General features: G+C 42.0%; 3 protein-coding genes across 4 annotated transcripts in view; 2 read left to right on the top strand and 1 right to left on the bottom strand.

Annotated features, from left to right (window-relative positions):
• The window catches only part of LOC117456405 (thyrotropin receptor-like), a 15,638-nt gene extending 13,375 nt beyond the window's left edge, over nucleotides 1–2,263 (top strand). For both annotated transcript variants that reach the window (XM_034096281.2, XM_034096279.2), the window contains one exon: nucleotides 1,365–2,263. In XM_034096281.2, coding sequence (XP_033952172.1) covers nucleotides 1,365–1,640 — 276 coding nt within the window. In that variant the 3' untranslated portion in view covers nucleotides 1,641–2,263. The remainder of the gene's footprint in view (nucleotides 1–1,364) is intronic.
• An 11,334-nt stretch (nucleotides 2,264–13,597) lies between these two features.
• On the top strand, nucleotides 13,598–25,533 carry reep5 (receptor accessory protein 5). Its single transcript, XM_034096616.2, has 5 exons — nucleotides 13,598–13,805; nucleotides 13,914–14,007; nucleotides 22,702–22,840; nucleotides 24,086–24,254; nucleotides 25,292–25,533. Exons 1-5 carry the CDS (start codon nucleotides 13,688–13,690, stop codon nucleotides 25,339–25,341), a joined length of 570 nt encoding a protein of 189 aa, XP_033952507.1. The 5' UTR covers nucleotides 13,598–13,687; the 3' UTR covers nucleotides 25,342–25,533.
• A 1,422-nt stretch (nucleotides 25,534–26,955) lies between these two features.
• Nucleotides 26,956–70,461, bottom strand: chd1 (chromodomain helicase DNA binding protein 1). The gene is made up of 36 exons (XM_034095609.1): nucleotides 70,127–70,461; nucleotides 68,235–68,350; nucleotides 66,883–67,084; nucleotides 63,797–63,919; nucleotides 63,504–63,694; nucleotides 62,288–62,562; nucleotides 59,912–60,137; nucleotides 58,233–58,333; nucleotides 55,489–55,667; nucleotides 54,901–55,025; nucleotides 53,759–53,975; nucleotides 53,584–53,673; nucleotides 53,285–53,475; nucleotides 51,114–51,302; nucleotides 49,893–50,052; nucleotides 48,086–48,238; nucleotides 47,420–47,491; nucleotides 47,184–47,333; nucleotides 45,148–45,296; nucleotides 44,921–45,017; nucleotides 43,311–43,406; nucleotides 43,015–43,191; nucleotides 41,776–41,936; nucleotides 41,246–41,287; nucleotides 41,034–41,167; nucleotides 39,357–39,495; nucleotides 39,109–39,259; nucleotides 38,603–38,725; nucleotides 37,446–37,589; nucleotides 35,842–36,111; nucleotides 35,610–35,723; nucleotides 32,701–32,879; nucleotides 30,962–31,061; nucleotides 30,830–30,881; nucleotides 30,118–30,511; nucleotides 26,956–28,443 (listed from the first exon to the last, which is right to left on the bottom strand). Exons 2-36 carry the CDS (start codon nucleotides 68,285–68,287, stop codon nucleotides 28,164–28,166), a joined length of 5,499 nt encoding a protein of 1,832 aa, XP_033951500.1. The 5' UTR covers nucleotides 68,288–68,350; nucleotides 70,127–70,461; the 3' UTR covers nucleotides 26,956–28,163.
• Between the last annotated feature and the right edge of the window lie 1,628 nt (nucleotides 70,462–72,089).

Below are 72,089 nucleotides of genomic sequence, written 5' to 3'. Positions count from 1 at the left end.
TTACACTCCAAACCACATTTCAATATAACAATCCGACCCAAACATAAACAGGTTAACCACCTCTTAACATAATCATTTAACAAATTAACAAACACACAATAAATAATACATTGCATGGTTTCGTTTTAGGAAGAGAGCAGGAAATGTTTGGTGTGTGACTGTGTGTGCGCGTGTGTGTGTCGGCTGTTAGTGGCGGAGTCAGTCACTCGTGTGATCCGCTCCGTCACAGTACCCTTATCGGTTCTTTTAAAAAATTAAAAAAGGTAAATTGTAAATAATGTGAATTTATAGAACTGTAAAAAACAAACAAAAAACAAGTATTTCCTCTTACTGCAAAAATACAGTGGTACAGAGCAGCACAGGTGGGGCAGACAGGTATGCTGCAAAAGGCGGTTCTTCTGGAGGATGATTAAGGTATACATAACATACATGACGTGGAAACGTTACTCGTGGACGGGGCTACAGAGCTACTACAAAGACAGTGGAACCCGGTGCATTCCTCCGTCTGGATGTGGAGCACTTTTGCTAAATGTTTAGACAAACTGCTCGTGTTACCGCCCTCACATGCTAAGCTCTTATTGCACTTTTGGTAACGAGCATTGTCCACATCGAGACGGGTAAAGTTTAACCACACCTCGGAGCTCTTAGTTCTCTCCGCTATCTCCGCCGCGTGTGTGTTGCTGCATGTAGCAGCCGCGTGTGTGTAAACTGCCACGCCCCCTTGTTGGCGAAACTAAAGCTGCAATATATAATGTTTATGTAGCGATAATACATATGACATATTTTTTAAATGTCTCCAGAGACAGATAACGTTGGAGCTTAACGGTACCACGGTCTTTAATAATTCAGACCGGGGCCCATTTAATACCGGGGCTCGTTACCCATCCCTACTCCCCTCTGTGGAAAGAGACTCTGAAAGTTTCAGGAACAAAGATTCTCTCTCTTTGATCCATTTCTATAAAAACCTGTCTGAAAATGAGCTGATCAGATTTTGGCCACTTTGTGATGTCATAACGATGCGTTGTCTTGTGTAGCCATTAGCCAATCAGCAACCAAGGTACCCCCCCCCCCCCTTATCACCTGAATCTCCTCTAGAGCACCATTGAGTTCTTTGTAACCAAGTCTCTCTCAGAGGGGCGTGGGGAGGGGCTCCTTGTTTTCATCTAAAGTAACAGACAGAGAATCATCACTTTGGAAACAGGGCTGAAACAGAGGGGATTATGGGTAATGCTGCAATGATCTGTTTGGTGTTTCAGCCAATCAGAGACAGGCTCTGTATATATCTGAGACCTGTGATATATTGATGAAACACAGTATAATAGGGGCCCTTTAAAGTAAAGTCTGATCGATCTTTATCTCCACAGGTGCTGCTGGTGCTTTTCTACCCTCTCAACTCTTGTGCGCACCCTTTTTTTTATGCCATCCTGACGAAGGCGTTCCACAGAGACATCCTGATGCTGCTGAGCCGGATGGGGCTGTGCCAGCGTCAGACTCATCTCTACCGGAGCCAGCAAGTTAATATATACACAGACACCATGTCCCCCCCACTGTCCGGACCCCACATGCCCAAATGTTCAGTGATCTCCAGGCTACGAGAGGCCCCCAAACGGTCTTGCAGTAGCAGATTTAAAAAACACTAATTTGCTTATTTTGTTAATACCAATTCAAAGAACCTAACACACACACAGTAACATGTGCCTTTTTAGAATGTGTAGTCTTCTAATTTTCTTGTGTCACTATATAGCTGGTTGTTTGCTTTCCCAAAAATCATGCTCCAATTATTAATCAGCAGGTATTAAAGGTGGGGTAGGTAAGTTTGAGAAACCGGCTCGAGATACACTTGTTGTTATATTCCATGGAATGCTCTTAACATCCCGAGAGCAATGAATATCTGAAGTGCTTTGACAATAAATCCATAACAAAAATTCATCTGTGGAAGCCGTGGCGCTGTAAAAAGCACGACCAATCATCTGAGCCGGCCCGGCTAAAGTAACTGGATGGCCTACCTGCCTGTCAGCCTTCAATCGGGGCACACACTTATCTCGTGCCCTCATTGGTCATGTGCGCGTTCGTGTGTGTTGGAGGAGGGGCTCTGTGAGGAAGTGGCAGATTTTCTCCGGTTGTGTATTTTCAAATTCTAGCGCACTCGAGCTGGTTTCTCCATTCTTACCTACCCCACCTTCAAGGCAACAGTTTAGTATTTGCAACGCATTCTTGGATCCCGTGAAATGCAATTGGATTAAACTATAGGTATTGTATTGTTCTAAATGTCAAATAAAAAGCTTCACACAACTTCTGTTCTGTATCATGTCGTACACAACATAGCTTTACCCACACTTTACTGATGTGGATGTTATTTTCTTGTTCAGATTATACACATAAGGTATTTTAAAACCTCATCACTCCACGTGCTAATTCAATATTAGGATGATGTGTTTATTTACAAATGTGTTGTATGTAAAGCCATTTTGTAAAGGCTTCAGGTAAAGGCAGAACAAACCTGCACGTGTTAGTGAAAGACTTCTATGGCAATAACTTAATACATTTGCTTAAAAAAAAGGTAAACACAACCATTATTTTTTTTGTGGTTAAAAACGAATGTAGTTTTTCATACAGTAACTGTACTGTGGTGTTTCTCTGTAATCCATACGCGCTGCGCTTTGTGCTGCCGTTCAGACCGCACCGAAGCACAAAAGGGGATTTCTTAAAAGGACAGATTTGTTTACTCTGATGCCTCATTAGCAGCTTCGGTTACACTTGAGAATTCACAAGAGAAGGACTCCATGGATGAATCCCCCACACAGAAATATACAAAGAGGGTGGCAGCGTCTAGTGGAGCTGTGTGTGTGTGTGTGTGTGTGTGTGTGTGTGTGTGTGTGTGTGTGTGTGTGTGTGTGTGTGTGTGTGTGTGTGTGTGTGTGTGTGTGTGTGTGTGTGTGTGTGTGTGTGTGTGTGTGTGTGTGTGTGTGTGTGTGTGTGTGTGTGTATTGTTTGTGTGCGTGTGTTGCACTGACTATTTACATATTTTATTAAAAATGTTTTCTTTAGCTGTTGTACTACAAACCAGGAAGTTGTTTGTTTCCCAAATATGAATAGTTGTTCCTGTCTCTTAATTAAGTGTGTGTGTGTGTGTGTGTGTGTGTGTGTGTGTGTGTGTGTGTGTGTGTGTGTGTGTGTGTGTGTGTGTGTGTGTGTGTGTGTGTGTGTGTGTGTGTGTGTGTGTGTGTGTGTGTGTGTGTGTGTGTGTGTGTGTGTGACAGTAGGATGAAGCGTTCGCTGCACTCATACAGAGTCCATGGGCCTATGCTACGAAGCCGGTTCAACCTAACCTGGATATGTTTGAGTTAGCCGGTTGGCCTAATCCAAAACATACGCGCTCGCGCTAAACTGTCCTACGACGCGGGTTATCAAGTGGATCGCTCAAGCCAGCCGTGTCCTATCTAGTTAGGTGCGCGTTCACATGAAAGGGGTGGGATCTGGAGCATTCGACCAATCACAAACATGGAGAAGCGCACTGACAGCGCAGCGTGTCATACTTCCTGAATGAAAAGTGAACTTTAATACTAGTCAAAAATGAAGAAGTTAAACTTTAAACATCCATGACTTAAACACTTGATCAGGATCAAAGCCACAGAGCTGCACCTGCAAGGTGAATACAGCTGGTAAAAGAAAAAGTGTTTGAATGCGTACATTAACAGGTTTATGATATCACTGCCCCGTCTAAAACACGATCTGACTTTCATTACATTTGTCTCGAGTGTTTCGTCAACTTAATGTGTTGCTTAAAATAATACTTCTGCATCCAGTCTGTGACACTGAGTGTTGCACGGCCAGATACGGCTCAGCTGACTCAGATCAGGAGATATATGATACATTATGAAGTGATATGCCGCGGACTGTACTTAATGTACTCTGATCCGGTTACTTATGTTGTGGCCGATATTTAAGTAAGCTTTCTTAACGCTAATGTTATAACAGTCAGATTGCTCTGAAGATGGAGGTGATATTCTATTAATGTTCACGTTCACACAGTCGGTGATTTTTGCCGGCCGTCTTTCCTGCGACGGCAGCTTTTCTGTATTTCCTCTATCCTGTAATATGACTTGATCGCTTTAAACTCCGCACACTGAGCTCTGATTGGTCAGCAGGCAGTGCTTTCACTGAGTTGAGCTCTTAGCCTGCAACCTAACCTGGGGGGTATACTGCGAAGCAGGATTTTCGCTTAGCCGGCTAAATTCAGGGAAAACTCCGGCTTTCCGGTCATCCGAAGCTGGTTCTCTTTTTAGCGGGCTAGATCTCCATGGTAATATATGCAGCTAACCTGGTCGGGACCAGGTTAGGTTGCAGGCTAAGAGCTCAACTCAGTGAAAGCACCGCCTGCTGACCAATCAGAGCTCAGTGTGCGGAGTTTAAAGCGATCAAGTCATATTACAGGAGAAAGGAAATACAGAAAAGCTGCCGTCGCAGGAAAGACGGCCGGCAAAAATCACCGACTGTGTGAACGTGAACATTAATAGAATATCACCTCCATCTTCAGAGCAATCTGACTATTATAACATTAGCGTTAAGAAAGCTTACTTAAATATCGGCCACAACATAAGTAACCGGATCAGAGTAACATTAAGTACAGTCCGCGGCATATCACTTCATAATGTATCATATATCTCCTTATCTGAGTCAGCTGAGCCGTATCTGGCCGTGCAACACTCACAGTGTCACATACTGGATGCAGAAGTATTATTTTAAGCAACACATTAAGTTGACGAAACACTCGAGACAAATGTAATGAAAGTCAGATTGTGTTTTAGACGGGGCAGTGATATCATAAACCTGTTAATGTACGCATTCAAACACTTTTTATTTTTCCAGCTGTATTCACCTTGCAGGTGCAGCTCTGTGGCTTTGATCCTGATCAAGTGTTTAAGTCATGGATGTTTAAAGTTTAACTTCTTCATTTTTGACTAGTATTAAAGTTCACTTTTCATTCAGGAAGTATGACACGCTGCGCTGTCAGTGCGCTTCTCCATGTTTGTGATTGGTCGAATGCTCCAGATACCACCCCTTTCATGTGAACGCGCACCTAACTAGATAGGACACGGCTGGCTTGAGCGATCCACTTGATAACCCGCGTCGTAGTACAGTTTAGCGAGAGCGCGTATGTTTTGGATTAGGCCAACCGGCTAACTCAAACATATCCAGGTTAGGTTGAACCAGCTTCGTAGCATAGGCCCCTGGTCCCGACCAGGTTAGCTGCTTAGCATATATTACCATGGAGATCTAGCCTGCTAAAAAGAGAACCAGCTTCGGATGACCGGAAAGCCGGAGTTTTCCCTGAATTTAGCCGGCTAAGCGAAAATCCTGCTTCGCAGTATACCCCCCTGATCCCTCCTGCAGGTGACTGCGGTCAAGCCAGCCTCCACTTGGGAAAACACAGTCAAGCCAGCCCGCACGTGATATTGGGGTGCGCGAATATTAGAAGCATTACGGTAAAATCCCAGCGCTTACTCGGTCAATAACAAAAGCACCTATAAAAACAAACCAAACATATTAAATTAAGAAATATGTACTATATAATGTGATCAATAATTATTTAAAACAAACTACGTATAAATACCACGAGTAAATGTAAAATGTAAGGAGTTTCAAAATAAAAGTCCTTTGAAATCTCATATTGAAATCTCATATATGAGCTATCAGCCCTGTGTTTAGATAAGAATAAAACGAAATCTCTCCCTGATGCAAGACTCATCTCACTGCAGGGTGATAGAAGGACAGCCCATCTACTCACCCAGAAAAAATCAGGACATTCTGATGTGGAGTTTCAAAATAAAATACCTTTGAAATCCCATATATGAGCTATCAGCCCTGTGTTTAGATAAGAATAAAACGAAATCTCTCCCTGATGCAAGACTCATCTCACTGCAGGGTGATAGAAGGACACCCCATCTACTCACCCAGAAAAAATCAGGACATTCTGATGTGGAGTTTCAAAATAAAAGACCTTTGAAATTCCATATATGAGCTATCAGCCCTGTGTTTAGATAAGAATAAAACGAAATCTCTCCCTGATGCAAGACTCATCTCACTGCAGGGTGATAGAAGGACACCCCATCTACTTACCCAGAAAGAATCAGGACATTCTGATGTGGAGTTTCAAAATAAAAGACCTTTGAAATCCCATATATGAGCTATCAGCCCTGTGTTTAGATAAGGATAAAACGAAATCTCTCCCTGATGCAAGACTCATCTCACTGCAGGGCGATAGAAGGACACCCCATCTACTCACCCAGAGAAAATCAGGACATTCTGATGTGGATTTTCAAAATAAAAGACCTTTGAAATCCCATATATGAGCTATCAGCCCTGTGTTTAGATAAGAATAAAACGAAATCTCTCCCTGATGCAAGACTCATCTCACTGCAGGGTGATAGAATGACACCCCATCTACTCACCCAGAAAAAATCAGGACATTCTGATGTGTAGTTTCAAAATAAAAGACCTTTGAAATCCCATATAATAGGATCAGCCTCGACTCAGGATCCCGGCGTAGATATAGACACAAAAAAAAGAGAAATTTGGGGGAGGCTGGGTTAATCAGAACATGAGAATACACAGGTGCAGGCAGAAAGAAGGAAGAAGCAATGCGTCCCCCGACAGTCTTAGCCTATAGAAGCTCAGATTTATTCTATTTCTTTTTTTTCTTCTATTTAAAGATTATTTTGATTCTGTACAATGAGTCCATGCTGCTGTGACAACCCAATGTCCCAACTTGGGATGAATAAAGTATCCATCCATCCATCCATCCATCCATTTTGAAACTCAACATCAGAATGTCCTGATTTTCTCTGGGTGAGTAGATGGGGTGTCCTTCTATCACCCTGCAGTGAGATGAGTCTTGCATCAGGGAGAGATTTCGTTTTATTCTTATCTAAACACAGGGCTGATAGCTCATATATGGGATTTCAAAGGTCTTTTATTTTGAAACTCCACATCAGAATGTCCTGATTTTCTCTGGCTGATAGCTCATATATGGGATTTCAAAGGTCTTTTTTAGATGGGGTGTCCTTCTATCACCCTGCAGTGAGATGAGTCTTGCATCAGGGAGAGATTTCGTTTTATTCTTATCTAAACACAGGGCTGATAGCTCATATATGGGATTTCAAAGGTCTTTTATTTTGAAACTCCACATCAGAATGTCCTGATTTTCTCTGGGTGAGTAGATGGGGTGTCCTTCTATCACCCTGCAGTGAGATGAGTCTTGCATCAGGGAGAGATTTCGTTTTATTCTTATTTAAACACAGGGCTGATAGCTCATATATGGGATTTCAAAGGTCTTTTATTTTGAAACTCCACATCAGAATGTCCTGATTTTTTCTGGGTGAGTAGATGGGGTGTCCTTCTATCACCCTGCAGTGAGATGAGTCTTGCATCAGGGAGAGATTTCGTTTTATTCTTATCTAAACACACGGCTGATAGCTCATATATGGGATTGCAAAGGTCTTTTATTTTGAAACTCCACATCAGAATGTCCTGAGTTTTACTGGGTGAGTAGATGGGCTGTCCTTCTATCACCCTGCAGTGAGATGAGTCTTGCATCAGGGAGAGATTTCGTTTTATTCTTATCTAAACACAGGGCTGATAGCTCATATATGGGATTTCAAAGGTCTTTTATTTTGAAACTCCACATCAGAATGTCCTGATTTTTTCTGGGTGAGTAGATGGGGTGTCCTTCTATCACCCTGCAGTGAGATGAGTCTTGCATCAGGGAGAGATTTCGTTTTATTCTTATCTAAACACAGGGCTGATAGCTCATATATGGGATTTCAAAGGTATTTTATTTTGAAACTCCACATCAGAATGTCCTGATTCTTTCTGGGTGAGTAGATGGGCTGTCCTTCTATCACCCTGCAGTGAGATGAGTCTTGTATCAGGGAGAGATTTCGTTTTATTCTTATCTAAACACAGGGCTGATAGCTCATATATGGGATTTCAAAGGTCTTTTATTTTGAAACTCCACATCAGAATGTCCTGATTTTCTCTGGGTGAGTAGATGGGCTGTCATTCTATCACCCTGCAGTGAGATGAGTCTTGCATCAGGGAGAGATTTCGTTTTATTCTTATCTAAACACAGGGCTGATAGCTCATATATGGGATTTCAAAGGTCTTTTATTTTGAAACTCCACATCAGAATGTCCTGATTCTTTCTGGGTAAGTAGATGGGGTGTCCTTCTATCACCCTGCAGTGAGATGAGTCTTGCATCAGGGAGAGATTTCGTTTTATTCTTATCTAAACACAGGGCTGATAGCTCATATATGGAATTTCAAAGGTCTTTTATTTTGAAACTCCACATCAGAATGTCCTGATTTTTTCTGGGTGAGTAGATGGGCTGTCCTTCTATCACCCTGCAGTGAGATGAGTCTTGCATCAGGGAGAAATTTCGTTTTATTCTTATCTAAACACAGGGCTGATAGCTCATATATGGGATTTCAAAGGTCTTTTATTTTGAAACTCCACATCAGAATGTCCTGATTTTCTCTGGGTGAGTAGATGGGGTGTCCTTCTATCACCCTGCAGTGAGATGAGTCTTGCATCAGGGAGAGATTTCGTTTTATTCTTATCTAAACACAGGGCTGATAGCTCATATATGGGATTTCAAAGGTCTTTTATTTTGAAACTCCACATCAGAATGTCCTGATTCTTTCTGGGTGAGTAGATGGGGTATCCTTCTATCAACCTCCAGTGAGATGAGTCTTGCATCAGGGAGAGATTTCGTTTTATTCTTATTTAAACACAGGGCTGATAGCTCATATATGGGATTTCAAAGGTCTTTTATTTTGAAACTCCACATCAGAATGTCCTGATTTTTTCTGGGTGAGTAGATGGGCTGTCCTTCTATCGCCCTGCAGTGAGATGAGTCTTGCGTCAGGGAGAGATTTCGTTGTATTCTTATCTAAACACAGGGCTGATAGCGCATATATGGGATTTCAAAGGTCTTTTATTTTGAAACTCCACATCAGAATGTCCTGATTTTTTCTGGGTGAGTAGATGGGCTGTCCTTCTATCACCCTGCAGTGAGATGAGTCTTGCATCAGGGAAAGATTTCGTTTTATTCTTATCTAAACACAGGGCTGATAGCTCATATATGGGATTTCAAAGGTCTTTTATTTTGAAACTCCTTACATTTTACATTTACTCGTGGTAGTTATACGTAGTTTGTTTTAAATAATTATTGATCACATTATATAGTACATATTTCTTAATTTAATATGTTTGGTTTGTTTTTATTGGTGCTTTTGTTATTGACCGAGTAAGCGCTGGGATTTTACCGTAATGCTTCTAATATTCGCGCACCCCAATATCACGTGCGGGCTGGCTTGACTGTGTTTTCCCAAGTGGAGGCTGGCTTGACCGCAGTTGCAGGTGTGTGTGTGTGTGTGTGTGTGTGTGTGTGTGTGTGTGTGTGTGTGTGTGTGTGTGTGTGTGTGTGTGTGTGTGTGTGTGTGTGTGTGTGTGTGTGTGTGTGTGTGTGTGTGTGTGTGTGTGTGTGTGTGTGTGTGTGTGTGTGTGTGTGTGTGTGTGTGTGTGTTTATGCTTTAGAATTTAACCGCCGTGATATAATCACAGCTCCCTGTCTTCATTCACGCCAGCTCGCTCCCTCGTTGATCCGGAGAGGAAGGCCACCTTTAAAACGTGTGTGCTTACAATGATACCTTTTATACATTTAAAATTATTTCGCTGCGGAAACAGACCATTATTTACCAAAGCTAGGATAACTAATCCTTACGTGTGATGCTTCCAACATTCAGACTGAAGAGCTTTTGTTAACTGGGACAAATATGAGTCCCTAATAAACCTAATGAAACTGAATGTATATGATGGAGTCAAACCCACATCCTCAAGTTACAGGGCACAGAGAAAAACCTAAGATGCACCTGACATCAGCAATAGTTATTGAGGAAACAAAAACACAAGAAACACAAGACTAAATAAACAGCATGGATTAAGAAATTGACAACTGTGATAAGAAGGTGTTTCTCAGTGTAGCACGTGGCTTAAAGCAGCTGCTACTCACTGCAGGATGTTGCCAATGATTGCATTGTATGCCAGCCGTTGTATTGTGCAATGTCATCAAAGCGAGGAAGGGTGCGGCTGCAGAACCTCAGCCTTACTGTGTGCCCTTAGTTTAGCCTCCCAGGAGATATTCCTTTAAAGCAGGCGGTGAGTTGTCCAGTAAATCTGACAATCCCTCACCTGAATACAATGTTGTCTGATAACCTAGTACCTGATGGATTTGAATGCAGGAGTGAGCAACACAGTGTGTAGCGGAGAATGAGACGCCTGTAAGACATGAGTCAGGGAAAACTTCCCCTAACTGTCTATAATTGCTGCGCTCGAGCTGCATCAAGCTAGCCTCAGTTAGTATTGATGTGAGGAACACATTTACTTCCACCTGCCTTCACAGTAAACACACACACACACACACACACACACACACACACACACACACACACACACACACACACACACACACACACACACACACACACACACACACACACACACACACACACACACACACACACACACACACACACACACACACACACACACACACACAGACACACACACAGACACACACACACACACACAGTGGGAGGGATTTCCAGAAAGAGGAACACGTGCTACTTTGCATTGTCATGAGGATAGATTCACTTCAGAAAAGGGTATAATTGATACAAAAAAATATTGTGCATCAAATTAGAGGAAATAGAGGTTTTACGATGAAAAACATTATTTCATTGGTTTTCCGTGGTGCTGTTGAAGATCTGGAACATTGTAGGTAAATGTCAGCAGCGACATGGCTGCACATTTTTGGACATTGAGGATACTGTTTCCATAAGGAAAGAGAAAGGGGATTTGTTTTAGGAAAGACCATTACAGGCTCTATCACAATGTGAGAGCACGCATGTAGTAATGCAGCCTGTAACATTTATATCATAACAGTCTCTTTAAAAAACATGTTCATGTATGCACAGGTGTTTTACTTCTGAAACAATGGTAAGGAAGTGCTTTAAAGCAGCAGCAGAAGGGAGAGGCCTCTGCTGCTCCTGCTGCCTCTTGGCCGAGGGCTTTATCGTGTAATACATCTTATGGATTCCATTGTTCAAAGGTGTCTTCTGTTCTGGTGCATTTGAGTCCGTGTGTTTTGTAACCTTCATACGGCTGCAATGGTCGTATACAAGGTGTGTCTCGTTGACCATTTCGCAGCCACATACGTTGCGCCTAAAGGTGCAGCTTAACGACCATACATGATTACATAGAGTTTTCAGCTGTGGCAGAAAAAGCAGCACAGTAGCAGCAGATAGAGGCCGTTTCTCAATGTCGAGTACACCTGCTGCAGAGCCACTATTTCAAGTATACTACGTCATCGAGTGGCGCAGAATGCTGGGCATTTAACCTTATGAATGTCATTTTACAGTCATCTTACCTTAAGCCAATCTTATTATACATCCATGCATTTAACATGCATCTAAACCAGGGGTGTCAAACTCAAGGCCCGGGGGCCAAATCCGGCCCGCGACTTCATTTTCTGTGGCCCCACAAGAGCTTGCAAAGAATATAATATGTTTATTATACGGTTACATGCCACTTTACAGGAGCACGTTGCCCATAAACTACATGTCCCACAATGCATCTCAAATTTGACTTTTTTTCTCAGAATTTGACTTATTTTTTTTAAAATTCTCCTTTTTTTCAAAATGTCACTTCTTTCTTTTCGGCTTTTCTTTTTAAATCATTTTGTGACATTCGCACTGAAGAGACTTGCAATGATTTTCCTTAGACTTCTGCTTTCAGGCGTAGTTAATTATCCTATCCGATAGGGTAATATAATACATTATTTTATATATATTAAATATTTATGTATTTTTTATATAGTCTTAAAGTTACAACCGGCCCTTTGAGTGCAACCATAATGCTGATGTGGCCCGTGATGAAATTGAGTTTGACACCCCTGATCTAAACAGTCCTTCGGCGCCACTCGATGACGTAGTATACTTGAAATAGTGGCTCAGGTAGACTCGACATTGAGAAACGGCCACAGTTTCAAGGCTTTATTGTCATGTGCACATTAGCTACGGTGTAGATATGGCAATGAAACACTGAAGTCACAGGTTCCTCCAACAGTGCAACATATATATATATATATATATATACAGATAAAATAGTGCAAGAGAATGTTTGACATGTGAAAGTAAGAAATGGAAATAGTGCAAGAAGTGTCTATAGACAAGGAAATGTAATGATATTAGATACATAGTACATAAGGGTTGGAGTTGGCACAAAGAGGGTGAGAACAAATAATCGATGGAAATATGTAAGAAGACCCGCATGTGCAGGGATGAGCTGCTGTTTCTGGCTTGGAAGGTTTACAGCAAACATGTTTCCTCTCATGAATAGCTTTCAGTGCATCTTATTATTCTTTTAGCGACAATGTACCGTCACCTTTATCGTTTGTTCAGTCGCCTTAGAGATACTGGACAGAGCCCATCTGCTGAGGAAGAATTCAATATGTGATCAGAAAGGACAAAGGAGGTAAAGGACCACGTGGAGCAGGTCCTGTGATGGAGGTGCTCTCAACTCGTTTAGTTTCTTTCCTCTGGAGAGCAGGAGAAGCAGTCGTTGGTGTTTTGGTGCGTTAGAGGGTTCTGTATTTGCATAAAGTGAACATTATCTCAAAGTTATGCAAATGAATCTGTCCAGCTCGACAGGGTCAGGAAACGTTGCCTAAACTAGCAAATAGGTGCAGTGGTGGAAAGTAACTAAGTACATTTACTCAAGTTGAGGTTCTTTACTTGAGTATTTAAATGTTATGCTACTGTGTACTTCTACTCCACTACAGTTCAGAGGTACATGGTGTACTTTTAGTCCACTACATGTATTTAATACCTTTAGTTACTTTACAGATGTGGATGAATGATAATAATATAGATATAATCAAGTGTTGAATCAGACTTTAGTTCCACCTGGAGTAAATCCACCAGCTACCCTGCAGTCTACAAAGTACTTCAGACTAGCTGCACCTTCACCAGCTTTGAGAACACTTTCATGATCAATCATTATAAAACATATCATATATATTATTCTGAAATGGACCAATCTGCACAACGACTACTTTCACTGTCGCTACTTTCACTATATTTTGATGATAATACTTTACTTTTACTTGAGTAACATTTTGAATACAGGACTTTTACTGAAACAGAGTATTCCTACACTCTGGTACTTCTACTTTTACTCAAGTACAAGATCTGAGTACTTCTACTTTTACTCAAGTACAAGATCTGAGTACTTCTACTCAAGGACAAGATCTGAGTACTTCTACTCTTACTCAAGTACAAGATCTGAGTACTTCTACTTTTACTCAAGGACAAGATCTGAGTACTTCTACTCAAGGACAAGATCGGAGTACTTCTACTCTTGCTCAAGTACAAGATCTGAGTACTTCTCCCATCTCTAGGTGTGGAACAAAGACAAAGACTGTGAGGCTTTTATTTTGAAGGGTGCAGCTGGAGGCAGTACTTCCGGTGTGCGGTGACGCCTCTTTAAACAGTGTGTCTGCAGGCTGTCGCAGTTTGATCCTCTTCTCCTCACAAACAGCATCGCTGAGAATAAAGAAGAGCAGCCATGGCGCAGGGGCTCAAAGACAGGTTCGAGAAGTTCCTCCAGGAGAAGAACTTCATGACAGACACTCTGGCGAAGATAGAGGCGAAGACTGGAGTCAGCCGGACCTACATCGCTGTGGGTGAGTGGAAAAAAACGCATCACACCCAGCTTCCTCCACCTTTGTTTCTCTGTCAGTGTGTAGTGTGTGTAGGAGTGTGTGTGTAACATGTGGTGTGTGTTCCTCCAGCTGTGATCGGGATCATCTCGGTGTACCTGGTGATCGGGTACGGAGCCTCCCTGCTGTGCAACCTCATCGGCTTCCTCTATCCTGCATACATATCGTGAGTACCAAGGAGGGGCCTGCAGCACCGCACACACACACACGCGCACACACGCGCACACACACACACACACACACACACACACACACACACACACACACACACACACACACACACACACACACACACACACACACACACACACACACACACACACACACACACACACACACACACACACACACACACACACACACACACACACACACACACACACAACCACACCCACACACCATTCCGTTACAATTACTCAGTGATGTAAAGTAACTAAGTAGATTTACATTACCTTGTACTTCTACTCCACTACAGTTCAGAGGTACATGGTGTACTTTTACTCCACCACATGTATTTAACACCTTTAGTTACTTCACAGATCTGGATGAATGATGTGAAATATAATCAAGTGTTAAATCAGACTTTAGTTCCTGGAGTAAATCCACCAGCTACCCTGCAGTCGACAAAGCCATTCAGACTAGCTGCACCTTCACCAGCTTTGAGAACACTTTAAAGATCAATCATTATAAAACATATCATATATATTATTCTTTCACTTGAGCAACATTTTGAATGCAGGACTTTTACTGTAACAGAGTATGTCGTAAACGTAGTAAAACATTAAAACAATATATATAATTAATTACTGGTTGATTTTATATTCTGTATTATAAATCCATAGCTGCAAAGAAGCAAGTAACTAATTTTGTAAAATGAATGTAGTGACTTTAATCCTGCTAGTAATCCCCAATAATATGTATTAGTAATCTCATTACATCTGTTTTAATGTAAGGGGAAATCAGTTCCCTTCTTCTGTTTCCTGTTTACGTCATCCTGTATCACTCCTGAACACACGGATGGATTAAAGCCACATACTTCTAGTTCTTAGATAATATGTATTGCTTATTATAGGTAGTAGTAGCAGTAATGTTGTACTACATGTATGTAAAGTACTGTGTTCTTGCCTTTAGGCTCTATATTTCTCAACTTGACATTTCGGCTGATATTTTCCTTTTGGATGCTTTCTTTGTCCCTTGAAGCCACATATTATCAGAATTGGACAAAGCTCCTCCGTAACGTATAAGTGGGTCATTTATAAAACGGTAACGAGGATGCGTTATCTCAGTCAGTGTGTCTCCGTGTGGTCAACAGAGTATCACATGTTGCTCTGAGCCTCCTTTTTCCTCTCGGACGCCTCTTTGTGTCAGGAGTCCTCGAGGAGCCGGATATAGGCCGAGCCGGATTATGTGCTGCTTACGACACTCTCATTATGTGATGGCAGAAATAAAACATTTGGTATTTTAGGAGTTAAACATGGTGATACGAGCTTTCACGATGTCACGATGAAAAACTGATGAGTCACTAACCACAGGAAATCTGCTTCCTTCCCCATTTGCACCGTTTCAGTATCGGACATGAATTATGGATACATTTCTGACTATAGAAATACATTAGAGTTCAATGAATGAAGTTGTGGGGTTGAGTTAAATGCATACCAAGTTATAAATCAAGTTAAAAGAGTGTAGTCATGACATCTTCATTGTGGGTATGCATGCACTATAAAACACTGGACGGACAGATTGTCTCCCAGGCAACCAGAGCAAACACCCGGTCTCAATTTCCTTTTACAGACATTTCCGACGCGTTTGTTTTACTCACAGATTAAAGGACTCGCTTGGCCTCCGGTGGCGTGTTGATACTGTGTTTTGCGTTTACTGCAAATAAGATAACACACTTTGCACACAGTCAACAAAGAAAACAGTTCTTTACAATAAGCAGAACACATCAGATAAAAGAGGCAGAACTCCAATTAAATAATGAATGACTTTAAAGGTAGTCTTTCTTTCTTTCTTTGTATAACTTTAACGGTTAAAAAACTGCCTCGGCGGCGTCTTTCCGACAGTTTGCATCTCTGTCTCTTCAGAGTCTGGCACCCTGGGAATTGTAGTCCTTTATACATACTTGATTACAGACTAGGGCTGCAACAAACGACTACTTTGATAATCGATTAATGAAACGATTAATTGATTATTCGGACTATGACTGTATGCCTTGCACAATTTCTCAAACGCTCTTGTTCAGCCATCAACTTTTAGATTTAGCTTGAGGTTGTTTTAGGTTTGTGGAAACTAGCAATGAAGACATTAAAGATGAATACTTGATTCAAAAATAAATATATTATTAACTTAACAAATTGTGAACACAACTAACATTGCTTTTTATTTAAATCAAATAAATAATATTTCACATACAAATAAACAACAATGTTTTAACAAATCGTATTAAATAATCTGAAGACAGAACTGTAAACAGAATAGCTGAAACTTTAACAAACTAAATAACTCAGTTTCCTCTAATCATTAACCCATGTTTGTATAATGTAGTTAACTCCGTGTGTTGCTGCTAGCATACAGAACACCTGACGTGGAAACGTTACTCGTGGGCGGGGCTACAGAGCTACTAGAAAGACAGTGGAACCCGGTGCATTCCTCCGTCTGGATGTGGAGCACTTTTGCTAAATGTTTAGACAAATTGCTCGTGTTACCGCCCTTACATGCTAAACTCTTATTGCACTTTTGGTAACGAGCATTGTCCACATCAAGACGGGTAACATTTAACCACACCTTGGAGCGCTTCTCTCCGCCATCCCCGCCGTGTGTTGCTGCATGTAGCAGCAGGTCTTTTTATCGGTACTGGAGACATTTAAAAAAGATATGTCATGTATTATTGCTACATAAACATTATATCGCAGTCTTAGTGTCGCCAACTCGTTTCTAAAATGCAAAAAGACAAAAAAAATGCGTCTATGATGTATTTTCGATCTTTCCAATCGAGACGAGATCTCTCTCCCGCGTGTGTGTGCGAGGGGGCGGGGCAGTTTACACACACGCGGGAGAGAGATCTCGTCTCGATTGGAAAGATCGAAAATACACCATAGACGCATTTTTTTGTCTTTTTGCATTTTAGAAACGGAGTTGGCGACACTAAGACTACGAGATAATGTTTATGTAGCAATAATACATGACATGTATTTTTTAAATGTCTCCAGTACCGATAAAAAGACCGATAACGTTGGAGCTTAACGACGCGTAAAACACGTGATGACGTCACCAACGAATCGACGACTGAATTAGTTGGCAACTAATTTGGTCATCGCCACAGACTCTAGAATCGCCACTGATGAGAGTAGAATCTAGTGGTGAAGTTACATTCATACATATATAAATACCAAGTTATCCCAGAGCTTTATTGTTATTATACTCGTGCACAATTTTATCTCACCGGCTTCTCTCTATATGCACTTTCAAATATCTACACTGAACAAAAATATAAACGCAACACTTTTGTTTTTGCTCCCATTTTTCATGAGATGAACTCAAAGATCTAAAACATTTTCTAAATACACAAAATAACCATTTCTCTCAAATATTGTTCACAAATCTGAAAGAATGTGTGATAGTGAGCACTTCTCCTTTGCCGAGATAATCCATCCACCTCACAGGTGTGGCATATCAAGATGCTGATTAGACAGCATGACTATTGCACAGGTGTGCCTTAGGCTGGCCACAATAAAAGGCCACTCTGAAACGTGCAGTTTTGCTTTATTGGGGGGGTCTGGGGGGGTCCGAAGACTAGTCAGTATCTGGTGTGAGGGGTAGGGTTAGGGTTAGGGTAATGTTGTGAATTGAGTGGCCCATGGTGGTGGTGGGGTTATGGTATGGGCAGGCGTATGTTATGGACGACGAACACAGGCCACTCGATTCACAACATTACCCTAACCCTACCCCTACCCCTACCCCTCACACCAGATACTGACTGGTTTTCGGACCCCCCCAGACCCCCCCAATAAAGCAAAAATGCACGTTTCAGAGTGGCCTTTTATTGTGGCCAGCCTAAGGCACACCTGTGCAATAATCATGCTGTCTAATCAGCATCTTGATATGCCACAGCTGTGAGGTGGGATGGATTATCTCGGCAAAGGAGAAGTGCTCACTATCACAGATTCTTTCAGATTTGTGAACAATATTTGAGAGAAATGGTTATCTTGTGTAAATAGAAAATGTTTTAGATCTTTGAGTTCATCTCATGAAAAATGGGAGCAAAAACAAAAGTGTTGCGTTTATATTTTTGTTCATTGTACAAATACATAAAAGCAGCGATGAATGAAACTGTAATTAAAAACAGTAACGGCAGCAAGGAGAATACGAAAATAACAAGCATTAGTTAATTAAACTTACAAGATGTACAGGAACTACATTTACAGATTTATTTAAGGTGTTAAAGTTAAATGATTGTTTATATTAAGAGAGAGAGGCGAGTCGCTGCATCTGAACGCTCCACCATCTCTCATCATAATAAGAGTTTAGCCATTTACATTTTCCGATCTTTGTGGGTATTGTCCATTAAGACTGGATCGACAGCCCAAACTAGTTTGCTGTATATTTATGTTGGCTGTTCCCAGACGCACTTCGGAGTCTGTCTTCAGAGCTGACTGCAGTATGTGGATGAATCAGCCTGAGGGTCTGTGGAGGAAATCACAAGGCTGCTCACATGTTGGTCAACACGTCCACACGTACACAACAAACAGACACTTCATGAAAAAGTATTCCTTAAAGAGGGGAGCCGTAATGAGTTGTCGGCATTTCGCAACTTCCTGTTCCCTCCTCTGGAAGTCAGTGGTTTTCTGAATGTGTGTTTGGATATATATACGATCTGTGGTGAATGCAAGCTGAGGACATTTTAACATTTTGTTCTCCGACATAAAATAAAACCTCAGCCTGGGTCTAGTCTCTGTTATACTCTCAGTTTCCTGTGAACATCCCCGGCCTCTGTTACCACACACACACACACACACACACACACACACACACACACACACACACACACACACACACACACACACACACACACACACACACACACACACACACACACACGGTTGTGTGACTGTTCCCTGGAGTAACCTTGATGTAGAAACAGCAATGTGGAAACCAGATATGAAGCAAACAGTATAATGTGACATCAGAAACTAGTCGGCCCTTTCATTTTTTTTCGAAATATTTTAATACGTTTTACAGCCAGGACGTGAAATGTGAAAAGTTGCTTGAAGAAACGACATTAAGGGTAAAAAAACGGTTTCATTAACTATTCAATGTCCTTACTTGATATACATACATACTCCAAATGTCTGCCATGTCTAATATTAGTGGCTGCTGGGGTTTATTTTTGGTACACATGTATTTAGCCAGCAGTGTCGTGTTATGTGCTTGGCTGCATTACGTGCTAATGCTAAAGCTAATGCCTGCAGTTTGAAGGGCTGATTCGGGGGTTTAATGGTTACATCTGAATGTTCTCACTGACCTGAGAGCAGCCATTGTTTGGTTCTTGTTTACTGTAAGCATGCATGCATTGCTGTGTTTACACACCCATGGGCAAGTGTATTCTTTATTTATATCATGGGGGGGATAATGTTGCCTGTCGGTGGGCAGAGTAACATATAGTAAGGGGGGGGGTAGTTTGAGGTAATAGAGCGGAGTAGTGAGTGATGACCTATTTTAGTAGGCTAGCCAGGAAGTGAGCATCCTTCACTCGACAAACAGCGAATGGTAGATTTTTGAAATATTGCAGACACACTTATATGAAACGTACACACTTTGTCCAGCAGGATAATCTTCACATGTTTACACAAATTGAATCGTTACTACAATCTCCAGAAGTACAAAGCTAATGTTAGGCTATAAACGACATCACGTCACCACCGCTAAGCTAAAGGCGGCTAATGTTAGGCGTGATGACGTCGAGTAGTTTATTTAGTCACTTGTCAGCAGCTGCTGTTTCGAAGACACATGGAAGTGGGGTATTTAATGGCATCCAAGCAATCTTCACCATGCGATCTAATTTCAGGCTTCTAACGAAAGCACATCTGTTTCTGAGGTGAGGCAACAAGTGGTAAAATGATAGCTAGGTGTGAGGACTCTCGATAGTGCGAGTGAGACTCTGACGATGTACAGCTGACAGTACAGGAAGTTCAAAGCATGCTAATTAACAATGAAAGCCAGGAGACACACGGTACCAACGGAGAGAGATGAACACAGTTATTGTTAATATCAGAATACAGCAACTACAAATAGCTTAATATTAATTAAGAAGCATGCATAACCATATTAAAGGTGAAAGTAGGAGATACACAATTTACACATCCAGTACCAGTTCAGTTCAGTCAGATATCTCACGTGTTTCTTTAACATGTTTATTAGAAGCAGCATATAGTTGAGTTTGAGGCTCGGGCCTCATCACTCCACAGATACACATTAAATAACTACCCCCCCGGGCCTACAGGTGGAAGCTGGGGTGGTGGCGGGGCAGCGAGCAGCAGCGACGTGGAGGTATCTGCAGCAAGCAAAGCATAGAGAGATCTGGCAGCTTCAATAGAGCGGCGTATCAAGGAGACTCCGTTTGGTTGGTTGTAGAGTGGCAAGGGGGCGATATGTATGAAGGCAGCAAGTGCTCGAGTCGACTGCCTGAACTAGCTCGCAGGCTTCGCCCCATGTGTGAGATAGCAGCCAGGAAGTGTGTTTTGCACAGAAGTAGATTTAACAGTGATATTGCTGTACAAAGCAAACAACATAAGTATTGCCATGTGATGCAAGCATGTGACAGAAGTGATGCTACTGTCGATGGAAACTCAGTGAAGGACATGAGTTGACAAGAAAGACAGATGCGATGAGATGGCTTTTGAGTTTGCTTTGTAAGGAGTCAACGGACATGTCACGGTCTGTGTTATGACCCGGCTCAAGAGGCCACAACAAAGAGGAGACGCACCATATCAACGGTTAACAAAAGAAGTTTATTTAAGCAAATAATTCAAGTTAACCAAATTAATTGAAGTGCAAAGTAAGTCAAGCATGAGGTGTGGACGTCAGTGGTATCAGTAGTGTAAATGCAGGGTGAGGGTTGCATGGCTGTGTGTGTGAGAGAGGGTAGTGGATAGGAGAATGCAAAAGGACTTCTTTTAAAAGTTGAACAAACCCCACGCAGCTCAGTGAAATGTTGACTTTATTTGATCATTTCAGTGAAAACTAACGTTCATATTTCTCTCTTTGATTATAATACTGATGAACGTTCAAAACAAAGCACTTTGACAACTTACCACATACGTTTTAAAATGCTTAATAAGCACCGTAACGTTCATGATATCATTTCTCCGTCATAATCGGTTGTTTCCGTGAACGGCCGACTGTTGAGTGACGGCAAATGCTGCGGCTGCAATGCATTGTGGGGCAGCATTTGCTCCTCTCCTTTCGGTGAGGGAGGTCCAGTGGTTCCTAAGCTAAAGGAGGTTATAAAGGAAGTTTGAAACCTCCTTTCCTTTCATCTAGAGAACTCAAAAGGCACTTCTCACGGCTGCCACTGAGGGACTTCTTCCGGGTCACTCCGTCGGGAAGGTTCCTAAGCTGAAGGGACTATTGGAACGCAGCCCGTCTCCAGATGAACCCACGCGGCATCAGTCTGCTTTACCGTCACATAGTGAACGTAACACAGAGAAAGTTTTAAAAGCTACTGATAAACGAACGTCCTATCAGCACTTCAGAGAAGGTGTGTCTCGATCAGCAGACGGACGCTGCTCAGACCTTTAGATGGGAGGGGTCCACGAGTCTCTTATCAAAGAGTCCTTTAGTTAATGTATATCCAGAGGTGGAAGAAGAGGGTTAGACTTTACACTCAAGTAAATGTATATACAGTAAATTATACTGCATTCAAAATCTGTAGTAAAAGTATTGGCATCAAAACATCCTTAGGTATCAAAAGTAAAAGTACTATATGATGTGTAATCGTTTCAGAATCGTATATATATATTTAGTTACTGGGTTATCACAATTGATACACTGCTGCTGGTATTTAACATATATTTACTTGTCAATGTGTGACATTACACTACATTGCATTTAGCTGACGCTTTTATCCAAAGCGACTCACAATAAGTGCGTTCGACCAACAAGATACGAACTTGAAGAAAACAGAATCATAAAGTACATCAGGCTTCAGAGCAAAAACATTTCAAGTGCTACTCAACTGGCTCAACAGGAAGGTAGAAGACCAGACGAGCCGCTGCATTCTGGGTGAGAGAGGTCGGATGCAGGTAGACCAGCCAGGAGGGAGCTGCAGTAGTCTAGGCGTGAGATGACGAGAGCCTGGACCAGAACCGGCGTGGCTTTCTGGGTCAGCTGGGGACGTATCCTCCTGATGCTGCTTTAAAAGTTGATCCATATTAACTAATGATCTGATTCTGAAATGCAGCTACAGCTGTCACATAAATGATATCGGCTTCTAAAATGTGGAGGAGTTGAAGAAGAAGGCAGCTCAAAGTAACTCAAACCTGTTTCTAATTACACTACTTCTATCTTTTCATGAAGAGAATGTCACTCGTGTTGGAACCTGTATATCAACAGTCTGTCGAGAACAAACACACGACTTTTATTGAGAGGGTGGCCATTTTTTAATTATTTCTCATGTTGCAAAATATGGGGAAATGTCTTCTAAGAAACGTATTGAGGGAGCAGGAAAGTCATGGTAGGGATTTAAAACAAAAGAAAGTTAAGAGAGGAGGAGATGGACGCGTTGGATCGAACAACCTGTTGCAGAAGGGAGACAGGTGTTGACGTGTATTCACACGTGTATCTCCCATGTGTTCCTCCCCAGCATCAAGGCCATTGAAAGCGCCACAAAAGACGACGACACCAAGTGGCTCACCTACTGGGTGGTGTACGGGCTCTTCAGCGTGGCCGAGTTCTTCGCCGACATCTTCCTCTCCTGGTTCCCCTTCTACTACATCGGAAAGGTAATCCAGCTTCTGTCAATGTGTTGGGTTAAAAATAGATTTGATCCAGAGGTGGGAAGTAGTGGAGTACAAATACTTTGTTACTGTACTTAAGTACATTCTTCTGGTATCAGTACTTTACTCCACTACTTATTTTTCTGACGACTTTTTACTTTCTACTTCTTACATGTTGAACACAAATACCTGAACTTTCTACTTCTCACATGTTGAACACAAATACCTGTACTTTCTACTTCTTACATGTTGAACACACATACCTGTACTTTCTACTTCTCACATGTTGAACACAAATACCTGTACTTTCTACTTCTTACATGTTGAACCCAAATACATGTACTTTCTACTTCTCACATGTTGAACTCAAATACCTGTACTTTCTACTTCTTACATGTTGAACCCAAATACCTGTACTTTCTACTTCTCACATGTTGAACTCAAATACCTGTACTTTCTACTTCTCACATGTTGAACCCAAATACCTGTACTTTATACTTCTCACATGTTGAACTCAAATACCTGTACTTTCTACTTCTTACATGTTGAACTCAAATACCTGTACTTTCTACTTCTTACACTTTGAACTCAAATACCTGTACTTTCTACTTCTCACATGTTGAACTCAAATACCTGTACTTTCTACTTCTTACATGTTGAACTCAAATACCTGTACTTTCTACTTCTTACATGTTGAACTCAAATACCTGTACTTTCTACTTCTTACATGTTGAACTCAAATACCTGTACTTTCTACTTCTTACATGTTGAACTCAAATACCTGTACTTTCTACTTCTCTCATGTTGAACTCAAATACCTGTACTTTCTACTTCTTACATGTTGAACCCAAATACCTGTACTTTCTACTTCTCACATGTTGAACCCAAATACCTGTACTTTCTACTTCTCACATGTTGAACTCAAATACCTGTACTTTCTACTTCTCACATGTTGAACCCAAATACCTGTACTTTCTACTTCTCACATGTTGAACTCAAATACCTGTACTTTCTACTTCTTACATGTTGAACTCAAATACCTGTACTTTCTACTTCTTACACTTTGAACTCAAATACCTGTACTTTCTACTTCTCTCATTTTCCAAACAGCTGGTTCCTTTAGTTTGAATGTGTGTTCGGTGGCGTATTATGGACGTTTTGGTCCTTTTTAAATACTAAGAATAAATATGCCATATATATTCATTATACTAAAGGATAAATTGTGTTTATGTCTCCCCCTCCTCTCTCCAGGGTGCCTTCCTGGTTTATTGCATGGCCCCCACCGCCTCTAACGGATCCATCCTCATTTATACTCGCATCATTCGACCAGTCTTCCTGAAGAACGAAGGCAAGATCGACGATGCGATGAAGATTGTGAAGGACAAGGCGTCAGAAGCTGCTGACAAGTTCAAAGACGAGGGTGAGACAATTTACTGGAAACACTCGTGATGAAATGTGTGGGACGGGAAGAAACAGAGAACAGTTCCCTTCATGTGGCACTTTACTCAGAGGCAGGAGAAGTACTCAGATCTTGTACTTAGTAAAAGTAGAAGTACTCAGATCTTGTATTTGAGTAAAAGTAGAAGTACTCAGATCTTGTACTTGAGTGAAAGTAGAAGTACTCAGATCTTGTACTTGAGTGAAAGTAGAAGTACTCAGATCTTGTACTTGAGTAAAAGTAGAAGTACTCAGATCTTGTACTTGAGTAAAAGTAGAAGTACTCGGATCTTGTACTTGAGTAAAAGTAGAAGTACTCAGATCTTGTACTTGAATAAAAGTAGAAGTACTCAGGTCTTGTACTCGAGTAAAAGTAGAGGTACTCAGATCTTGTACTCGAGTAAAAGTAGAAGTACTCAGGTCTTGTACTCGAGTAAAAGTAGAAGTACTCAGGTCTTGTACTCGAGTAAAAGTAGAGGTACTCAGATCTTGTACTTGAGTAAAAGTAAAAGTACTCAGATCTTGTACTTGAGTAAAAGTAGAAGTGCTCAGATCTTGTACTTGAGTAAAAGTAGAAGTACCAGAGTGTAGGAATACTCTGTCACAGTAAAAGTCCTGCATTCAAAATGCTCCTCAAGTGAAAGTAGAAAAGTATTCTCATCTAAATATCGTGAAAGACAGTGAAAGTAGTCGTTGTGCAGATTGGTCCATTTCAGAATAATATATATGATATGTTTTATAATGATTGATCATGAAAGTGTTCTCAAAGCTGGTAAAGGTGCAGCTAGTTTGAATGACTTACAAGTACACCATTTACCTCTGAATTGTATTGGAGTATAAGTCCAAAGTAGCATAACATGGAGATACTCAAGTAACTATGTACAAGTATCTCACAATTCTACTTAGGTACAGCACTTGAGTAGATTTACACCTCTGTACAGTTGCAAGTAGCTATCAGAATTACTAAATAAGATGTGTGTGTGTGTGTGTCTCTCTCTGTGTGTGTGTGTGTGTCCACAGCCAAGAGAGCCACGGCCAACATCATGTTCGAGGAGAAGAAGTACGAGTAAAGAGGGGGGTCGGACTCTGACAGGAGAAATGTTGCCTTGTCTGTTCTGAAGAACTGTTCTTAAATCTGAATCTTTGTGTCACATGTTTCATGGAAAGCCATTTACTTATTTAACTCTGCCTTCTGCGGGGCTGTGAGACTTTACACACGCCCTGATGTGCTTTATGAACCAAATAAAACCTGCTTAAGTGGTCCTGGTTTTATTCATTTCACTGTTGTGTGTACATGTACTGCATTGAAAAAGTATAGTTAGTAAACCGAGTCACAGTATTACATGTAAAAGTATCTTAAAATAACACCCAAAACCTGTTTCCACTTATTCCTTAAAAACTAAACATCAAATAAGTCACTGTAATGTAACTAAGGCTATAAGATGTTAGTTAATGTCTCTTGTATTCTCTATTACTGTAAATTTTAACATCAGAAAAGCCCAGTGGGGTTTCTGCCTGGCAACGGTTCGTTTGTTTTAACCACGCAAGAATAAAGTACAAATACCTTTACTTTGCTCTCAAGTACAACACTTGAGTATATATATATATACACTTAGTCACACTCCACCACTGGGTTTCCCTGGATATAGAGCAGACACAAATGATATGTTTTGATCCACAAATGCTAATGAGCAAGTCTGCAGTTCCTATTTGACCCACTAGGTGTCGCTACATTACATGTCACTTGTTAGACGCTTTTATCCAAAGCGACTTCCATACTCAATACTGTGGGCAATCCCCAAAGAGCAATTTGGGGTGAAGTGTCTCAGGGACACAACGACATACTGGCCGTTTCTCAATCGCGAGTACACCTGCTGCAGAGCAACTATTTCAAGTATACTACGTCATAGACTGGCGCAGAATGCTGGGCATTTAACATGAATTTAAACAGTCCTTCGGCGCCACTCGATGACGTAGTATACTTGAAATAGTTGCTCTGCAGCAGTTTTACTTGCGATTGAGAAACGCCCGCTGACTGCAGTGGGGTTTGAACCTGATCTGAACACGCACTGCGCCACAGCCTCGAGCCGCCACTATTGAGGCCAAGTAGTTAGATCTTGTGCTTGAGTAAAAGTAGAAGTACTCAGATCTTGTGCTTGAGTAAAAGTAGAAGTACCAGAGTGTAGGAATACTCTGTCACAGTAAAAATCCTGCATTCAAAATGTTACTCAAGTAAAAGTAGAAAAGTATTATCATCAAAATATAGTGAAAGTAGCGACAGTAAAAGTATTCGTTGTGCAGATTGGTCCATTTCAGAATAATATATATGATATGTTTTATAATGATTGATCATGAAAGTGTTCTCAAAGCTGGTGAAGGTGCAGCTAGTCTGAAGTACTTTGTAGACTGCAGGGTAGCTGGTGGATTTACTCCAGGTGGAACTAAAGTCTGATTCAACACTTGATTATATTTCACATCATTCATCCACATCTGTGAAGTAACTAAAGGGATTAGATACATGCAGTGAGTGGAGTAAAAGTATACCATTTACCTCTGAACTGTAGTGGAGTAGAAGTATTACCGAGGCATATACTCAAAGTACCTCACAATTGTACTTAAGGAATGCACCCACCTGTCCTCCAAAGGTCCCTGCCTCCTTGCAGAATAAAGAAGTCGACACGGTGTTAAAGAGAGCTGGTACGAGTGAGTACAGTGATTGATTTTAATGGCTTCATAAACAACTATAAAACAGTTCATAAAAATTCATGCACTTTCAGTGTAAATTCAATTTGAAATATAGAGGAAATCTATGTACAACAGTGCGAACCGTAACAGTTACTTCATTCAGTTGGGTGGTTCACCACAAATATACTTGGCTGCATAGAAACAGTGACATTATTGCCTACGTAGAAAAAGGAAACTGAAAGGTAAATCAAATAAAAAGTGTAAAAAGTCGAGTTTATTTAAGATCTAACAGAACTGGTGCTTCTTAGTGGAAGAAAACTGACTTTCATCTCAAACAATGATTTTAAAAAGTCAGTTTCTTCTCGACTTACCGAGCAGAAGAACGAAGCATTAGTGAATAAAACGTTAAAGATTCTTTCCCTTTACCAAAAGTTACATTCTGAAAGCATTATCATGAAAGAACTATTTTACAGAAACTCACTCGTAGAACGACAAAAAAGCCTGAGTTGATGGGGAAAAGTAGAGTCATAATAAATCCAAAAAGCCTGAGGAAAAAAGACCACCGATTTACTATTTTACAAAAATGTACAACAGTATTAATGAAGAGGAAATAAATCATGATACACCTCACGCTCCCAAAAAAACAACAACAATCCAGGTTATTTTTTTACATCTAAGATATGTTATTAAATAATTCACGCCTGGTTGGAAAACGAAGAAACCTGCTGAGGGAAAAATGAGAAATGCTGAACATGAGGTACGCCAGGTGGTGAGCCCGAGCCGGACACCTTGAAACATCGACTTGTAAAGCGATTCTGTTCTCATCGAGTTAACACTTAAATAAGGTAGATAATCACATCGAGCATGATGGAGACGGACAGACGAAACAGAACAACAGGATCCAGTGTCGTCGGTTGGGAATATGAGGCAGCTCTCAGGGTCAATTGTGTCAGTTTCCAGAGTTAAGAAAAGTCTATAAAAATAACAAAAATCGCTGCGTGCCGTCTCGCTGCAGCCTTAAACTCTTTAATACAAAAATATGATTTGTTTTTTTTAATCTGCTGCCTGGCGTTCCCGAGATGAAGCAGCTGCAGTGGATGCACAGTGTTTCTTGCTGCAGCTGCAGTGAGTTCACAGTCCCTGTAAGGCATTTGCTGTGTTTTTTTTCGGAGTCTATGGCTGCTACCAGCAGACCTGGGAGCTGCTGTTATGTCTTGCGGCTGCTCCAGATCTGCTCCGGTGTGCTCTTGTGGTCCGACGAGTAGTCGAAGGGCGAGCGGTGTCCCATGGGCGAGCGCGAGTCGTAGGGCGAGCGTTGGTCCCGGGGGGAGCGGGGGGGAACGCTGGCCGAGGCGCGCTGCTCCGCCTGCCAGTCCGAGTGGTATCGGTAGGAGGAGCGGTGGTCCGAGTGGGAGTGGTCCTTCACGTCCAGGCGGTCTCTGGAGCGGAACTCGTCCAGCTTCCTGTGCTTGCTGTCGTTGTAGTATCTGCACACACAGAGCATCAGGAGTTAGACGGCACTTTAACACATGAGGATGCTAGTGTACACTTGGGCTGTCCCGAATACCATTTTTCGGGCTCCGGATATTCGGTAGTAATCAGCAGCGAATATTCGGCGGGGGTTAGGTGCGTAGTAATCAGCAGCGAACCGCTTCAACACGTGTATTTCGGTGTATTCACGGCATTCATTTTGTTATCCTACAGTATTGTTGTTTTATAGTTATTTTTTAATGTAACCCAATTTGTGTTCTTTGAAATTGAAAAGGATATTGCATCGTGTTTGTTACTTTCGTTGCAGTTGTATATGTCTTAAGTGTAATATGGCTTGGCTTCCTATTTATGGACATGCTTTTATTTTGAAGGAGAGTTAGCGCTGTTGACAGGAAGTTGTTGTTGCTATGGAAACAACGTGACGGAGATTAACGGAGAAGAGTAATATCTACTTATAAATACGGAGAAAGTAAACGATAACGTTTATGGTTAAGTGTTGGCACCCCCCGAAGAGGCACAAGCTCTTACGTTGATATTGGAGATTTCAATTTGACAAAAAAACGGGGAAAACAAATAAAACTAATATCGGAATAACGAAATTGAAACCCGAATAGTACTCCAACGAACGAATATTCGGGTACAGCCCTAGTGTACACACGATCTGCACGCAGATATTCATTTGATATAACATTTTGCTGTATAGAGCGGTGCAGTGATGATTTATTTTGGAGCGCCAACCCAGAAATTAGCATCGCAAGGGCTCCTCTCAAAAAGGATTTGGATTTTGAAAAATGTGCAGAAAATAAGATCTGTGGTAAACACACAATCCCGACACTTCAACGTTTGTCCAGCAGGATAATCCCCACATGTTAACACAACTTTAGGATTTAGCATAAAGGCAATCGCCTAAAGCTGATGTTGGGCTATAAACATCACGGTCACATGACGTCACCACGGCAACAAGTCATGCAGTTCTTTTCTTTTAATATAATGTTTAAGGTTGATGTAATGACTGAATTGAATGGAGACTCAACTCTAGAGAACCCGTCTCCACTGAAGATCTACCGAGTGTTTGATGGGGATTTATTTCCACTTTAGAACGTAACATACCATTATTTATTCTTAAATATTTCAAGAATGAGGTTGGACCATGGATGTATAATGAGAACTGGATACAGCGTGGGAGGCGGAGTCTCGTTCTTTCCTACGAGAGCTGCTCATTGGCACAACATGCCTGGCTGTGCTCTCATCGAACATGTGCAGTTGAGTTGCCCCTTAAGCCCCGCCCCCCTACTCTCAGATGCGCGTTCATAATGCCGAGGAAAATAACTCTCAGAATAACGTTAATAAGGGTAGTTTATTTGGTTACGAAAAATGTACCCAACGATTTACAGACGTCTCTTTCCCGATGTTAGTCAATGGGGAAAAGTCTTTCCGGGCCCAGGGATGTCACGGACTGATACGGAAGTTGCAGTACCGCCGTTTGGACACAACGAATATTTTCCTCAGAGTCCGGCACACTTCCTGGGGGCTTGGGTAGTACACAAGGTGTCTGTCCAATCACAGATGATCAGGACTACAAAACCCCGCCCCTAAAGTTGTATTTATTCCAGCAGAACTGAATCAGGCCCTTGTGGAAACATCCTAAAATGCTAGAATCTTGTTCTCACCTGTCCGATCTGTCTCTGTCACGGTCCCTGTCCCTGCTGTCTGGTCTGTAGTGGTCTCTGTGGTCTTTGCCGTCTCTGTGGTCGTCTCTGTGGTCTTTGCTGTCTCTGTGGTCTTTTCCGTCTCTGTGGTCTTTGCCGTCTCTGTGGTCTTTGCCGTCTCTGTGGTCTTTGCCGTCTCTGTGGTCTTTGCCGTCTCTGTGGTCTTTGCCGTTGCTGAAGGAGGTATACGGTCTCTTCCTGCTCTCCCCTCCCGAGGACTTCCTGTGCGGCTCGGAGCTGTGTCGGTCCTTGCTGCTGCTCTCGTGGTGCCGTCCTGACGGAGGATGTCTGTCCGAGCTGTAGCTGTCCCTGCTGCTCTCATCCTGGTGAGAGCTGTCCTTCAGCCGTTCGATATCTGAAGACACCACACACTCATCAGTAAGCCGATGTCCATCTCAAAGGTCCCCTATTACACTGTTTGTCATCAATATATTACAGGTCGGAGATATTTGTTGCGAGGCATCAGCAGACGCTTCTTGGTAATAGCAAACTTAAAATATTTTTGAATAAGTAAAAATAACTCGAACAACACTTAAAACAAGGTTTGCTAACACCTAAATCAGACGGCTTTTGTTAAAGTCTAGGGGTCCACAGACTTTTCCAACGTACACTATGACCGTTAAATGCAGATTATTCCAAGGGGTTCGTATACATATTGTTAAGCTGACTGTACCTGTGTGTTTGTATCCGTGGGTGTTTGCATTTCGAGTGTTCTGCTCCATTGCCTGAGGAAAGAAAGATAATGTCGGCACAGGACGTCATACTTTAATAACAAATTCAGAAGTCCAACAGGCCTTTTACATACCTGGGCGTTCTCTTGTCTTTTCTTGATTGCATGTTTGTACAGTTTATGAAGTTTCCTGGCATCGAACTCCGTGAATTTGGAAACGAATATCCACAGGTTTCTGTGAAGGACAAACATGTAAAGAATCAGTTTCATTCAATCAGTGACAGGTTAGGTTTTGGCTCCATGAGACCTGATGTACAGCTCAATGCAATGTAATGTTAGATCTGTGTGTGTGTGTGTGTGTGTGTGTGTGTGAATCCCAATTTGAGTATTTTTTCAAGGTATTAGGAGATCATAAGTAGAGTAAAGCAGTCAGAGCCTTTCCCTTCCCTTGAGGTAGCTCTCACATCCTGGCTGTAACGATTATTAAACACGTTCAAAATCCAGAATTCATGACTCAAATCAAAAGGCCAAACTAGTTTCCGATGTCACGTGACTCACTGATCACACATTACACTGTTTGCTTCATATCTTGTTTCCACATTTCTGTTTCTACATCAAGGTTACTCCAGGGAACCGTCACACAACCTTACTGTGAGGCAGAGAGGGTAGAAGTACACACATGCTTTACTCAAGTAGAAAGTACAGGTATTTGTGTTCAACATGTGAGAAGTAGAAAGTACAGGTATTTGAGTTCAACATGTGAGAAGTAGAAAGTACAGGTATTTGAGTTCAACATGTGAGAAGTAGAAAGTACAGGTATTTGAGTTCAACATGTGAGAAGTAGAAAGTACAGGTATTTGAGTTCAACATGAGAGAAGTAGAAAGTACAGGTATTTGAGTTCAACATGTAAGAAGTAGAAAGTACAGGTATTTGAGTTCAACATGTAAGAAGTAGAAAGTACAGGTATTTGAGTTCAACATGTAAGAAGTAGAAAGTACAGGTATTTGTGTTCAACATGTGAGAAGTAGAAAGTACAGGTATTTGAGTTCAACATGTAAGAAGTAGAAAGTACAGGTATTTGTGTTCAACATGTGAGAAGTAGAAAGTACAGGTATTTGAGTTCAGCATGTAAGAAGTAGAAAGTACAGGTATTTGTGTTCAACATGTAAGAAGTAGAAAGTACAGGTATTTGAGTTCAACATGTGAGAAGTAGAAAGTACAGGTATTTGAGTTCAACATGTGAGAAGTAGAAAGTACAGGTATTTGTGTTCAACATGTGAGAAGTAGAAAGTACAGGTATTTGAGTTCAACATGAGAGAAGTAGAAAGTACAGGTATTTGAGTTCAACATGTAAGAAGTAGAAAGTACAGGTATTTGAGTTCAACATGTAAGAAGTAGAAAGTACAGGTATTTGAGTTCAACATGTAAGAAGTAGAAAGTACAGGTATTTGAGTTCAACATGTAAGAAGTAGAAAGTACAGGTATTTGTGTTCAACATGTGAGAAGTAGAAAGTACAGGTATTTGAGTTCAACATGTAAGAAGTAGAAAGTACAGGTATTTGTGTTCAACATGTGAGAAGTAGAAAGTACAGGTATTTGAGTTCAACATGTAAGAAGTAGAAAGTACAGGTATTTGTGTTCAACATGTAAGAAGTAGAAAGTACAGGTATTTGAGTTCAACATGTAAAAAGTAGAAAGTCGTCATAAAAATAAGTAGTGGAGTAAAGTACTGATACCAGAAACATGTACTTACCGAAGTATTTGTACTCCACTACTTCCCACCTCTGCTGTGTGTGTGTGTGTGTGTGTGTGTGTGTGTGTGTGTGTGTGTGTGTGTGTGTGTGTGTGTGTGTGTGTGTGCGTGCATGCTTACTTTCTCCACTGTTTGATCTGCTCGGGGTTGGAGTACTCCTTCAGACACTCGGTGATGTGGTCTCCGATCTTGATGAGGCACTGCCTGGTGTGTTCCAGCTGCTCTCGCTCCGACAGACCTTTCTCCGGTCGGTCCAGCTGCTTCAGCGCCGCTTTCACCGGCCGCATCCGCTCCTTACACTGCAACCATAAAACTACAGTCAACTCGGCTACGTTCACAAACATTAGGATAACATCCGTTCCTAATCCTCGAAGACCCCCTTTTCCAACCAGGTGGTTCCAAGAGCAGTTCGGAGCCTGATTGCAAAACTGTTTTCGCGCTTCAACTGCATCCGCGGTGGCTCTCGGCACACAAGTGTGGCTTTTACTTTGGGTCAACTTTCAATTCTCACTAGTATCGTTGTCCATGTTTTACTCTATTATTTCTGCTTTGCTTTTTTTTTACATTTTTAAAATTGTTTTATTTTAACTTATTTGAATTTCTTGTCAGCTTTACTTCAAGGGAATTTCATTTGGATCGCTGTTGATATCTTATCTTGTTCTGTATTTATTTTAATATTGTCGTTATGTTTCCTGAAAAGCACTTTGGGCTGCTTTGTGCATGAAAGGTGCTATACAAATAAAGTGTATTATTATTACAACATATGTGGAGGAACTTCTGAAGCAATTGGAGTCAGGACTCAGACAGACACGATGGAGAGCTGGAGCTTTGATGGCAAACACTGACGGTTTATTTGGAGCTTCGGCCGGAGAATTCACACGACATGTCACGGGCCACGGGTTGACAACACGGTTGAGATGCCACAATCAATTCTGAAGAACCGTCCTGCAGCTCCAGGTTTTAACTATCAGTGTAATAATCAACATTCTTCACTAGATAGACTAAACAGCTGAGGACACTGACTCACATTTGTTGTCGCTTACGGCTCGGGGTCATCTCCACCCCGAGAAGGATGTGTTCCAGGTGTCCCACAACAATAACTATCTCTGACCGACAGTAGCCCGGTCACAAACTGGCAACATCAACAACTTGCTATGGCAGCCCCGCCTTACGGGAGATAACGGCTGCTCAAGGCTGGTCAGCTGCGTCAGAGGGCGAAGGAGGAGGACATGCAGGGCGAATGATTCCCCAACAACATACACATGTGACCGGCTCTATCGAAATCAGTCGCATTGACCCGAAGACACAGGTTGAGTTGTATACACTGTTGGAACGAGGAGATTCCTAGCTTTCTAATGATATCAGGGTTAGTGTTGTACTCCAAATATTAAGCGAAATATGTCACATTATATAATGACTATCACTGAGTCATCATTTTGTCATCGATCTGATTGGTTGTTAGTAAATGATCAAAGTAGTACGGAGGGAAAATATTTTCGTTTAGATTACTGGTCTGGGGGAAGCTCGCGTGTGTGTGTATTGTGTTTGTCTCCCGGGGGAAAACCCTCACGAGAAACACCGGCTGTTGTTGCGCCTGCTGTGACGTCAAGTTACTCCGTTCTCCGCTTGTAATTATGCCGAAGCTTCAAAGCTGTATTTATCTTCTGAATTTGCCGAAACAAGTTTAATATTCTGAAAGACTTTGTTTAATTGAAATCAGATGAAAGCAAACTGTAACAGACCCTGCCGTGTTATCTATGATTACTATACGCCTACATTCATAATGTCAGCTGGAGGGAGGGGGGCGGCGCTGCGGAACAGCAGAGTGCGAGTGAGAGGTGTCTTCGTCCCTTTACAAGCTTCAAAAATGTATTTATCGTGTGATCTTGGAAATAAAAGTTTCATATTCTGAAAGCCAAGACTTTGTTTATTTAAAATCAAACGAAAAACGCAAATCCACGTTTATTTTGAAACGAGCCGGTGCGACTTCCGACTGGTTTCGATAGAGCGGGTCACATATTAACTATACTCATTGGATTATTTCCTGCACTTTATTTGTTATTATTTCATGTATGTATGAATGTCTTTGTTGTCTATTCTGAATGTGTTGACGGCACCTCAAAAAGGAGTAGCTTTACTCTTCTCACTGTACTTGCTTCTAATCTACTCTAAACTGGTCGAACTCAAGAACCAAAGGGTCGGAAAGCGAGTGACTTTCGAGTAGCAGACGCCGGTAGCAAAGAGGCTTAAAGATGGTGGAAAACTAGCGGGGTACCACTCCAGCTCCAACTCGTAGGACAAATGATTAGCTTTGACTCTGGACCACAGAATAAAGCAGTTGTGAAGTACTTGCAATTCACTCTGCCTTTGTACGTTTAATAGAACCAGGGTCTATGCAGGAATCCTGAAGTCAAAGTAAGACCTTTTTTAAAGACCCTTTCCATACGTTTTAACACCTCATCGCCACTTTGAGTTCTAACCGGTTACCTTGGCGACACACTTTACCTCACATTGACTATATACAGTATTGATTGTCCTTCCTCCTTATCTTCCAACCATTTGGACGCAGACTTGCATTTCCCCATAACGATGTTGCTTAGCAACCGGCGTAAACGGGCCTTCGCGCGCTATCGAGCAGTGAGCGTGCGATGTCCTGTTCAGATGACGTCAAACCCAACGGGATGCCATCAATAAACTACAGAATCACACTACACACCTACGCCATGACTACATTCAGGCAGACTGTAGAATACAACCTCTTTGGACACTTTATATACTTATTGAAAACAAGCTACAAAATGTAACCCCTTGGAAAATGCCGTTAATACTTTTTAATAGCCTTAATTTTCTCTAAATTGATTGATCAACTTTTAATACTTGTTAAGACCCACAGCATTATCTGTATTGGGAGTGACATCTACGCTAGCTTGCAGTGACGTGGCTCCTGCAGGGTGTGCAATGCCACCAAACAAACTCTCAAACAAACTCTAAACACCAGGCTTTGTTTTTTAACTAAACGTGTTCCTCACCACACTGAAGGTCCTCTGGTCCAGCTCCTCAGACTCCTCAGACACCGGCACGGTTTCTCCCCCCGCTGTTATATGGACCGGCACATCACCGGGTTTCTTAGTCTTCACCTCGTTCTGGTGAGGAGGGATTGGAGAGTTAATTTCCCAAACAAAACATTGAACTCAAAGCCTTCATCTTGATTTAAGAAACACGTCAAATATAGTAACGGAAAGTATCAAATTATTTTTTCACCTTGTCCAGGTTGTCCTCTTTGTACACCGCCTCCAGAGGCTTCGTCTCCTTTTTCTCCTTTGGCTCCTTTGTTTCTTTAATGTCCCAACTGTCGTCCTTCTTCTCCTTTTTGCTTTCTTTTTTGATCTCCATTTCCCCCGACGACGATACTTCCTCCTGCTCGGGCTCCTCGTCTTCATCCTCGTCTTCATCCTCCTCGTCCTCGTCCTCCTTCGGCACCACCCGGTCTGCTCGGCCCCGTCTGCTCGGAGCTTTCACCGGGGTCACCTCCTGAAGGGGGTTGAAAGTGTTAAACATGGAAGCAGTGGGTGTTTCTCAATGTCGAGGACGCTTCCTTGGTAGGACCATGGATAAGAACTGGATACAGCGTGGGAGGCGGGGCCTCGCTCATTCCTATGAGAGTTGCTCATTGGCGCATGAAGACAAAATGGCCCAACTTCTGAGAGAGCGAAACGTCACGAAAGTATTCATATAATCCGTTGTTATTGTGCATCCATGGGTAAAGAGAAACTCGTGTAGTGCTGAACACGTCACATGAACGTGCCGGGCGGCGCGGTCCCGTGGGTTAGATGCGCGTTCATAATGCCGAGGAAAATAACTCTCAGAATAACGTTATTAGCGTATTTTACAGCTTGAGGACCGAATGTTTTTAATAAGGGATATACAAACGTTCATACTGGGTAGTTTATTTAGTTTAAAAAAAAGTATCCAACGATTTACAGACGTCTCATTCCCGATGTTAGTCAATGGGGAAAAGTATTTCCGGGCCCAGTGACTGATACGGAAGTTGTAGTACCGCTGTTTGGCCACAGCGAATATTTTCCTCAGAGTCCGGTGCACTTCCTGGGGGCTTGATTTGCAGCCTCGAAATTTCCCGCAACGAAGGACGCCGGCCTCGATAGAATTTCAAGCATCCTGGACATTGGAACAGTCCTTCGGCGGCACTCGATGACGTAGCATCCATGAAATAGTGGCTCTGGAGCAGCCTTCCTCGACATTGAGAAACACCCAGTTATTTCATGCTGCAGCGAGCAGTGCGAGATGTCTCTAAATACTAGGGATTGGAAAGATAAATCGAATATTCGAAATGATTCAGGTATTCGAATATGAGTTATGAATATATTTTTTTTATGGGATGAAACCCCTCTTTAATGGTCACACATGCAGAGCACACAGTGAAATGTGTTCTCTGCTTTTAACCCATCCTAGTGCCAGGAGTCTAGTACTAGGAGCAGTGGGCAGCTATTGTACAGCGCAATGGCAGTGAGGGGGGAATGGGCTGTCCGGTGCCTTGCTCAAGGGCACCACGGCAGGGCAGGAGGTGAACTGGGACCTCTCCAAGCAGCAGTCCACCCTCCATATTTTAGATCTGTTCGGGGACTTGAACCGGCGACCCTACAGCTCAGTCGAAGCCGTTACTGACTGAGCCACTGCCGGACATTATCAAATGGATTAATTAAATGTATACGATGGTGCCATTTTAAATATATTTATTTATTATATATATAACTTTTTTTGTATATGTAAATTCGGTTAACCGTTTTTTTTGGGGGTCGAATATTCGAATATACATCTGCTTTCAAATTCCCATCCCGACTAAATACCTTTTCCTCCTCGATCTCGTCCTCGTCGTCCGACCTCTTGTCCGATGGGGGGTCCGAGGACATGCTCTTCAGCACCTCTTCGGTCTTAATTGGCTTCTGGGTCTTGCTCTTCTTATTTCTCGGTTTCCTCTTCCGTGAATTGGCCTAAACGACACAAAGGAGCGTGGAGAATTAGAGTAGAAACACATTTGAATAAGGGATGAGACGATGTCAAATAAATCAGCAGATACAGATGTTTCGACTAACAATTTAGCAGATGTCTTATTGAATCTTTTAAATATTTTTAACTGTAATGCTTGACATCACTGCTGCTGTGACAAAATAAATTGCCAGTTTGGGATCAATAAAGTACCAAAGTACCTATCTATCGTGCGTGCCATTAGCCGCTTTCACACCAAGTACTTTGCCGTACTTAGTGCCAGCACATCGTTCCCCAATGGAACTAAAGAGCAGATCGCGTTTACACCGGAATAAGTCCCTGAGGGAAGATTACGCAAATTAAGCCGCTGACGTCACTTCTTCTTCTTCTGCTCTGGGTTTACTGGCAGGCCGCAAACAACTTCACGGCGTATACTGCCTCCCCAGAGTTGGGGACTGGCTTCCGAGTAAATCGCCAGAACGCCGACACCTCCTCATCTCCACCGTTCCCATGCTTTCTTTTGTGTTGCCATAAGTTAGTCTCTCTCCGTTGGTGCGCGGGGCTAATGCTAATAATGCTAATGCCAGCAAATACAATGGCAGCTTCAAAAAACTTTTCAGAGTTTTACGGGGGGCGTGGTTTGCAATTCACCCAGCCAATCAGAAATTGGAACTTGTGTCTCCCCAGGAAACCACCTCTCTAGCAGGGACTGAAAAAGGGGAGAAAGTTCTCATGAACTAAGTTCTCTTTTTGGTGTGAACGCAAAATCCCAGGAACTATCGGAACTAAAAGGGAAAAGTACTCCGGTGTGAAAGCGCCTATTGAGGAGATTTGTAGTTCCAACATTCAGTGGTTGTGTTTGACTGCTATTGTCCGTTATAATCCATTATTATCCTTCTGTTTATAATTCAAGGATATTTAATAGCATTACATTTCCATTCATTCAATTAAACCATGTTTGTTATATGCATGTAAAAAAGGACACGAGTAACCGTCAGAAGAACAGAGGAGGACTTACTGTCCCGGCTTGCTTCTGTGCTTCTTTCTTGGCCAGGTCCTTGCTGAGCAATTTGATGAGGTAGTCTGCTCTGGTCTGCAGCTGCTTTGCTTGTGGCTTCTTGTCAGGGTCGTCAGGTAGGAGCTGAACGCATGGACACAGAACACACTTTCAGGAATAGCCACACACACACACACACACACACACACACACACACAGGAATAGCCACACACACACACACACACACACACACACACACACACCTTCAGGAATAGCCACACACACACACACACACCTTCAGGAATAGCCACACACACACACACACACACACACACACACACACACACACACACACACACACACACACACACACACACACACACACACACACACACACACACACACACACACACACACACACACACACACACACACTTCAGGAATAGCCACACACACACAGATTGACAAATATGAAATATCGAGAACAAAAACAAATCAGATTGGACACATATTATGCCTGCGCTCACCTTGTGTGTGAGGTTCAGGTCCGGATCCATCTTAATCATCTCCCAGCTGCCGTAACCGTACTCGTAGATTCCTATCAGGAGACTGGAGTCGTCCTCCTTCCCCCAATCAATGTCAAAGTGTGCTGCCTTCGAATGGCATGGAATCATATACCTATACAAACGGAACAAATATGTGAGCCACGAACTTATCGTACATTACACAGACCGATCAAAAAGGCTGCGAGAGATATCATGGTGTGTTCACTTACTTCTTCCTCTCCTCAGGGTCATCAGGAATGGCCTTATGAAGCGGAGCGAGCTCTTCCTCATGCGAGATGACGAGTTTTGCATTCACCTGGACTCCAGAGATCCTGAATGTCGGGCCCTTTACCTTCCCTCTCCTGCCTCCTGTCATCAAACAAGTGGAAAACAACATTTAGTTTCATTCAATCCTGTGAAAGACGGCAAATTGAAACCCTGTAATGTGATTAGAGGACGATAAAATGGATTTATAGCTAAAAGCAAAGTACCGTACTGATCGGACTATAAAGCGCACCTGCATATAAGCCGCAGCAGCTAAATTGTCCGCCTGTCTTGCTCTCGTTCTGTCTCTCGGTTCCACTTTTACTTTGGCGCGCTACCTGTCTCACTCTTTTCCGGCCTCCAGCTTTTCCTGCTGGAGCCCGCCGCTTAGAGGTGGCGGGCGCGGACCGGTCCTAGAGCCCATAGCGTTAAAGGTGGTTAATTTTAGGAGGTTTCAGGAGGTTCCCTAGTGGCCGTTAGCTGTACAAAAGGAATGGGGGAAAAGTCGCGGCTTATAGTCTGAAAAGTACGGTAGTATGGGGAAAGAAATTCTCCAAATCATTAATCGAGTCATCTTGAAAAGGCCAAAAACATTGCAGGTTATTTTGTTGACACTTTGTTTTAGGGCTGCTCAATTATGGCAAAGATTATAATCTCGATTATTTGGGTCAATAATTGTAATTGCGATTATTCATTGACTTTGAAAACATCCATTTATTGGAGAAAAAAAATGTGAACATTATGTTTTTAACAGTTGATTACCCTGAACTTTATTTATAGTTAATAATAAAAAAATAATCGTTTTATTTCGATTACGTTGTTTTCGTAATCGTTGCCATAATCGTAATTAAAATACGATTAATTGAGCAGCCCTACTCTGTTCTATATCAAGGTTAACAGGACATATTAGGGTCTTTGAGTGTTGATCCAGCAGATTAGGAGAAGAAGTCACCATTTGCTTACATTTTCCATAATTAACTGATATTTTTTAGATCGGATAAACTGAATAACAGCGACTCCACACACGGAGCTTCATCCACCAACACAAGAACACCAGTCCAGAACCAACAGCAGAAGGATCCGCTCTGAATCAGTCCGCGTCGCTGCGGCTCAGAGACACAGGGATTTATGTTTTTAAAAAACACTCGTTGTCGTCATGTCAGCTTTTTGGTGGATTTAATCAAGTCTTGGATTGCAGAGTATGAACGTCCTCTTGCTATTTTCAGACCATATATACGGGTGTAAAGTTTCTGAAGGCAGGAGGAAAGCTTCCGCGATCACCGTCTCCTCTGTTCCTCTAAGCCCCGCCCCCTCCCTGAAAATAATGAGTGACAGGCTGATAGTGACCCGATAGAAACGTTATTATTCACTTACTCACTGATTGAGATATGAAGCTAACTTAATCTCATGCATTCATGGGATTTATGGAACAGGAAGACAGAGAATGTAAGCGTGCACCCACATGCACTATTTTTGTTTTTATAATGCTGTTGTAAATACTCCTGTTGTCTGTCGGGATATCAAATCGAATCGTTGACAGGATAATCGAACCGTGAGACCAGTGACGACGCACAGCCCGACATAATGCTCATCACTAACAGATCAAAATGTGGGCAGATGAGATCCCGAATAAGTCCGGTTACCTGAACTCTTCTCTGGGCCAGAGGGGTTTTCTCTCAGAGTTCTCACACAGCCGTTGTGAACCGTCTCTGCCAACCGCTTCAGGTCGCTTTCGGACTTATCCACGAGTTCAGCATCACGAGCGATAGCGTCCAACCTGAGTGACCGAGACACATGTTTAGGAGACGGCTAATTAACGTTGAGAACCATTTTAAAGAAATCTTATTTAGCTCACCTTTCCAGCGGTCCTCCGAATTTCTTGTAACTCTTGACGAACCTGTAAGCAGATCACAGAGGTGTTACAAGGAATATCTGGAGGAGAAGATAAAAAGCCAGAGAGGTTGCTAATATACATGTTAGTAATTTAGTTTTTGGGAGAAGGGGTGGGATTAAATAAGTGTAAACTTCATCACACCGCTTTTCGGATGTGTAATTAAGTAGATCATTTGTTTATACATAATGTTGTTTTGCCATAGTTATTATTTCTATTATTTCCAGCTACTTTTGTCGAAGGAACCGGAAGTGGTAAAATGCTAACTTACTTCCGGGTTTTAGGACTCGTCACTGTGGCACTGTATTCTTTGCCTCTTAACGGCTTAACTCATAGGGAGTATTTGCCGCTACATATCATTTGTAAGTCAATAATATTTTTGTTTATCAATTTGATACTGCTTAAGTTTGTACAGTATCATAATTCTCATGTTTCATTTAATTATTCTTTTGTATTATTGTTTAACACGTTGGAAATAAATCAAAAGATCAAACCTCCGGATCTCAGCGTCACTGAAGCCCTTGATGTTTTCTCGTGGAATAGTCCGAGGCCGCCCCCTCTTCTTTGGCCTCTTCCGGTCCGACGGGGAGTCGCTTTCGGAGCCCGAGTACCGTCGATTCCTGCTCTGCCGCCCCGAACTTGCGCTAAAGTTCGACTGTTAGAGGGAATTAAACAAATGGCAAGGAATTGGTACAAAGATAATAACTGAATGGACCTAAAATGGAAGAATTTAGGGACATTTCAGAATCAGAATACTTTGTATTCGTCCCACAGGGGGGACATGTACATTTGTTACAGCAGAAAAGAACCAAAGACATTACATTTAGCTGACGCTTTTATCCAAAGCGACTTACAATAAGTGCGTTCGACCAGGAAGATACAAACTTGAAGAAAACAGAATCATAAAGTACATCAGGTTTCATAGAGCCAAGCATTTCAAGTGCTACTCAACTGGCTGTAGGTAAGCCAGTCCTTTGTTAGTATATAAGTGCTTTGTTAGCAGTTCTATCGCTCGAAGTGGAGTCGAAAGAGATGAGTTTTCAGTCTGCGCCGGAAGGTGTGTAAGCTATCTGCTGTCCTGATGTCAATGGGGAGCTCATTCCACCATCTTGGAGCCAGGATAGCAAACCCACAGCTTAAAGGTGGGATAGGTAAGTTTGAGAAACCGGCTCGAGCAGCGTTTCCGCCAGGGGGGCGTCTTGCCGTCATTAGGTGCCCTTATTCAGCTCGGAACGCCCTGAACACGAGCCGAGGGCGTCCAAAAATATTAATAATTCGAGAGAAGATCGAGAGTTTTTATCGCTTGAAATGACGAAAAGGAAAAACGACAAGGACATCCCTCTATTGGGGGGGCAAAGGAGTCTGGTGGGATTATTTGAGTATTGAGGATCGTTTCCCCGACATCGGCGATGCCTGCTACGGGACAACACGGAACGTGGAGCACGCGCGTGAGCTGCGAGCACCAGCGGCGAAACTGAGGCTCCGTGGTAAACTGTGAGAGCCGTTTGGGAGCCGAAACAGTCGGCGCTTTAAGAGAGCCGAGCCAAATGATCCGGCTCACTAACGTAAAAAGACAGTATCTATAAGGGGCGGCTCAAGTCAAAAAAAAAAAAAAAAAAAAAGATACGTCATCACTGCACCGCTCTATTTAACACCAAGGGGTAGAAATATAAGCATGATCATCATCAGATCTAAATCGCGAGGCCTTATTATATTTGGGGTGTCTTGTGTACCTGTTTGGCACAATTCCTCATGCGGGGCAGCAGGTAGATTTCCTCCAGCTCCTTCTGCCTCTCCTCCTCCTCCATCCTCCTCCTCTGCTCCTCGGGAATGATGTCGTCCCAACTCCTCTGACTGCGCTCAGAGTCCAAGTCTAAATCCTCCTCATCCATCATGGAGAAGTTGGCCACCTGCACAGGTCAGGTCAGAAACAACGGTCAATGTCACAGTACTGAAGAACAGAGAATCGCCATTTTTAAATATATGGTACAGCCACTTTCTATAAAAGAAATGAACGATGTGTTTGTACCTTGAACTGAGACAGCAGCTCCTCTGCCACCGTGGAGGGTCCGGGGTCGTTATCCCTGGTCTCGGCTCTTTTCAGGATCTCGTCAATGTCCATTTCCTAAAGAGCAGAAGAGGCGAGGACATGCTAGTAATATATTTACTGGAGAAAAGTACATATATAATTCATTATAAAACGGACAAGTCAAATCAAGCGATCCGATTGGTTCTTAGCCGTGATATAATGAGCGTATATCACGGGTAGAATTGTAGTTACTTTTCACAACAAGTCAGTATCCCTCCGCGTCTGAGAAAAGCTGGAACCGTTACAGCTGTTACATTACGTCCGTTACGAAACTAACCCAAAGCTTAAGATGGAAACATGTAAGATTAGCTTCGACCTCCGGGGGGGGTCTTACTATGGAGGAGTGGATTGAGGAGTGCCTATCTCCAGAAAGCACCTAAACGACGACATGCAGAGCTACGTGAAGAGCAGGTAGACCAACTGGAGAAGTACCACCATTCAAAAGCTTTCTGATGCGGGTCTTGAAACAAAGCAGAGAAAGTGACCGTTAGTGGCCACAGGTGCGAAAGCTCTCTCCAGAGCTACGGGAAGCCGAATCTCGGGGACCGGAGAAAGTGGAGCAATATTCTCGCCACGCCGAGCAGCAGCCTAGAACAACCTCAACAAGTATCCACGTAAGCCATGCTACTGATGCTGGACAGGTGTTCAGTGGCTGCACAATAAACGGCAACATACACATGAATGTAAATAAATAGCCAAATAATGGATCAACGCTCTCCGTCTAATATGTTCGCTAGCTGTTAGTGTTGTTGCATAGCAACCACCTCGCGCTATGTTTCGTGCAGAAGGCAACGGAGGGACTATTTTATTTTGAACATCATTATTTACTAATAAAAACTATTTAAATTAGAGTGTGTATTATTCTTCCATATTGCCACACTTGGTAACTGTTTTATAAAAGCGTCAGGCCGAACCACGCCCCTTAGCTGTGATATAATGAGCATATACCACGGCCTGTCGTGAGCTATTGCTTAAATACACTGTATTTACGTCACCATCGGCAACAAGAACTCTCTTTAGCTGTTCCATTGAGCAAGAATATGTTCATAAACTACTAATAAATGTTTTATAATATACACATTTATACAAATACACTGATGTTATATATATCATACATTTATTTACATTTGCACATTTTAAGTTTAACTTATTTTTAATTAAAAAAAATCGTATTTTTATTGCACTTTTTTACCATAATATTCTATTTTTCTTTGATTTTTATCGCACATTTTCACTTGTTCTTAACGTGTTGTGTTTAAATATTTGTTTTTATTCTATATGGACAAATTGCCACCAAACCAAACTTCCCCCTGGGATAAATAAATAAATAGATCCCATCCTGTTCAGTCAACAAGTCGCCGTTTCCATGGGCAACATACTTAATCCTAAATTGCTCCCGATGGCCAACTGTGTGTGAGTGAGAGTGCTTGCCACCGCTCTGTATGAATGGGTGAATGACTTGTAGCAGCAAAGCGCTTTGAGGGGTCGAACCGACTGGATAAAGCGCTGTATACAAGTACGAACCATGAGCATATCTGATCATTATTTACCTGAGGCTCCTGCTCCTCGCCCTCTGGCTCTTTGAACAGCTCCTCAGCTCCGAACTTCAGGATGGAGGACAGCTCCTCCTTGTTGAACGGTGCAGAACTGTAAGCAGTAGAACACACTCAATTTAGATGACAGCCGAGTGTAGAAGCGGTGTGTGAACACAGGGGTGTTATGGTGCTCGTCTGTCAACAATAAGGACGTCAAAAGACAACAGCAGATTGTTTCTTGCCTGGAGGGAGCGGATCCCGTATGGAGGACAGTTTTCCCCGTCGTGTCCATCCTCTGAATCACAAGGTGGTCCAGCACCATTTTCTTCTTCGCCCTCTCAATGATTTCCTCCTCGACTGAGCTTTTTGTCACCAGGCGGTAGATGTTCACCTGTGGGTCAGCAAGCCAACAGTATAACGTGTTTATCGAGGGAATAGCCTTTAAACACACTGTGGCAGCGCAGGAAATTAAATATGAAGTGACTCGTGCTAGAAAGGCTCATTTAAATATATATTAAAGCACATTTACTGATGTCTGTAGCTATACGTTACAATGTAAAATAATCAGAGATAAAAAGGCCTATCAACAAGTAATAAAGCCAGGTGTTACTAAGGCTGGAGCCACACGAGGACGGAAACGGTCATATCCGCTGCAGTTCTCCATCAGATAGACGGTTCGGCCACACGAGGCCGGCAGGGAAACGCAGATACCGATAACGGCTCCCAAGGTGAGTAGATCTGCAGACGCACCGCTCTGTGGGCCAAACGGCTCCGTGTGGACGTCCTATACGATCATTTTCTGATAACGATGACGCAATAGCCCCGCCTCTCCCCACCTATCCTTCTCACCCAATCACATTGCTGATGTGTTTCGCCAACAACAGTTTTCCGAGTGTTTCCAGACAGGTCCCGGTATCTCCCAGGACAGTGCCTCCAGCAGACCCCCCCGCACGGCAGAGTTTCCGTTAGCCGAAATCTAAAATTCTCCGGTCAAAATGTCGCTTATTGTTTCGGTGTCCTTTGACACGCAGGCAGTCATCATTAGCTCGAACTAGCTAGATCTGATCGATATGGACATGAACGCGAGTGAAGTCTAATCGGACCGGAGAGAGAGATCAGCTGCTGCTGACGGAGAAAAAGAGCCCTGCCTCTCCCCACCTCTGCTGCTAAATCCACCGCGGAGAATAAACAGAAGGCAACCATGGCAACCACGCTCGGAAGTCTTCTTCGCTGCTTTTGGTGTATTTTGTGGCGGAAGTACAGCGCCACTTACAGGCCCGGCATATGTACTACAGCGTCTCCAGCGGGTCGAGCGGCCTCGTGTGGAAGGACACGTTTCTGGTGCCTGTTGCGTGTGGACGGAAGACTTTTTTGATAACGATTTTGGTTCGTTTGCGTTACCGTTCTCGTGTGGCTCCAGCCTAAATGCCAGACTGGGACTGAATGACCGTTCTATCCTTCACCCAAAACAAATATCACTTTAATCAAAGGAATCATTTATAAGCTAAGAGATGCTTATTTTCAGACAAACAGCACAGCTAATGACGTTAATAAACAACAACAAACTTTGTTGATTTTATCTGATAGAGGTAGGGGTCCTGCTATCAGATATTATGAATTTGAAGTTAAACGGAATTGGTTGCAAAACCTAACTCCATCTCCGGCGTGGGAATATTTTGGATTCAAGCCAAATCAACGAGGCGAACCTACGGACGGGAATGAGCCGGTGTGTCGCATTTGTTTTAACAAGGTAGGAACAAAAGCTAGCAATACGACGACTTTAAACTGCACCTGAAACTCAACCACCCCATTCTGTTTCCCAGCTGGAGATGGAGAGCCCACACCTTCCCGACAGTTTGCAATCAAAGATTACTTTATGTTTTTACTACTGCATTTTCACATATGCAATTGCGTGTCTTGGCCACAAGAGAGCTCTGTTTTCCAGCCCGAGTCTATTTAATTTATGTTTTGGTTTTGTGTGATTTAATAAAATTGTTATAATTTAATTTATTTATTATATATCATTTAAATATTATTTCACATTTAATTTGCAATGTTGAATGTTCAATAAAAAGTTCTGTTTGAAAGGATGTACTTGAATTATTGTTATATATTATTATCATTATGTCAGCGGTGCCGACAATATTACTGTTTATCGCAATAACTTCCAGGAACATGTATCGTCCAACAAAATTAATTATCGTTACAGGCCTAATATTACAGGACAATAAAAACATTTAAAAAGGACGGATTCTGGGCGAAAGCAGCCGTTTCTTACCTGTCTCTTCTGCCCGATCCTGTGAGCTCGGGCCTGAGCCTGCAGGTCGTTCTGGGGGTTCCAGTCGGAGTCAAAGATCACGACCGTGTCAGCCGAGGCCAGATTGATACCCAGACCACCGGCACGCGTTGATAACAAGAAGCAGAAATCCTGGACACACATGGAGGTTGCATCAGTCCTGATTCATTCGGATAAAGCACTGAGAGCATTTACTGTACTCGGGGAGAAGAACTTACCTCTGACCCCTCGGCATTGAAGTGATCCAACGCCTGCTTCCTCATCTCCCCTTTGATGGAGCCATCTAACCGCTACACAAATGTGCACATTCAGTTAGCTGGGAGGGTACTCAGGGAGAGCTCTTGTGTAACTTTGTTAGGATTGCAACCCGAACAGTCGTACTTCCCACCTGCTCACTTGAGAAACTCTACATTCTTACCATTTATGACGTCAACATTTTGCAAACGTGTGTTTTTGTTTACAAGATCCATTTGAAAATGGCTTAGGAGTCAAGCAGGTGTATAAACCAATGTGCTGCCCACACACACACACATATAATTGTTTTTTTATTATATGTTATTCTAAGAGTTTGCCATCACTATGGAATTCATATTATCATTGTGTATTAATCTCGTGTTTGCTATAAAAGTGGGTTTTAATAAATAAATAAATGTCTGACTTATGCCACACACACACACACACACACACACACACACACACACACACACACACACACACAATTAAACTATGAACTCAAGTTTGTCAACTAAATGTTTGTATATAAATCTTTTAAATCTCGCCTCTTCCTGTTGTGCATTTATTAAATGGTGGAAAAAACAACAAATTAAACAATACCCTCTCTGTGTGTGCGCATGTACGCTGATGACAGAGTTAGGGTTAGCTACCTGAAAGAGGAACTGTCGGCTCTTCAGGTATTCAGCCAGGATATCCAGCATCCGAACCATCTGGGAGAAGATCAGGACTCGGTGGCCTCGATCCTTCAGACGCACCAGCAGCTTGTCCAGCAGCACCAGCTTCCCACTGCTGCGGATCAGTTGCTGAGGGAGGGAACGAGGGGGGAAAGTTAAGGAAAGTCAATATGTAAATCAACTTTAGTGATTTGGTAAGCTACTGGAATTTAACACGCTAATGGCGCATTTCCACTGCAGCGTTAAAAACCTTTTAGCATGCGAGTTTTCTGAATGGAGATCGGCTAAGCTAACGCAGTATATGCTCCGTCCGTCCACACTCACAGCAACGGCCTACAGACATAAATAAACCAGCGACTGTATTCGCCATGACACAGGCAGTCTGTGGTTTGTACCAGGGTTTCCGTTAGCCGGTAAATACCGGTTTTTAGCTGGTAAAATTGATAAAAAACCGGTAAATTCAAAACTTGACGGTCAAAATGTCTGGTAATAATTAGGGAGGCTCCGATCGATCGGCCGCCGGTCATTATCGGCCGATATTCACTCTTAATAGTTTGATCGGTGCTCTCTATAAAGGCCGATCAGGAGAGCTGGATCTGATCCATATGGACATGAACGCGGGTGAAGTGTAACCGGACGCGAGAGAGAGATCAGATCAGCTGCTGAGTCTGACCGAGACACGCAGCTCTGCAGGATCACCTGAAGCCCCGCCCTCTGTTTAGCGAGCTGCAGGAGCTGCAGGAGAAACTGACGGGCTGTCAGGAGAGAGAGGATCCGTTTCTCCCGTGTTATTATTCAAAGTTGATGTAAACTTCTGAATAATGTACGTTATCTACTACAAGTAGTTTGTTTGAATGTAATAATTATGTTGTTTGTTGTTTGTGGAATCATTTATTGAAAATGAATCTGAATTTTTCGATCTGTTACGATTATAAACTGAAGCAATATAAAAATGAGCCCCGTGAACTGAGTTTTAAACATCAGCATATCTGCTCATAGTCCGGTAATTACCTGCTAACGGAAACTCTGCTACACAACTATTATTATTATTATTGAAATATGACCGGTAAGTTTCAAATTAGTCCGGTAAAATAAATTCTGCCCGGACATTTGACCGGCGAGAAAAAAATCCTAGCGGAAACCCTGGTTTGTACTTGTTTAACTTCTGTCTAGTTTCTGAACAGATATGAGGAGCTGTGAGCTCTGAGGGCTAACGGCTAACGGCTGATGTTGGTTTTGTGGTTCGCATTGAAGATGACATCACGGCTCCGCCTACACTGCGTTACTATAGTTACTGCCCCAGCTACTAAACTGTAATGGAAACGCAGCATAAAGTGAGCCTGGCCTACCGAGGCCTAACTATACCGTACTAAGCCGAGCGAAACCCTGCAATGGAAATGCGCCATTAGTGACACCACACAAGCAACAGAGATGTAGCCCCCCCAGCCGGTTTGTTTACAAGTCGTTCTTATATGAAGAGCACATGAAGGCCTGAAACTGAGGGAAATTATTTGTGTTAGGAGTTCCAGCTTAGATTTGCGTACTCATACCCATATTTTCTGTGTTATGCATGAGTCTATTGACAGGACTTTTCAATTATACATAAACATACATGCCTTGATGTTCATTTATATTTAGGCTTCCTATGAATTGTTGAACGGCACCATTACTTTAAATGGACATGCTGCTGCACATTCAGTATCATTTAGGACGTTATGTTCCCTTTAAAAGCAGTAACTCATATCCCTATAGAACATAATCTGGTTAGATCAAATGAACCGACCTGTAATGCCTCGGCTCTGTTGAGGAACTCGTTGTCCTCGGGCGGCTTGATAAGGTAACAGTGGTTACAACACTTCTTCAGCTCCATCATGACGTTCAGGAAGCCCGACGTGCTGCCTTTACCTTTACTCAGAGCCTTGTAGTTCCTGGTGAGGATCCATCTGATCACAAACACAAGACACACACTCATTAGTAAACTATGGTGGAAATTGGGTAGAAAATGTCTCACTGTAACATGAAATAAAGTAGAAATCTCATCCATAAAGTTGTGCCTGAATGAATCCTGAAGCCCGGATATGATTTATCCTTTTACCAGTTTCTGTCTAAAGGCGCTTTCACACCGGAGTACTTTACGCCCCCGAAATAGGCCGATAAGGGGGAGATTTGGTTTCACAGCAAAAAGGATCTGGAACTAGTCCCTAGTTGCAGAATTGCAAACCACGCCGCGTAAAACTCCGAAAAGTTTTGTGAACCCAAAGCAGAAGAAGAAGAAGTGACGTCAGCAGCTTAATTTGCCAAATCCTCCTTGGGGACTTATTCCCGTGTGAACGCGACAGTTCCAGGGACTTAAGAGTTCGGGAGGAACAAGTACCGGCTAAGTACTTGGTGTGAAAGCGGCCAAAACATAAAATACGTCAGTTAATACCCCACTGGTGAATATCTGAATCCTCTAAGTGTCATTCAAAAAGCAGGTTCCTAACAAGCGGCTAAATGAGACTACCTAACGCCATGACGCCTAACATTAGCCGCCTTTAGCTTAGCGGTGATGATAGCGCAGCAACGCAACAGTACTGTGGTTCATTTATAGCATTACATTAGCTAATTACGTCTGGAGATTGCATTTACGATTCAAAAGTCACGCAGGGCACTTCCAAGTGTTTGAGTATAATGTAAAAAGTCAGTTATGCTTAGAATAAAAAAAAAAAAATAGGATTCTTATACATTCACCGGTGCAGAAAGAGACTTGCACGAGAACAAGCTTTTAACTGTTTTCCTGGTTCATATCTCATCTTTTTCTACAGTAGCACATAAACACCGGACACTTGAAAGGCTGCTCTGTCATCATGAACAAAGCCTTTACATGCCAGACCAACATGGACAAAAGGAAGCAGACACAAGTGTTTCACTGCTTAACATTCAGCACATACCAACCTAAACTCACGTATAGTTTACGTGCATAATGAATCGATCTACTTGTGAAGGGGTCGAGTTCAGCTCTTACTTGTAATACTGTTTCTGGATAGCACTCATCTCCACTCTGAGGATCTGCTCCACTTTGGCAGGAAGAGATTTCTCCACGTCCTTCTTGACTCTTCGCAGGAGAAACGGTTCCAGCTCTTTGTGCAGACTGGCGTACCCCGAGTCTCTGCCTTTACCATGCGCCTCCTCAAAGATCTCCCATGCGTGAAACCTAGAGAAACAACACATACAACAAACATCAGAGGTGCCGTACACATCTCTTACACAACCTACTTACTGTAAGACGATTTGCACGATATGATAGTCATGGTGTATTTCTAAAACTACGTGTTTCAAGATCTTTAGAAAGGAGTGGTCATAGCTATCTGCAGTACACCGGTCTGTATGTGAAGTCGACTTAACATACAGTTCAAATCAATTGTCCTGGTAGTAGCTCTTACATGTTTTATATCCGATTGCTGATAAAATAAAGTAATTTAAAATGTGCTACTTTGCCTCCGACACAGCGTGCTTTGCTCTGTAGTCACCCGTCTATATTCTGACTTTCAGCTATTGGTCACAATGGAGAAGGAACTGAGCAGGATGAAGATCTGGTTTGACCAAAATAAATTAACATTGAACGCAAGCAAAACTCATAATATTTGGGAATCGATCGACCAATACAGAGAAGAAATTCACTATAACTGGCGTCCAATTAGAAAGAGTATCGGAAAAATCATAAACAATAAATGAAGTTGGAAACCACATATAAGCTATATCAAAGCCAAAATATCCAAATCAATAGCAATTCTGAATAAAGCCAAATACCTAATTAATCAAGCTTCTTTGTTTATGCTGTACTGCTCCTTCATACTTCCATACATGATGTATTGTGTGGAAGTTTGGGGGAACACATATAAAACAAATACACATCCTATCTTCATCCTGCAAAAAAGAGCCATACGAGTTATACATAAAACTACGTACAGAGAACCAACAAATAAATTGTTCATCAAACTAAAAACACTAAAACTACAAGACCTGGTTGACGATAAAACTATTCAAATTATGTTCAAAGCCGCAAATCAACAATTACCGTACTTTTCGGACTATAAAGCGCACCTGGATATAAGCCGCAGCAGCTAAACTGTCCGTCTGTCTTGCTCTCGTTCTGTCTCTCGGTTCCACTTTTACTTTGGCGCGCTACCTGTCTCACTCTTTTCCGGCCTCCAGCTTTTCCTGCTGGAGCCCGCCCTTAGAGGTGGCGGGCGCGGACCGGTCCTAGAGCCCGTAGCGTTAAAGGTGGTTAATTTTACCTGTGAAATCCATAGATTTAGGAGGTTCCCTAGTGGCCGCTAGCTGTACAACAAAAATGGGGGGAAAAGTCGCGGCTTATAGTCCGAAAAGTACGGTACCTCATAATATCCAGGGACTTCTCACACGGAGAGAAAGCATGCACACGTTGAGAGGAAACTGCATTTTCAAAAAACCACCCGTACGAACAAATGCCAAACTTCATTGCATCTCGTCAAAAGGTGTTAGTCTGTGGATTTACTGTAACGATGCACTGAAATATTGTCTATCTAAACCGAAAGTATTATTTAGGAGCCAAATCATTAATGGTTATGAACAGGACCTGTGAAATCCCATTTGTTGTTATTTCTTGAATTGTAAAAGTAATTTATTTCTGATTGTTTTGTAAAGAAACTAAAAGCAAACAAATTAACAAGACAAACATGTCGCTGATGACGATGACCTAATGTTTTATTTATATATGTTAGAGGGGGGAGGACCAGAAAAGGTTTTTTTTAAGCTTCTTCTTGCCCCTGTTGAACATGACAGAGACTATCTGAGAATTATTGTTGTCTTTTTTCTTACTTTGTTATAATTATTAATTTGAGTGAGAAAAAAAGGAAAAAAAAGAATGTATATATATATTATTGTTGTATGTTTTTGTTTCTGACATGTTCAATAAATTGACTTAAAAAAAACATTCCTGGATGTTTTATTATGGCAACTGCATGAAAAGGAGATTATCTTATAAGTTTAAAAAAGAATTCAGAGCAGTGACGAAAAACACATCAGATGTTTAGAGTGCAGACCCTCCCATTGATATTACCCCGTGTTGCACAGTTACTGCCACTCAGAGAATAGTACAGTACAACAACCGTCATCATGATCCAAGATTTAAGCTTAATAATGAATAAAGCGTACTTCTCTGGCATGATGAAGTGCAGCAGGGACCACAGCTCCTTCAGAGAGTTCTGCAGCGGCGTCCCTGTGATCAGAAGCCTGTGATTGGACTTGAAATCCATCATGGTCTTGTACAGGAGGGAGTCGTCGTTCTTCAGTCGATGCGCCTCATCCACACCAATGAAAGCCCAGCTGACAGCGCCCAAAAATGACTGGAAATACACACGACACAAGGTTAACATGGACACACAGCAGGGCATTCCAAATGACCTTTTTTCCCGTCGTTCATTTGGGCGATAAACAACGAGATGGATACTGACCTTGTCTTTGAGAAGAATCTCATACGTCGTGAGAATGATGTTAAACTTTAGCCTCTTGTTATGAGGATGCATCCACTCGTGTGTCCTGATCTGTTGAAAAGGAAATTAAAGACATTAATAAACCGTGTACAGTGAGACCACCCCACAATGTGGACGTAAGTGTGTACCACCATACCATGTTCCTGCTGCTGATGTCTCCCAGGTAGACGACAAAGTTCATCAGAGGGGCCCAAAGCTGGATTTCCCTCTGCCAGCAGGTGAGCGTAGAGAGAGGCACGACCAACAGGAAGGGTCCGTACAGCTGGTGATCGTTGAACAGGTAGTTGAGGAAGGAGATTGTCTGGATGGTCTTCCCTAAACCCATCTCATCCGCAAGAATGCAACTGTGGCTTCTGTGAATGAAGAAAATGAGAGAGCTTAGATTGAGGAGCGGGTACAGCATATCTCCATGGGATGTTTTTTTATTCGCTCGGTGCATCCTCGTGATTACAGAATGGGTCGTGACTAGGGCTGCAACAAAAGACTACCGTACTTTTCGGACTATAAAGCGCACCTGCATATAAGCCGCAGCAGCTAAATTGTCCGTCTGTCTTGCTCTCGTTCTGTCTCTCGGTTCCACTTTTACTTTGGCGCGCTACCTGTCTCACTCTTTTCCGGCCTCCAGCTTTTCCTGCTGGAGCCCGCCGCTTAAAGGTGGCGGGCACGGACCGGTCATAGAGCCCATAGTGTTAAAGGTGGTTAATTTTACCTGTAAAGTCCATAGATTTAGGAGGTCCCCTAGTGGCCGTTAGCTGTACAAAAAAAAAAATGGGGAAAAAAGTCGCGGCTTATAGTCCGAAAAGTACGGTAATTTGATAATCGATTAATCTATCGATTAATGAAACGATTAAACGACTATTATGCCTCGCACAATTTCTCAAACGCTCTTATTTAGCCATCAACTTTTAGATTTAGCTTGAGGTTGTTTTAGGCATGTGGAAACTAGCAATGAAGACAATCAAGATGAATACTTGATTCAAAAACACATATTATTAAATTAACTAACATTGCTTTATATTTAAATTAAATAAATAATATTTCACATCAAAAGAAACAACAATGTTTTAACAAATCGTATTAAATAATCTGATGACAGAACTGTAAACAGAATAGCTGAAACTTTAAAGGTGACATGTCATGCTTTTCCGGTTATTACCCGTCCCCTTGTGTTATGAAGCTTTTTATGCATGTAAATTCTAATTTGGTCATCGATTAAGTCGATTAGTTGTTGCACCCCTAGTCGTGACACAAGTTGAGAATTAAAAGGATGAAACATACTTGCACCAGGAGTGGGCCATCCAATTCAAGCTGTCCAACTGGTAGTCTCGGAGCTCCAGTCCTTCGCCTCCTATGTAGGTCGGCTGCTTCTTCATAGGCAGAAACCTGGGTCTCTGTTTGAGCACCTGCGGGAGAGAAGAGCAGTCGTTGAATATTCAAGTCCAAACTCTGGGTTCAGTTCACTTGAACCGACACAGAAGAGATCACATTGAGCTAGACTTGGGCCCCGTGTCAACATAACGCTCCAAGTGCTTCTTTTGTAACCTAGGACAACGATATCTTGGCACAATTCTTGGCTGTTGTACAACAAACTAGCTCCGCCCCCTGGATTTTAATAAGTGTTTGTGTTGCTACATATTTTTGACACTTGTTTACCCATGGCAACCAACCGGAAGATGCTAGCTTTCACACTTTGAATGAATGAGCTTCGAGACAACGTACAACACTACACAGATTTCCAGTCTTTGTTAACATAGTCTGAAAGACCGGGTCAAAAACGAGCTGAGAAGCTGACATACTTTCTAAATAACAACATAAACATTGATCTACTTAACAACATGCTCCCCTGCATAGGTCCCGGTGCGTTACCTTGCAGTCTCTGAAAGGAATGTTCTTGGACTGGTTTCTGCTCATGTAGTTGTCGATGCATTTCTGGAACTTCCTGCCGATGAGAGCGCCGTCCTCCCAGCTACACTCCGAATATGGCAAACCCTGCCACTTGCACAGATAGTCTGGGTAACCCGCCGCTGACTTTTGGTTGGAATGTCCTGCAGCACAGAAAGTCAGAGAGCCGGTAAGTTGCAGGAATCCAAATAGCATTAAAGGTATTCAGAGGAAAGTACTAAATACTAGGGATCGACCGATATGGCTTTTTCAAGGCCGATACCGATTATTAGTAATCAAGGAGACCGATAACCGATATTTGGAACCGATATACATTTGCAGTAAAATCAGAAAATCCTGGTGTCAAAATGTAGAATAACACAAACTCCAACACAACGTCTTTGAAATGCATTTAAGCATATATTATGTTTAATAAACTTTTAAACAACTGGTTTCCTCTCTGTGCCCTTTTCTTTCGCAACATCCCCACACTTGACGCCTTCAAAGGGCCCTCAAGTCCCATCTGTTTGCCAAGGCTTTCGGCCCCTAAATCGATCTGTTGTTTTGTCTGTCTTTTGTTTTGTTTGTTTGTTTTTGCCCTATTACTTGTAAAGCGACCTTGGGTCCCTTGAAAGACGCTATATAAATCAAAGCTATTATTATTATTATTATCTAGCATAACATCCCAATAAGCGGCTAGCAACTGCAAAACACTAGTGCTAGCTAGGGCTGTGGCGATACACTAATCTCACGATACGATACGATACACAATATTCAGCCAACGATACGATATATATCACGATATTCAGCCAACGATACGATTCGATACGATTCGATATAATTCGATACACTTATATCATTTTCTGAAAGATTTTAAAGGGACAGTGGGATTTTGGTGACATCTTGTGAGTGTTCCATTGACTTGGATTGAATTAATTCAACTGAAAACTGAAAGCATCCATTATACAATATATGGCTCCAACAGAGTCTCCAGCTTGCAAATACTGGACAAAATTAATCAAAAGATGTGGTGAGAAAATTAGTTTCATTTATTGAAACAGTGCAAACTGTAGCTGTAAAGTGCAGTATCACAATGGACAATGGAGAATGAAAAGGTGTAGCAGGAGGTGGAACACGGGGGATTTGAATGGGACTTGTTAGAAATTAAAATCAATGTTTTGATGGCATAAAGTACCATAAACATACCGTCAGTTTAAATGCTGTTTTATACTGAAAAACCAAAAGTTGTTGTGCACAACCAGTTGTTGAGCTTTTATTCTGAAAATCCTTCATCTCCGGTTAGCATTTAGCATGTGGCTAATATACAATTTCCTATAGAGGTGAATTTAGTAGCGATATGACACGGAGTGTTGCACACCGAAACCTACTGATTTCAACACTACAACTATAGACGTCGAGATATTCTTATTGCTGAATATTAAATGAAGGTACAGTTTATTTGAATACGTTTGTTTACAGACGTGGGTAGCATGAGACAACATTCGGAACTACCGGAAATGATACCAGCCGTGAGGTATTTTTGGAGTATTGATTACAGCGTTTAAAATGTATTAAATGAAAAGTCATGAAAGAGATAAGGAGGAGAAAAGGCATGTTTAGTTATATATTTAATGTGCAATGTCTGAATCCTCTGTAATGCGCAACAACGAACATTGGAGACGTGGAGGGCCGATCCCCAGCAGCGCCAACCGGCCCACAGGGAGGATTCAGCAGAGGATATTTAACAGCTGGAACGGTGGAGCTCGCTCTCTTCCCTTCGCTTATATTCTGCTTGTAACATTACCGCGCTTTTTATTAATTAAAGTATACATTTGAACATTCTCAGAGACTCAATTAGTCTCCTTTTTAAAGCTTCTCTCCTGGACGCGAGTATAACGAACACAGTTATCAGACTTAATGTATCGATACCCGCGGCTGAAATATCGATACTTTCTCGGAAAATTAAATATCGATATATATCGCAAGATCGATTAAATTGCACAGCCCTAGTGCTAGCTAATATATATATATATATAGAAATTGTATTCATTGGGATAAACCCCTTGAGATGCACCATCCCGTTTTCAAGGGGGTCCCGTAATGTTTTGCAAACTATTAAAAGTGAGGCTATTGCAGTCGACCTAACGTTACTCTAGTAGCGTCACTTCTAATATTTTGCTAAACATTTGCTAGATACATGTTGGCTAGCTAATGAGCTTCACATATCAACCTGAAAAACTGCGAGGCTCCCCCCCCCACCACAGTTACTCCGCTGCGAGACGCTGCACGCACCCCCAACTCTGACTGACTTCCCGCGTCCCTGTGTAACTGGAAACTGATAGAATTGGATCATAAGATCGTGGTGTTTTTGCAACTTCAGCATAGGGGATAGGGATGTTTATTGAACTTCGGTTTAACACATGTATGGCTCTGCCGCTCAGCGCTGCTGCTTGCTTCAGTCTGCGTTCACCTGCCTGTAGTCTGAGAAGGTCCCGCCTCTCTGGCTGGCTCCCGCCCGGAAAATCTTCAGTAATAGCCTATCAGATAGCGCTGTGGGCGGGACATTGCTCGTGTACACAGAGTGGTGACTGCAGCCAGAGAAACGGCCGCATCAGAGGCAAAGTTTTATTGGCAATTTGATAAAAAAAAAATGCCGATACCGATAATCGGTCAAATGCGGAATATCGACCCCTACTAAATACAAACAACAAGTGATGTAGAAAGCTCACCTATGATTCGCTCCACAATCTGGTACTGAGAGTGCAGGTCGTCCATTAATTCTTCCTGACAATTGAAATACTCTACATCCTCCGGTGATGCAGCTTTTAACCTGAGGAGAAACCAAAAAACATTAGATTCTAAGAAATAGCCTGTATTTCTAATCTCAAAAACAAAACAAAATACAATTCATAAAAATGTAGCATGCTTGTTATCAAATGTCCGGGAAAGGAAGTGACAGCGACGCATCAAAACATAGGTTTATGTTTCGTACCAACAAAATGGTCTCAATTAAACAAATATGTCCAAATAAATAAAAAACAGTTATATAGGACAACGTTTAGCTTGTGGTTTTCAATGTCTTATTTGCAGAGGTCCTATGTGTGCAGGTCCTATGTGTGCAGGTCCTATGTGTGCAGGTCCTATGTGTGCAGGTCCTATGTGTGCAGGTCATATATGTGCAGGTCATATATGTGCAGGTCATATGTATGCAGGTCATATGTGTGCAGGTCATATGTGTGCAGGTCCTATGTATGCAGGTCATATGTGTGCAGGTCATATGTGTGCAGGTCATATGTATGCAGGTCATATGTGTGCAGGTCATATGTGTGCAGGTCCTATGTATGCAGGTCATATGTATGCAGGTCATATGTGTGCAGGTCATATGTATGCAGGTCATATGTATGCAGGTCCTATGTGTGCAGGTCATATGTATACATAAGGATAGAAAGGGATATGTTTGGGTATGGGTTTTTGCACGGGTAAGGTCCTTGTATGAACCAAAGGGGAGGAAAGCCGGCCAGTGAGACTGTTTCTTTGTCTGTCATGTGATCGTCATCATAAATGCCAAAGCAGTCTTTCCTGCAGCTCAGTGGCCAGAAGAAAAACTGTCGGTCTGTAACACAGTGTGTAATAATCTCAGCATTAAACTGGTTAACCCTTCGATGCACGAGTGACTACAATCTTCCATAAGTGGGTCGAAAAGGACCCGTATTAGAATAATGTGTTTTTATGTCCTTTTGGTTAAGAAAAATCACTTGTATAATATTTAGTATTATATTTTGGTTCACACTAGAAATATCTTATATTTAATTTTTCACAATTTATCATTTTCGCTATTCTGAGACCCTCACGGTGTTCCAGTCCCTTTTCAAAACTCATCTCTTCTTCTCTTGTCTACTCATAGCCCACCCCATCAATCCATGCCATCAAGTTTGATAGTCCTATACCCCCCACCCTGACCTTCCCTTATATTGGAAAGCGACTTTGAGTCCTTGAAAAGCCCTATAAAAATATAATGTATTATTATTATACTGACAGGTATCAGATCTTGCTGTGTAAAATAATCTTCCTGAGAGGTGTCACTTGTGATGTCGTCTGTGTGTCCTACAGTGAATGTAGTCCTGACAGCAACAGGTGATAAGAATCAAAGGTTCCCATAGGATAGAAAATGCATGCGGGTCATTTTTGACCCACTTGTGGAAGCTTGGGGTAGAAATACAAAAACTACAATTTCTTAAAATGTAAATTTAAAATATGAATGGCATGATATCCAAAACATGTTTTTTGAGGAATAGCTGGAATATGAAATGATAAAAAAAATGTAATTGCAAAGATACTTCAAGAAAACCAGCTCACCGGGTCCAAAAAGACCCACTTATGCATCTAAGGGTTTTGAATACGCTCTCACCATCTCTTTTTCTCCGTATCCTTCTTCTTGAAGTTGTCCAGTTTCTTCATGCCCTTGACGTTCTGTAACTTGAGTGTGTCCTCTGTCTCCCAGGTGTTGTGGATATGCGCCCAGTTCTTCCACTTTATCAGATACTGGATGTCCCCAGCCTCTTTGTTGGGATTGAAGTTGAGATTAGGGTCCCCGTCGGCTTCTATGGCGTACACGGTGGTGACACTTCCTGTGGCTGTTAGGAAAGTTAAAACAATGTCAAATTCATCCTTAGAACTCAAGGCAAGGCAAGTTTATTTATACAGCACCTTTCAACACAAGGCAATTCAAAGTGCTTTATAAAAAACGAAAGACATTAAGAAAATGGCATTTAAAATCAGTCATTAAAAAGAAAAGATAATAAACATTAAAAGAAAAAATACATGGATAAAAGTTACAGTGCCGTTTAAGATGTGAACAGTTCAATTAAAAGCAGCGGCACAAGTTTTTACGGTACATATAAACAGGAAGTAGGGATGCTCCGATCGATTGGCCGCCGACGTAAAATACATGACACTTTTCTCTGTGTGCGGCAAAACAGCTTCACCAGTCTGGCAGTATTTTAAGGTGTCCGAAAAAGACAGTAAAATAGCGGTGTGCAACGTGTGTGAAGCAGAAATCCCGCTGTGACGGACCGGTGAGCGGAGCAACACACACTAAGAGTTAGACCTAACACACTATTTGATCTACCTCTGGAACAAACTAAACTAGTTATAAATATATTTATTCTTCACTGTCGGGTAGGGCTGCGCGATATTGAAAAAAACTGACATTGCGATTCCCCCCCCCCCCCCTGCGATATATATTGCGTTTTTTTAACTATATTTAACCGGATGAAGGATTCGAAAATTCTTTTTTACTTATAGTGAAAACTAACCTTGGATGATGGGTTAGTAGACTAAAAGCTTTAGGAATCCAAAGTACAACATATAATAAGTACCCTGTATCAAGATTGATGCAAAACAAGTGACCTTTGACCTTTTTAGACAGATTTAGCACAAAAAAAACACTTCTGGGGTCATTTGGGTGGATTTTCCATATCTCTGGCCCCATTGGTCGATTTCGACGAATTAAATGTCTTTATAACCGTCAGAGCCAATGGAATCGAGGGCACGCTCTACACACACCAACACATGAACAAATAAGGAGTGAGTGACACGTAGCCAGAACCGGAAGCTGCATACACTCTGGTGGCTACCATTAGCAGCTAACTTTTGTGCTCCGATTTTTACATAAAAATGGAATTATGGATTATAAACAATTGCTTCAAAGCCACAGATACATTATCAACCTATGGATCAACCGATTCAGCCGCGTTTTTTCTTGTTTTAATGCCATTGAACACGTCTTTTGATCAGATCGACAGCTACGGTGAGACGATCTCCCGTAAAAGCTCCGTAAAGGTACGTGTTGTGATGTGTGTTTGCTTCCCCTGTCGCAAGATCGGATCGCTCAGTGATGATACTTAAATAATCTGTGGAGTCTCAGCTTTAATCAGATATATTGTATGTGCAGTTTCGATAAGTAATAAGGGTATCTTTATTTTGAATTCTGTGCTAAAGTTTGTTAGCATTTTTTTGCTTAGTGCCAATTCAGAGGCTTGGTATTACCCTTGTGTTTTGTTTTGGTAAAAATGGTTCATATCTTCAGTTAGCTGAGATTCTTCCCGCTAATCTGGTGCTACACATGAATAGTTTCATAAATGGTAAGAAGCCCTGAGACACAGTCTCGAAAAAAAACTGTGGGGGGGGGTCCACGTGCTTAAGAGGTTATGGCACGTCCTAAAAAAAAAAATGAATAAAACCGCACGTCCCTGCGGTGTTAATATCTCGCATGCGCATATCGCGGTAATCGCCATGACACGATATATCGTTCAGCCCTACTGTCGGGTCACTCGTTAATGGATCAGTGAGCTGCGTGAGACGATACTGTTATTCTCCAAAGTTAATGTAAACTTGAATAATGCACTTCATTTGAATGTAATAATTATGTTGGTTGTTGTTTGTGGAAGCGCCAGTGAATGAGCATTAACTGAGTTTTAAACATCACTTTAAATGGAAGATCCCCATAGGCCCCGCCCACTTCGTCCGATACTGATTCCGGCTCCAAAATAGCCGATCGGAGCATCCCTAACAGGAAGTTCAAGATTTGTGAGACCAAAGATCTGAGCAGTCAATTTTCCAGTCTGTAATTTAAACGTTCCACCGATAAGAAATAAATATGTTTAAGCAGACTTATAACACCCCAACATCTGTAAGTAAATAGCAACGGCTAAAATGACTGAATTACCCCCATAGTCTTGAAGGAATAGTTCAATAAAAACAGATTAATCAGCGTGTTCCTTACCTCTTTTCCTCCCTATCCTGGACTCCATTACTTTCTCCAACGTCTCGAACTCGTCTTCCTCAGGCGCCGGGACGTCTTCACCGAGAACTTCCACCAGGTCGTCGGAGTCGGTCTTCAGGTCATCGTCCTCCTTGTAGCTGACGTTGACCGTGGCCTGCCGCCGGGGCCCCGCAGCGGCCGCCTTCTTGTACTCATCATCCTCATCAGAAGAAGAATGATTCGTGGACTTTTTCTTCTTCTGGTTGGTGCTTTTCTTCCCGTTCCGATAATTCATCCTGAGGGTAGAAGTACACACATCCTTTACTCAAGTAGAAGTACAGATACTCGTGTTTAAAAATACTCTGGTGAAAGTAGAAGTACTGACTAAACTTCTTTACTCAAGTCAAAGTAAAGCGGCTTTGAAATGTACTGTGAGAAGTAGAAAGTACAGGTATTTGAGTTCAACATGTAAGAAGTAGAAAGTACAGGTATTTGAGTTCAACATGTAAGAAGTAGAAAGTACAGGTATTTGAGTTCAACATGTAAGAAGTAGAAAGTACAGGTATTTGAGTTCAACATGTAAGAAGTATAAAGTACAGGTATTTGTGTTCAACATGTAAGAAGTAGAAAGTACAGGTATTTGTGTTCAACATGTGAGAAGTAGAAAGTACAGGTATTTGTGTTCAACATGTAAGAAGTATAAAGTACAGGTATTTGTGTTCAACATGTAAGAAGTAGAAAGTACAGGTATTTGTGTTCAACATGTGAGAAGTAGAAAGTACAGGTATTTGTGTTCAACATGTAAGAAGTAGAAAGTACAGGTATTTGAGTTCAACATGTGAGAAGTAGAAAGTACAGGTATTTGAGTTCAACATGTGAGAAGTAGAAAGTAAAGGTATTTGTGTTCAACATGTGAGAAGTAGAAAGTAAAGGTATTTGTGTTCAACATGTGAGAAGTAGAAAGTACAGGTATTTGTGTTCAACATATAAGAAGTAGAAAGTACAGGTATTTGAGTTAGAACTGTAAAAGGTCGTCAGAAAAATAAGTAGTGGAGTAAAGTACTGATACCAGAACAATGTACTTAAGTACACTAACGAAGTATGTGTACTCCACTACTTCCCACCTCTGGTCCTGAGACATGAACAGTTGTTATTTGTAGTCCTTACCAACTGAGGTGAGAGGCTACTATAAGATGGAAATAGACATCCAATTAAAACAGGGCAACTGTGCACTCACTTGGTCGGGGGCTTTCTGCTTTTGATTGTGTGACTAGGCTCATAGTCTGACGCCGTTTCTTCACTCTTCTCCTCAGCGGACGAGTCTGATCCAGAACCACTCCCAGACCCAGAGCCTGATCCAGAGGAGCCTGAATTTTTTCTCCTTTTGGATCCACTTGATGAGTCAGATCCATCGCTACTTGACGAGTCCTAGAAGAGACAGACAGTCGCACAATCAGAGAGCGCCGATTCATTTAGTGCACCTTCTTAGCGCTCAATCAGAACATCTGCTTTGGGGGATCGTAAACAAACCTCATCAGATCCAGAGGAGCTTTGTCTCTGCTGTTGCTGCTGCTGCTGCTGTTGCTGAAGCTGCTGTTTCCTGAGCATAGCAGATCTTTGCACTGCTAGGATACTTGGGTTGGACTTCCAGAACTGCAATCAATGAGTGGAGAGGAAAGACATGTGAACAAGTTCAAAGGCTTTTACTGGAAATGAGTCCAACTAGTTCCCATCAAGCCATTGTAGCTCTCGAGTTTTGCAAATAGAGGCGAAGTCCCTCCCTTTCCTCCATGGGACCTTATTTCTGAAAAAGTATGCATTGAAGTCGATGGAGAGAAAGATTATCTTTCGTTCCCGTTTAAATTGTGCCACGAATTACACATAATAAATAATAATACATTTATTTTGGGGGGCGCCTTTCATAACACCCAAGGACACCTTACAGGGCATAGGGGCAATATAGGGAACAATTAAAACAGTGGATTTAGTGAAGTATCAGCCGGGGTAAGACAAACAACAGGAAATGGACTATAGAAGGACACCGGGTACAGTTTATAAAGAAATGCCAGTTGATATGATATCACATATGATGTTTGTAAATTTAAAAGATAATTTTGCAAGTCAAAAAAATTAAAATGTGTCGTAAAACTGTGAAGTAACACATTTTTGTGTGAAACGCTCAATGAACTACATCTCCCGTCTCGCACCACACACCAGCCACGTTGAAACATTTCACTCCTTTCTTTCAGAACGAGGCGGAAAGTATTAAAAGAGGAGAAAATTACTCCAAGTCTGGGCACGTTGAGAGCTGCACACACAAAGGGAGTTACGGGCCGTCCACACACAGGCATGAAAAACATCGTGAAAAATCTTGCTGCTGGGCGTGTCTGAAGCTTGGCGATTTCACGCGCCCAAGGCGACCAACAACCAATCACATGAATCTCCCGCCCCCGACATACAAAGCAATAGCAATGTTAAAACGAAGTAAACTGGATATAAACTCCCCAAACAGGCGAAAACCTACCAGGTTCACCCACTGTCTCTGCCACCTCCCTCCATGTCTGGTTCCTCCGGTTAGTATCCCGGTAATAGTTCTGGTCGTAAAGAACCGGGTGATTTGCTACCGTAACTTCTCGTTTGGAATATGAGGAAATGAACTGCGGTCTGGCTCTCCCAGCTTACACGCGGTTTGATTGGCTAGCGCTTGTACTGGCGGGATTTGCATAAACGGGATTTGATTGGCTGATGCCAGCTTCGAAAGCATCGGGAGCATCAAAAGTTGAACATTGCTCAACTTTTGATGCTCGCGATGCAAAGCCACGCTCCACTCCCCACAATGCAGTTCAGTGAAGATTAAAATTCTTCTACGTCACCCCATTCAAGTGAGTGGGCGAAGCTTTGAAAGATTTTTTTCATGCCTGTGTGTGGACGGGCCGTTAGTCGGTTCCGTAAGAGCCAGCATGCGGGACCGGGACTCTGGGATTTGTAGTCTTTCTAGTTGCTAGGGATGTAACGGTATACGTACACGTGTACCGAACGAATATAACGTTAAACATAAAAAATTGAGAACGTGAACAACTTTTTGGAAGTAATCTCAGGTGCTGCGTCGCAGCATTCAGAGTAATTTGCTCACATTGGGTTCAACGCGTCATAGAGCGAGCAAGTCATTTCATTGGACGAGAGGCATACTATGAGAGCTGGTCACAGGGATGCGTTCAAATGTAGTCAGTAATTTGAGGAACTGTCGAAATGACGAACGCAGATAAAGTTAAATCCTCCAGCATCATTGAAGTCTCCGGTTTGGGAACATTTTGGTTTCTCAGTTACGTACAAGGATGACGGACAAAGACAGGTGGACCGAACCAAAGCCGTTTGTCGGCATTGTTCAACTAACATTGGTTACGCGGCTGGCAATACATCAAGCTTGCACACTCATTTGAAAAGGTATCACCCGAACGTGAATATCACCGGTACCAAAAGAAAAAGACTGAAGTGCAAACCGAACTCCCGCTAGCATGTAAGCCTCCACCACTCGCAGAGAGTTCAGACCGAGCCAAAGCTATTACAAACGGCAAATATCCTTATGTTGCCATGTTAGCAAAGCGCTACCTGGCTGTATCTGCTACCTCTGTCCCTAGCGAGAGGGTGTTCTCCACAGCAGGAGACATTGCTAGCAGATCTGCCCTTTCGGCAAGCAATGTGGACAAGTTCATCTTTCTTTAAAACAACATGAAAATACAATGACAAGCAAGTCATGATGTCAAACTGGCTGCTTAGGTACTAGTACAGTACAGATTATTCCAGTTCATCGAAATGCTGCACCTTAATGTTTATATTTTGTATTTATTTGAGTGAATATTCACAGTTTAATAATACATTGCTTTTCTTTTCTTTTTTTAAACGAACCGTGACCTAAAAACCGAGGTACGTACCGAACCGAAATGTTTGTGAACCGCTACACCCCTACTAGTTGCGTATTTTTCATCGTCTTATATTTCAACAGTTTTACAACAAACTGTGACTTTTTTTACATGGAAATTATTTTTTTATTTCACTGTTCATCTCATACCCACACGAAGCAGTTAAGAGCGGAGGCAACTAAAACCACAGCGGTCACTTTACCTAAACAGCCAACATGAACAATGGAATTTCACAACATGCGTTTTTGTGTCTGTGCCTCAGACACTGAAGAATGAACACCCAATAGCCACTTCAGCCAAAGTTTTTGAAAAACATGTATCCGAGGGAAGTGATAACAAGTCGCAATAACCGTCTGAATGTTGGATTTCATTAACCGATCCCTTAAATCCTGAAACATGCCCTGCTGTTCCTCCCAGATAGGAGAAGGGTGGAGAAAACTGCGGCGTGAAATACTTTAACGTTACAGTATATCGCCCTCAGCAAGAGTTCTAATAATAGGCCCAGTAAAACTGATATATATTAGTTACTGCCATCACCGCATATCACCTAATCCCCAATGTGCTGTTGATAGAAAATAGGGTTAATATCGGCAATGCGGATTTTAGATCCCTAGATAAAACATCTGCACACAGGCATCCACTCATGTCGAGATTGAGAGGCAACAAGGAAAACATCTGTCTTTCTCGTGCGTTTACCTCAGCTCCATCGATGTTTGACTTATTTGGCGCTTCGATCTTCTCCTTGGTTTTCTTCGTGTCAGAATCTGACCCGCTGCCAGAGTCTGATCCACTTCCTGAGTCACTGCTCCCTGATTGGCTGCTGCTGCTGGAGGAGCTGGAACTGGACCCTGACCCTGACGCGGAGCCCGACCCAGAACCCGATTCATCATCAGAATTACTGTAATGTGTAAAAAAAGAAAATGATAAAACACACATGAGTCATCCACAAATCCAAGCAGCCTATGAGAGTCATTGAAACCACAATATAATAGCTGGCACAACTAAATTATAGTTCTCAATTTATTATTATTATAAACATCCATTCAGACCGGGTGTATAATTAAACCCAATAAGACACTAAAATATGCTACCGTCTTATTTCTTTAGACAATGCCATCATATTTACAGAGGAAGTGATGTCGGATATAAAATGTTATCTTTGCACAGCGTCTAATGTGACGGGTTGAATACAACACACACACACACACACACACACACACACACACACACACACACACACACACACCACACACACACACACACACACACACACACACACACACACACACACACACACACACACACACACACACACACACACACACACACACACACACACACACACACACACACACACACACACACACACACACACACACACACACACACAGCTTCTTACATGTTGCAAGAAATAGTCAATTCATGGGCTTACATGATGTTTAAAATATGAAACAAGGTTAAAAAGACCATCGAGTTGACGTGCAAAGATTGACTAAAACATAAAGGGGGTCGTGTACAATTGTGTGACATGTTTAGAAATGTTTGTAAAAAGTTTATATTTACTTCACTATAATTATGTCTCCCCATATATCAGAGGCGTTACATTACCAGAACACATCTTAGTGTCTTTCGGTTCAGAAATGTGTTAATAAATTATATATATGTGCATGTGCAGATTTGAGATGGATGACATGTTTAGCATAGTTGACGTTGCAATCTTTAAGATCATAAGATGATCAATTCGGCCGTCCTTTCAGCATGGTAGAAGTCTGCCTTAACGCAGTACTGCTCTGTGGTGTAATTCACACACAGTCACAGAAACACCGTGAACAGCTGTGGTACGACATTAGACCTTTAGTCTGTTACTTCACAAATGACACATTTCAACGTAAACAAACAAAAGATGGCAGCGTCCCAGACACAGAAATTCTGCGCCCGTCTGATGTGTAAACATAAGGCTTAGATACATAGGAATACATATATCATTAGCGGTGTCATTCCATCATCAAAACTACTCCGAAGTGCTCGAGTAAAAGATGAGTTATTACCTTGATTCTGCACCGCTGTTGGTGACACTTTCCTCCTCGCTGCGTCCAGCCATGTTGAAGCCCAAAGTATAGACTTCCCCCTGACGACCTTTACTACTATGCTCCACGTGGTTAATCTGTCGGGGAAGAAATATATTAACAACATTAGAAAGTCAGTCAGGAAAAGATTTAAACATGTATTGGTCATATGCACAACAGCTACAGGTGAGCTGTTGCAAATGAGAGTCTCCGGCTCTTACAACAATGTGACATACAGTATCCTGTATGCCATAAGAAATAAAGACATCATATAGGGAAGGGAAATACCAGGGCTGTGCCTTCGTCTTGTTAAAAAAAATAACACACTGCATGTAAAAACGCTTACAATGTTTGCAGTACACCATCCCTGAACAACTATAGCCCCTGCACCAACCAATTAACCTATTCCAACAAGAATCTGTAAATGTAAATGTAAATGTATAATTTCAGGTTTATTTAATACTGCAATCAACCCGCTAGCACACATGATTCTACATTGTTACACTTATTAATACTGCTTACGTAATAGCATAAATGTGTACTTCTGTACATTTTTATTGTATTTTAAATACTATAGGAATGCCTTCTTCTTATCATCCAATATTGTGATATTTCAATTGTTCATCTCTATACTGCTGTAACAATGTACATTTCCCCTCTATGGGAAGAATAAAGGAATTCTGCTTCTGACCTGTGCTGGGGGAGCTGTCAATACAGTTGCACACGAGACATGTTTTAATGAGGAAAATCGTGAAAAGTAATCAATGACCTACAGTTGAGTTCTTAGAGAGTTTTAACTGTCGATCACCAAAACACTTCTTTATTATTGGGTATCTGAACCCAGAACAGATGGGTGATGTTGGGACGGTTAGTCTCTGAACTTAGCTGCATTTGGTCTCCCCGCAGCGGCCTACCAGGCCTGCACAGAAGCAGCGTGTTTTACATCCACACAAATCTCCGTGGACACTCTTAAACCCCAAATAACCACTTAAACTTTAGCCAAGCCCAAACAAAACCTCGTAGTAAACGGACTTCTTCCTACACAGGTGTCATCCGAGCTAAGTGTGGATAGTGGTTAGCATGAAGCTAACTAGCTACTATCAGCCAATGACGCCAATATTAACCGATGGCGGGGGGGACGTAATGTATGCAGACACCGCTAACGCGCCAGCCAGTATTTTATAATACAATGACCGTATAACCCCTAGCAGGATACTAATTTATGGCCACTTAATTGCTACAGGATACTAACTGTCCCCAATGTTAAATCAACCAGTGTTAGCTATCTGTTGTGCTAGTATTATGATCCTCGGAGTTACACAATCATAACATGTAAAACAGTTAAAGCATCTGTTTTATTCTACAACATGTGTTAGAACAATGTGGGCAACTGTTAAATGTCGTGCCATGTTTTTATTTTACATTATTGTTGGTTCAGTTAGCATGAAGTGAGCTAGGGGTGATAGTCCATCGTTTACTAACGTTGCCAAGGAAAGTAGCTAGCTAACGTTATGAAGCACGAGGCTAGCACGGAAGCTAACAAAATGACAAAACTTTGCGCTAGTTCATCTTAGCACCTCTGGAATGTTCTCTCTCCAGCTATAGCCGACATTCCGCGTTATTCAATCGAGACTATTTCACTATGCAAATGTCTGGGCACGTAGTGGTCCACATGAGAGTACTAAATGTATTTAGTATTCATTATTAAAACCACAAACCAAATTAGCTAACCTAACTTCACCCTCTTCCATCTTGTTTTCATTCGCCGCTCACTTCTCGCGGTTTTTACCACATCAACATTAGCTTACTTTCCTCAATGAACTAAGGGATAAGTTACTCTACGCAGCATGTTATCTGGTGTTATTTCACGTTACCTGGCAAACTCCAATATAATTGTTGTTTAAATCCGACTTTCCACTTCAGAGGTCCTTTCTTCTTTTATTTAACTAGCGAGCTAGCAGCTGCGATAGCTAAGGCTACCTTAGGCTAGCTAGCTAGCTTTCTCCCAGTTAGGGAGAGCAGCCCCGAACGGTTCCGTTCAGCAGAACCGGTGCACTGGTGGTTTTCCTCCCCCTCAAGTAAATCCCCTTTCCCGAGCTAGATGCAAGCAAAGTCTTGTTCCTCGTTTGTCAACTATAATTGTAGAAAACTGGCATTTCAAACCAGGGTCTTCCGACAACCGGCCTCCGCCATGACGCCGTAGGGTTCACTTCACTAGGAAACCCCGGACAGTGACGTCAGGACGGTGCGCCTCACTACACTGCATCGGCAGCGAACATCTGGCAGCAGATAGTTTTAGATAGTTTTTGTAGACATACTTCCACAGGACACATAGAATAAAACCAGAGCACAATGAAACACTACGGGAGGTAAAGATCAAATAAAATGTATTTATAAAGCACTTTTCATTCACAGCTCCCCCTACCAATCACTGGGCATTCAGAGGTGAAAAGTAGCTAACTAGATTTGTACTTGATGTACTAGATTGTACTTTACCTGAGTATTTCAATGTTATGCTACTTTGTACTTCAACTCCACTACAATTCAGAGGTAAATGGTGTGCTTTGACTCCACTACATTTATTTAATACCTTTAGTTACTTTACAGATGTGGATGAAGGATGTGAAATATAATCAAGTGTTAAATCAGACTTTAGTTACACCTGGAGTAAATTCACAAGTTACCCTGCAGTATACAAAGTCATTCAGACTAGCTGCACCTTTACCAGCTTTGAGAACACTTTAAAGATCAATCATTATAAAACATATCATATATATTATTCTGAAATGGACCAATCTGCACAATGACTACTTTCACTGTCGCTACTTTCACTATATTTTGATTATTGAATGCAGGACTTTTAATTGTAACAGAGTATTCCTACACTCTGGTACTTCTACTTTTACTCAAGTACGCGATCTGAGTACTACCTCAAAATGTACTTCTGTAAATCTACTTGTCTACTGTGTTATAGTGACCTGAGTATAACACTACAGTGTGCAGCAGCCGGTGTGAGAATAAACAGCTGATAGAGCAGCGCCATCTGCCGGTCATGTTTGTTTAACACATGATGCATTCATCTACATTCATATCAAATCTGATGTTATTCAGACATTTAATCATACCATTTTTAAACAAAGTAAATTGATATTTGATGCATAATCACAAACATATTGAAATGGGACAATATCCAGGCCTCCTTTTGATTGGTTGGCTGGAAGATGCTGGATGTTTACGGTTATTATGAGCCAATAGGAAGTGAGCCAGGAATCCATCAGCTCCGGGACGGAAGCTGAGATTCTGCAGAGATCCGATGGATGCTCACTCTCTCGTTACCCTCAATAATAACCTAAAGTTCCCGACTGAAGACTCACAATGGGCTGACAGGGTGAGTTGATGACATCACTCAATTTCTCCACAGCATGCAGACACTCTCATTCCTCCACATATCTTGTATTGAGCAGTGCATGGAAACAGCAGCAGTGAGGGCTGCTGATGCTTCATATGGAAATAAAACCAGAGGTAATGTGGAGGAAATAATGAGATCCGCTTCCTTGGACACTTGCAGCATCCTCCTGCAGACATTTGTCGCAGAACATAGCAATGTGTGCACGTGAAGCATGTATGGGATGAATTTAAAGGCGCAGGACACTGAGTACGAGCCGGAGTATTTATATATAGTCTGAGTATAACTAATGTAGCTTCATATGAGCATATGAGCTGTGTTCCACTGCACTGAACACTCATTATATATTTTTTTCAATCAGAGCAGAAATGCATTGTCTCATGTGAGGGAATTATTCAAAGATTCAAAGGTTTTAATGTCATATGCACATT

Source organism: Pseudochaenichthys georgianus, chromosome 12 (assembly GCF_902827115.2).
Source record: "Pseudochaenichthys georgianus chromosome 12, fPseGeo1.2, whole genome shotgun sequence".
Taxonomy (NCBI): domain Eukaryota; kingdom Metazoa; phylum Chordata; class Actinopteri; order Perciformes; family Channichthyidae; genus Pseudochaenichthys; species Pseudochaenichthys georgianus.
Note: the sequence above shows the minus strand (reverse complement) of the source record. Positions and strands in the feature narration are given on the sequence as shown.

Excerpts from the sequence above, each read along its gene's own strand:
- reep5 (XM_034096616.2), top strand. The coding sequence starts at position 13,688 with ATGGCGCAGGGGCTCAAAGACAGGTTCGAGAAGTTCCTCCAGGAGAAG. Across the intron at positions 13,806-13,913 it reads CCGGACCTACATCGCTGTGG|CTGTGATCGGGATCATCTCG; the intron begins GTGAGTGGAAAA and ends GTGTTCCTCCAG. Across the intron at positions 14,008-22,701 it reads CTCTATCCTGCATACATATC|CATCAAGGCCATTGAAAGCG; the intron begins GTGAGTACCAAG and ends GTTCCTCCCCAG.
- chd1 (XM_034095609.1), bottom strand. The coding sequence starts at position 68,287 with ATGGCTGGACGCAGCGAGGAGGAAAGTGTCACCAACAGCGGTGCAGAA. Across the intron at positions 37,590-38,602 it reads CACAGAAGCAAGCCGGGACA|GCCAATTCACGGAAGAGGAA; the intron begins GTAAGTCCTCCT and ends TGTGTCGTTTAG. Across the intron at positions 28,444-30,117 it reads GACAGAGACAGATCGGACAG|ATACTACAACGACAGCAAGC; the intron begins GTGAGAACAAGA and ends CTGTGTGTGCAG.